This window comes from Astatotilapia calliptera, chromosome 11 (genome assembly GCF_900246225.1).
Source record: "Astatotilapia calliptera chromosome 11, fAstCal1.2, whole genome shotgun sequence".
In the NCBI taxonomy this organism is placed as follows: domain Eukaryota; kingdom Metazoa; phylum Chordata; class Actinopteri; order Cichliformes; family Cichlidae; genus Astatotilapia; species Astatotilapia calliptera.
The window spans coordinates 17,758,449-17,819,976 of record NC_039312.1 but is presented as its reverse complement, the minus strand read 5'-3'; the positions used below and the strand labels follow the sequence as shown (position 1 = coordinate 17,819,976).

The 61,528-nt window shown below is 41.0% G+C and overlaps 1 protein-coding gene across 4 annotated transcripts; it reads left to right on the top strand.

Moving 5' to 3' along the window:
* The first annotated feature begins 4,822 nt into the window (after window positions 1–4,822).
* On the top strand, window positions 4,823–41,825 carry hdac9b (histone deacetylase 9b). Of its 4 annotated transcripts, XM_026185926.1 has the most exons (13): window positions 4,823–5,037; window positions 5,316–5,373; window positions 7,224–7,286; window positions 29,066–29,307; window positions 29,638–29,809; window positions 30,990–31,122; window positions 31,221–31,342; window positions 35,630–35,761; window positions 36,068–36,183; window positions 37,637–37,759; window positions 38,521–38,698; window positions 38,811–39,025; window positions 41,217–41,825. In XM_026185926.1, coding segments are annotated over exons 3-13 (1,764 nt in total). In that variant the 5' UTR covers window positions 4,823–5,037; window positions 5,316–5,373; window positions 7,224–7,285; the 3' UTR covers window positions 41,547–41,825. The 4 variants fall into 4 exon arrangements, with proteins under 4 accessions (XP_026041711.1, XP_026041710.1, XP_026041709.1 ...); XM_026185925.1 differs by lacking the exons at window positions 4,823–5,037; window positions 5,316–5,373; window positions 7,224–7,286 and adding an exon at window positions 21,743–22,306 and having other exon boundaries at window positions 30,999–31,122; XM_026185924.1 differs by lacking the exons at window positions 4,823–5,037; window positions 5,316–5,373; window positions 7,224–7,286 and adding an exon at window positions 21,744–22,306.
* The last annotated feature ends 19,703 nt before the right edge of the window (window positions 41,826–61,528 follow it).

Sequence of the window (61,528 nt, the reverse complement as noted above, 5' to 3'; positions counted from 1 at the left end):
TAATTAATTATTGACACATTTAATTAATTATTGACACATTTAATTAATTATTTAATGATATATTTATTTATTTCATTTTGGCAGTCCCGGCGCCTGGCTCTCGTCATGAAATAATTTTATCTGTCAGCCTCACCCATCAAACTCAGGGGGCGGGGTTAACGCTGCCCATGCAGCTTCTCTAACATTTGATTGGTTGCCGTGCAAAGTAAGTCAAAACAGGTCGATCCTAGATAATCGATTGCTTGTGTAGACTTGGGGCAGCCAGTTATCCCAGAATGCAGATCAAATCACAGGCAGCAATGGTGGTGGTGTAGTTTTAAAATACCCCGTTTTTCTGTCACCAGCTACACTTTTAACAGTGTTTTAGCCGCGAATGTCGCGCCGTATGTCTGGTCAGGTTGTCAACATAGAACATGCTTGCAAAAGTGCTCAGATGTTTTCAGAGATTTCACTAGCTCTGCTAACAGTTAGCATGCAGAGCGCACCGAGGGGGTACATTAACCGGTTTGTTTACATATTCCACTCTCCGTGTTCCACATGTTGCATTCGCAGATTCTCATTTTCACCGAACGATCGTCTCTTTCCGCCTGGTCTTGTGTCTCTGTGCTTCTGTAACATAAAGAACGAGCTGACATTTTTCTCACGAAACCAGCGATCAGCTCAACAGACCCTCAGTTTACCTGCATGCATCCTCCTCCTCATCTGTCAGCTGTTTAACACCTGCTGCTAATTCAAGAAACAGGCCTACGTTACCTGGTGATAGTCACAGTTTAACTGGGCAGCCGGTGCTCGATATAAAGCAATGTCAGCGCATTTTTCTGCACAAGATAAGTAAATATAGTGTTTTCCCCGAGCGCAGAGCTGCTGGAGCTCGTTTCCTTACAGAGCACTTTATAGGCGAACAGCTTCATCAGCGGCTGATGTCCAATCACCGGCACACAGCTTTCAAACCTCAGCTGAGTTTTAGCTCTCAGTGGTTAAACGCTGGACTTCATTCACTCAGGTTCTGTCTGTCGGGTCACGTTTACTTCGCTGTTTTATTTACAACTGAGCAAATCGGTTTGGCTGAGGTTAAAGTTACGTTTCATAACTGCATAGTTTCACAGACGTTTAATGGTTCACTGGCACATGTGTTAGACTGAACTATCATCTAAATATCATCTGTTTTTTAATAGTTATTCAACTGTATTCTAAGCACCAGCTGTCTGTTAGAATGTGATTTTTTTTCTCTCTCTGTTGGCAGAGGTATAAAAATGCGCAGGAAAATCTGACGTGCATGGCGAACTTCACCGACGATATTTAAGGAGGAATAAACACACATCAAACATAAATGAACCATTTGCCTGTCTCCATAATTGAGAGAATTTTCTCTTCTTATATCAACACTCTCTCTCTCTCTCTCTTTTTTTTTTTGCTTTTTCGGTCATGTTATGTTTACCTGTCAAAGGCTTGTTACAAACTATGAAACACATTGTGCAGACTTCTGGATGTTAGAAAAAAACGAATACTGCTCATGAATGAGACTAAAGGCAGGAAGGTGTCCTTTAAAACTAAACATGTTAATAGGACCTCCCTGTTTATATCATAGTTTATGATATAGCACGTGTATTTCAGTAATAGCCTGCTGAGGCCACTATACGTGCTGGCCTCATATCAAATGTGAAGGCAGACTGAGTCTATGTTTGACGTTTGTTTATATCTAATCTTCCTTTTCAAACATTTAAACAGCAGCGAGTCTGCAGCTGAGGGAATACAAATTCAAATTGTCGGAACAGGTTTGCTCGTTTCTTGGATTCATTTGGTGATTTATTAAATGTATAACTGTAATTCTAATCTGCTGCTGAGTCTCTTACACTTTTCTTTATGCTGTATATTTTCACGTCTCTGGAATAGTTGGCAGTTAGATAGTCAGCTGGGAAACTCATGGAGCTGAGGATATCGTGGATATGCTGACCTCGCTGCGTGGTGTACAGAGCGAGGTCAGCATGATTAATATTCACAATAAAAATATTAGCCGAACATCATGAAGTCTGTATGTGTTTCATAGTGTCGAACAACCTTTGTACAGTTAAAGCCAGCAGTTACTACATGACGGAAACACCAACGTTATCTCTTTTATGTGTTTATACACAGGTCACGCTGATTACTGAACAAAAACCCAAAGATCAGATGTTAAACAGATTTGCTCTCTCTCCTCCTTAAACATTGTGGCATGAATAAGGCACGGCGGGACCACAGAGCGACGTTCAGAGCCAACTTTATTTGATTCACATCACACCACACCACCACCAACCCCTGAGTCCCCGTGTTTTAACACGGCGGGCGTGATTGCGGATGCCGTGCAGGTGCGTCCGCACGGCCCCGCAGACCACGCCCCACCACATACCCCCATCGCCCGATTGAGGCCGGGGAGTGATCCGGCCAAACCTACTCCCCCCCGCGACCTGGGGCGAGACTCGGCCCCTACACATCGGCGCCCCAGCCCCCGACCAAGCGACGGGGAAGCGTCCGTTCTGGTGGCCGCCCGCGCATCCAGCGGCAACGACGAAGCTGGTCCGGAGGTCGGCCGCGTAGCAAGCGGACACGGCCCCACCGGCATGGCCGTGTGCTCCTGCACACAGGCGGCTGGGCAGACGCCAGGCGCGCAGAATCGACTGGTGGCAGCGAGGCTGGACTAGCCAGCCCGCCGATCCCCGGCCTAGCGGGGCTGTCCCGCTCCTCTGCCTCCAACTCCGGCTGCACAGGCTGCCCTGGAGCAGGGACCTCCGTCTCCCCGCACAGCTGCTCCGCCACCGCCTCCGCCACTCCCGTTTGGAGCGGCTCCCCGCACTGCGCCTCCGCCCCCAGCAGGCACCGCCCCTCGCCCCCCTCCGGGTGGAGCGACTCCTCTGCCTCCGGCAGGTGTAGACCCTCGCCCGCCTCGTCCTCGGCCTCCGATTGGAGCGGCTCCTCCACCGCTCCCGGCAGGAGCAGCCCTTCACCCGGCTGCTGCTCCTCCTCCTCCTCCGGCAGGCTCGGACCCCCGCGTGGCTCGTCCACCACCTCCGGCTGCCGAGGTGACCCACACGGCTCCTCCACTGTCCTCGAGACACACTTGTGGGGGTGGCGCCCAGGCCCAGAGCAGCGCTGCCAGCTCTGCCATCTTCCCCAGGTGGCGTTCGCTCTCCTGCCGCAGCTCCTCCTGTTGGCGACGCACCTCCGCCGCCTGCTTCCGCTGGGTGGCCGCTATTTCGGCCACCATCTCGGCCAGCTCTTTCCTTTCCTGGCTCTGGTAGGTACCCGCCATGCCGCCTCCTGGGTTTCGGCACCAATGTGGCATGAATAAGGCACGGCGGGACCACAGAGCGACGTTCAGAGCCAACTTTATTTGATTCACATCACACCACACCACCACCAACCCCTGAGTCCCCGTGTTTTAACACGGCGGGCGTGATTGCGGATGCCGTGCAGGTGCGTCCGCACGGCCCCGCAGACCACGCCCCACCACAACATGTTTTTAATGTTAGTTATAATTCAGAATTGGCGACTGAAACACGTAGGACACATAAGAACATCAGGAAATAAAACACCGATAAATATAACCTCAGTAAAAGAAGTCAGCGGGGGTTACTACAGCTGTGTACCGGGGCCTGCGCTTTGTCGGTGGGATTGCTTGCGAGGCGAGCGGGTCTATCCCACGCTTTGCCGTGAGACTGGGACGACATCTCCGAAATCATCGAAACACTTTTGCAAAGAGGCTGTATCTTGACAAACCGACCAGACACATGAAGATTAAACCACTACATTCTCGGCTAAAAAAATATTAAAACGGTATTTGGTAACACACAAACAGGGTTTTTCAAAGCTCAGTTCTGTTAGCTTCCACATGCCGGTTGTTGTGTGCTAGAAACAATGGCCACCAGGCCAAAGCAATGGTTTTGACTCGATCAGCGTTAACCCCGCCCCCTGAGTTTGATGGGTGAGGCTGACAGATAAAATTATTTCATGATGAGAGCCAGGCGTCAGGACTGCCAAAATGAAATAAATAAATATATCATTAAATAATTAATTAAATGTGTCAATAATTAATTAAATGTGTCAATAATTAATTAAATGTGTCAATAATTAATTAAAATGTGAAATACATAAATAATTAATTAAATATGTCAATAATTAATTAATTAAATGTGTCAATAATTAATTAAAATGTGAAATACATAAATAATTAATTAAATGTGTCAATAATTAATTAATTACATATATCATAACTATTTATTTAATTAATTAATTCCAATTTTAATTAATTATTGCCACATTTAATTAATTATTTAATGGTGTATTTAATTAATTCATTATGGCAGTCCTGGCGTTCCATAACAACCGGGCATCTCAACATTTGTTAATATGTTCTTAATTTATAGCTGAATGCATTCAATGTAATTACCAGTAGATGGCGCTGTTTCCATTTTAATGATCTTGTTATTAGACGCTGTATGTGCTATTTTTAGATGGTGCATCACTGCAAAGTGTATGCAGCTGTCAAAACACTCACTTTGGAATTTTATGTTATGCAATAACAAAAAAATAATAGCCCCTTAACAACAGACACTAGTGTCCCAAAGCCCTATTATCAGTACTAGTGCTCTGATTTCTAATTAGAGTGACTGATAATAATAATAATAATAGTAGTAATAATAATAATAATAATAAAAGAGTAAAGGTTACACAGATTATTTGCACACTAGCTGTAAAGCTCAAATTATAACACCAGTTAAAAGATCTTTTTTCCACAAAGGAAGTTGATTTATGAAGTTAGCGATGCACCTGCTGAGGACACTCAGCGACCGGAGCTGCCCTCGTTTCTCCGTCAACTGCGATTATCAGAGGACAGCGGAGCAGACAGACTGCTCAGTCTGCCACTACCCTGGCTGGGATTTCTATGCCCTGTTTCGACGAAGTAGCTAAGGCTTTTTATAGCTTCATCCCGTTGCATCCTCATCCCCCTGCAGAGAGCTATCTTCACATTCTGCACATCAAACCCTCAACCGTGCGCCCGAGGTAGTGAAAGAGTTCATTTAAGCCTTTTTAAGTGACAAAAAATACACGTATAAAACTAGTGTGTTTCATACAAGTGTTGCTGTGAAATACTTAAGAGTATGTGAGAGCTTTCATAAGATAGCTTAGAGGGTACAAACAAAGTATTAACTAATATATAGGTTTTAGCAGCCAGCTGTGTAAGAACAATATGCTGTATGTTAACGGCAAGTTCGCTGTACAGTATGCTAGACAGCGAGTTCAGCGCATTAATATTTGAACGGTTAACCGTTGTTCTGCAGTCACAGGTGGTCGTCCTCTAATCGATTGTGAGTCCGCCAGTAAAAGTGGACCGGAACTGTGAGTATTAGAGCAATTCGTGACATTCTTCACACAACCACAATACTGGAAATGTTTTTTTTTTCTGAATTACTAAGTGACCTCATCATTGCTGGTTTCGCAGACTGTTATTAGTTCCAAGATGTGGGGTATTGTAGTGCAGGCTGGCGCCTATAAATAGACTCGCTTGCGAATGTATGATCTCATCGAAGTCGGTTGAAGCGTTAAAGTCATTATTAAAGAACTCGTCAGCCAACCAGATAGCATCACTCCTTGTCACAAAGTAGACTATTCATTACTTAGACGGGCTAATATACGTATAGCTTTTAAACAAGGAGCGGAATGACACACTCACGGGGTTAAGAGCAGAAACTAGGAGTGTAATTAGAACTTTAAGTAGTCTGTTTGTGAAAAGAAAAATCTCAACACAGAACTTCGGTTAATTAATTCTCAGAGCTGCTTTGCATTAGAGGTGAAAGAAGCATTCAGAGCAGGGAGCAAGCAAACGACACTAATAAATACTCCACTGCAAGTGAAAGACGTAAAAAGAAGTACACAGGCCTACCCAGAATATGCTCACAAGGCAGAATGATTCATTACACTGTTATAATATTATCAGAACAGTATTATTGGTTCTTCAACATGTGAACAGTGTTTTAATAATATAATTGGCAAGATAGATTCATAGGTAGAACTGAGATAGCCAAGTAAAGTATCTCATGGTGTATCTGAGCACTTCAATTTTTGTGTTTTACATATGAAAATCTTGTGTGTTCTCAGTTTTAGCATTAGTTATACTGGTTCAGTTGCTCATTAATGTGAAAATCTAATCAGCCAATCACATGGCAGCATCTCATTCCATTTAGGCATATAGACATGGTTAAGATGACCTACTGAAGTTTGAGCCGATCATCAGAATGGTGGCTTAAGTGTCTTTTAAGTACCAAGTTTGTTGGTGCCAGACAGGCTGGTCTGAGTATCTCAGAAATTCCTGACCTACTGAAATTTTCCCGCATAACAACCTCTACAGGGAATGTCTGAAAAAGAGAAATTATCCAGTGAGCAGCAGTTCCCTAAGTGACAAGTCTGGCCAGACCGCTCAACCGTAACCCAAATAACCACTCGTTACAAAGTGTGGAGAAAAGCATCTCTGGATACACACATTGAATCTCAAAACAGAACAACAGAAAATTGGAAGAAAAAAGTTGCCTGGTCTGAGTCTTGATTTCTGCTGGATGGTACGATTAGAATTTGGGGTAAACAACATAAAAGCATGGATCCATCTTGATTTAAATCAACAATTCAGACTGTTGCTGTTGGTGTAATGGTGTGGGGAGTATTTTGTCGGCACCTTGTGAACCTCTTAGGATGACCTGAATATCATTTAAACACCACAGCCGACCTCAGTGTTGTTGCTGACCATGTTAATCCCTTTATTAACTACAGTGTACCCATCTTCTGATGGCTCCTTACAGGAGGTTAATGTATCGTGTCCAAAATTTCAGATCATCCCATATTTGAACATAAAAAAGAATTCACTGTAGTCAAATAGTCTCCACAGTCACCAGATCTCAATCCAACAGAGCACCTTTGGGATGTGGTTGAAAGTGAGAGTCACATCATTGGATGTGCAGCTGATAAATCTGCAGCAACCATGTTATGCAGTCATGTGGACCAAAATCGCACCTTGTTGAATCTATGCGACGCAGAATTAAGGCAGTTCAGAAGGCATAAAGGGAATCTAACCTGGAACTAGTAAGTGTGTAGTGGTGAAAGATTGCAGAGATAAACATTTCTCAGCTTGTTGCACTTCATATGCGATAAATGCAGATATGAATCTACAGCTTATTTTTTGCATATTGTCTTTACAGATAATGAAGAACCAAAACCACAAGACAGGCAGATAACATGGCAACATCCATGACTGCTCAAAAGTAAGACGCTTATTTTTTTTAATAGCTGCCAGTAACTAAATGAAAGTTAACTGACAGTGCTATGTATGAAGTTTGTTTGGTTCTCAGTTTTGCTGGACACCCTGTCACTCCAACAAAAACTTTGAGCAGATGGCTTTGGTAAGCAGTGCTCTTTCCCCAGGTGTCATGTGTTGACAGCAGCGTTTCAGTCTTCTCAGAGCGAGGTAAAAGGGAAAACACAAGAAGCACAGAGCCTCCAGTGTACACATGACATTTTCACTTAGACAAGAAAAACTTGGCTCAAAGTTGACATAAAAGCCTTTCACAGCCAGTCAAAATGACCCTTCAGCTGTCTTTCCATCTCAGAATATTTATGATATTTTTACATTAGACTTGTTCTTGGCAGGTTAATGCTCACAGATGTCTACACTGCTCAGATGGCTTGAGGGGGCAGGTACCATCTGAGCTGTGTCAGGGAGAGAAAGTCATTTTAACAGCACCTTACACTTAGCCTAACACATAATTTCATAGTACCAGTGAATGTGTTAATGAGACAAAATGTTTTTGATAGAACACATTTTGGCAGGCATCTGTGAATTATTCACTGGACTTGATAAGTTACCATGTTCAGCTATTCTCTTGGCAAGAACTATTCACAGAAGCAGCGTGTTGCGCGAGTTCCCCGCTGTGCGATGCATGTTAACTATAGCAGAATATTATCATTGTCCTATAGCTGACGTCTGCCAGATTTGTATCAGTAAAAATATTCTGTTGATGCCGCAGAGTAATCTGTCAGCTGCTACCAGTGATGACATAAGAAGTGGGAGTGAGCTTGTCAAAGTGGAGCGAATACAATGCCTTTTCCTTTTTTTTCTCCTGTCTTTTTTTTCCCCACAACTGAAGTGATGAAAGTGATGAATTACGCTTTGTCACTGTGGATTTATTTCCTGTGTTTGTGTGCCATCCTCGACTGACCGTGACAGCGTGAAGGCAGCCTTCATGTCACGCAGCATAAATTGCAGTTCTAATAGAGAAAAAGAATGCGGTGGTGTTTTGTGCTGGATGACATGACAGAATGATAGAGCTAATCTTCTGCCTCAATTGGGCACAAAGACATTAAAGGAAAAACACAATTGGGCACCTTTGTGCATGTGCTGTCGTGCCAGTCTAGCAATACATTAAAATATCTAGAGCATAGCAACAGTTGGAAGAAATTCATTAGCCATTTGGACTGTGAAACAGCTATTTATTTATGACGTCTACGCTGGAGGCACCTGATTATCTCGCCAGCAAAACTCAGGTCAAAGTTTTTGAGTTTTGCTTCTTATTTACATTCATGCATTTAAATGAATTCCAGGTGTAAGTTTTTTGCACCCCTGTCAATGAAATGATTTCCTCCAAAACAAACGTTCTTGTCCACATATGTCAGAATACATTAATGGCCCACAATGGCCTCCAAATGAGGTGCTGCCAATTTAATATTAAAGTGGGAGCATTATGTGTTGATTTGTTTAGTACACATTAAAAGCCCTTAACACCTTCATTATATTAGCCTCGCAGTCATTGTTATCATCATTCATATTCTGTGACCAGATTATGGTCATTACAGGTTTGTTTGTTTAATCAGGATCCCCATTAGCATCAGCGTCGGCCTAGGCTATTCTTCCCAGAGTCCTTAGACACTTAATCCAACATCCACAACACATAAACATAAAACAAGGAGGGTCTTCCTGTACAGATAGCATTGAGTTTCATAGAGCAAGAAATGACTACCTCAGAAGTAGGATGTGTATGCTGCACCAATGTGTCCTCTGTAGCTCTACAGCATATGGATGTTAATCAGTGCCAGGATCTTTTGTTTCATGAGAGTTATTTTATTGATTGGAAATTTTAAAGGCTGCTGAGCTACATTATTCAACATTTGTAAGAGTATAAATTAGAGATGGACCGATCCGATATTACTTATCGGTATTGGTCCGATACTGACCTAAATTACTGGATCGGATATCGGAGAGAAATAAAAAATGTAATCCGATCCATTAAATGTCACGAAAGCGCCTCACAAAACTTACAACACGCCGTAACTCGCCTCATAACCATAGCACGTCGGAGCAGTGTGCTCACGTGATAGAGTGGCTGTGGCTTGCAAGACCTGTGGTGGTCTGGTTGAGCATCTGGAGCTTCGCTACCAATGTGGCATTTCATCTCCGACAAAGTTATCCCAGAGAGAAGTAAAGCAAGTGTGTAAGTTCATCTCTGAATGTTTGTAAAGCATTCCAGCTTAACAACCGATATATGGAGCGACTGCCTCTCTCCCTCCCTCTCCTGTTGCTACTTCAATCGTGAAATGATCAGCTGATCGGCTTTTCTGTCACGAGTCCGTCCCTCTTGTTTGTTTTTGGCCCACTTTGCACCAGAAAGAAGAAACCAGACACAAAGACATACTTTTCTTTCTTATTCTCATTTAAAATGTCTAGCTTTTATTAAATAATTATCTGAATGTTACACCCAAAGTTTTAATTTGATGTAAAATGAATAGAAGTCCATTACTGTATATAGTAACTATTAAGTCTAATATATACCCTTGTAAGCTATAGTACTTTTTGCTTTGGGAAGGCTGTGCAGTCTGCAATTCTGTTAAAGAAAGATGTTGAATCTATTTAAAATTTCTTGAAAAAAATGATTTCTGTGCATTTTTTTTTTCACACTGCATCAAATTAAGGTTGATTACATCGATTAAGCATCATGAGGTGGAGCGTGAGGGGTTGTTCCCTGTTTTTCTTTGTTGTTGTTGCTGGGAGTTGAAACCCTATTAGTTAGGTTGCTTAATATTTACGCTAAGTACTCTTTAAAATACCAGAATAGGGAGGATGGTGTAGGTTTAAGTTTATTAGATTGATCAGTATTGGTGAACTATGAAAAAAAATTTTGCATACAGGTATAACAAAATAGCTTTAGTGTTGTTGTTTTTTTTTTAAAACTTGAGTATGAACTTGGGCAAAATGCAGCAAGATATTTAAAAAACAGTTTTATCGATTAAAAAACACTATATCGGATTCATATCGGTATCGGCAGATATCCAAATTTATGATATCGGTATCGGACATAAAAAAGTGGTATCATGCCATCTCTAGTATAAATATTTATAAACAGTATGTTGACATATTTGTGTAACCTAAGCACTGTTAAATATTTAATTCCTAAGCCAGGTTAAAGAAAAAATGGCTAGTACCAAGTTGGACCTCTTTTTGCCTTTTGAACTACCTCAATTCTTTGTGTCATAGATTCTTCGTGGTGCTGGAAACATTCCTCTGAGATTTTGGTCCATGTTGACATGATAGCATCAGACAGCTTCTGCATATTTGTCAGCTGCACATACATGATGCATATCTTGTGTTCCGGTAACATCCCAATGGTGCTTTGTTGGTTTGAGCTCTGGCGACTGTGGAGGCCAGTACAGCAAACACATTGTCATGTTCAGGAAACCAGTTTGAGATGATTTGAGCTTTGTGATATGGTGCATTATCCTGCTGTAAGCAGCTGTCAGAAGATGAGCACACTGTGGTCATAAAGGGATGGACACAGTCAGCAACAGCACTCAGTTAAGATGTCATGTTTAAACAATGCTACAGCAATGTGCTGTGCATTCAGAGATGCTTTTCTGCATACCTTTGGTTGTAACGAGTGGTTATTTGAGTTACTGTTCACATCCTATTCTGTCCATTCTCTTCTGACGTTTGGCATCAACAAGCCATTTTTTGAAATACTCATCTTCCCTTAAATCACATATCTGAATGGCTAAATGCACGTGACAGGCTGATTAGAGGTTTGCATTCATGAGCATTAGAATAGGCATACCTAATAAAGTGTCCAGTAAGTTTAGTGATATATATATATATGTTTTTCTTTTATGATAGGCAGGATCTGTAGTCTAATTGTCATGAGCTAATGTTGAATGTATAAAAGCTAGATCAAAAACAGGCACTGTTGTAGGTCTGTGTGAGGCTGTCACGTGTAGAAAATCTGTAAAACATGCCTCACAAGTTTGTCATGATTTACATATTTCAGAAGTCGGGGGACATTTATGTAATTCTGCTGGATCCAAAAAGCCTTAAAAACAGCATTAGTAATTTTTACCCAGCCGCCAGTGGCAGTCAGCATAATGTCTTCTTTAGCAGCATTTCACACTTGGAAATAAGCTCTCATTTCATCCATCATTCCACTCATAATGACAGATGAACCATAATTATGTAATTTCACCAATGACTGCTGTTACAGAAACACTTAAGCAATTCCTAAAAACACACCAAGTGACATGTGTTTCTTAACCATACACCTCTCATGATATGTTTCTCAGCTTCATGATGGCCATGCCTGTTGACACCCTTAAACTATTTTTGTGTGGTCCAGGATCTATTATTGGCTTTGGCTGTAAGTGCTTTCTGTTCCATAACAAGATGAATCCCCAACATGGCATTAGGTTACCAGGCAACAGTGTACACTCGACTGCTCGCTTATAATTTTCTTTGTATAGTTAGGATGTTTAATAGTAAGTGACTACATGACAGTGTGCCAAATTTAACCACTGGTAGCAGAACCCGTAGAGCCTGATGTATGTCAGGAGGCATAGAGGCGAGCGGGCTATATTTGGCTGCTATGTTCCCTTCAAAGAGACGAGTTCTAGGCCTGGACTTGACATTTCTCTTAGACTGGAAAAAATGGGTTTGGGTCAGTGAGTTTTCGTGGGAGGAGGGGTGTTGTTGATGCCCAGAGGAAGGTGCCGTTCTCTGTTCTGCAGCGGCTCATTGTTAAAATCAGCAGTCTTTATTAAACAAAAGGTTGTGAGGGCTTACCAGAGGATTCATATTACTTGAATGTACATAAGCTACATATAAGAACAAGAGCATTAAGGTCAATAGCTTATTAACTTCTTTCTTACATTTTCACTTGAAACAGGACTATTTGTCTTGGTTATTGAAAAGATTAGGACAAATTGTATCATGAATGGAAGGTGTCAGTGTACAAGGCATATCCTCCAGCTGCTCAGGAGTTGTGAGCCTCATTATATTAGGAACAATGCTCGCAATGTTAGAAGACAGTCAGAAAAGGTCTGCCAAGGAATCACAATGAGCAGCTGTGGCCGCACCTTATGAGATTGTTTTCATAGCCTACTTGAAGCCTGTAAAGAGTCTCATCATCTGAGTATTGAACAAACCTAACAGACCCCCCCCCCCCCCCCCCCCCCCTCCGACAACCTAAGTGATGTGACATTATAGTTTTTATTGTCCGAAAGTTCTGTTTTTCATTAGCCTCTTCTCTTTGTGCCGTATGTGTTTTGAGGTTAAACAGAATAATGTGGAGGACAGCCCTGGGCTTTATCTTAGTGTGCTGTCATGAAAATGAAATGGAGAGTCTTGTTCACACCTTTATCTATTTCGCTGCTTTTGGCTGCTGTTCCAGTGTGTGCCTGAGAAGACCGGACGCCGTGCAGACAAACTGAACGTAGCCTACAAAATCCATTTCATCTCCAAAGTGCGTTTTTCCTCACTTGCACTCTTAGGGTCTTGTTTCTATTATTTATTTATTTTGCTGTTTCAGGTCATTAACAACAACTCCGGTCAATGCATGACATTCTCAGGAAAGATTTAATTCACTTTCAAGTAAAAGCTTAATCTGCATACACTGAATCATAAATGTAACTCTTGTTCAGTCAAAAAAAACATACAGATTCTCTTATACGTGTGGAAATGTGCCGATCTAGGGCCAGGACTGAATAAGGAGTGAAGTATGTGTGAGGAATATTTTTCTCTCTTTATAGTAAGAGAGCTCTAACCCAGAGGGAGAGTATAGCTCCTGTTGTAGCAGAGATACAGAGCTTTGGTGGGTTTAGCCTGCTGTTCTCAGTGTTGTTCATCCAGCCCCACTGTAGACCCCTAGGCTCTCTGGGGGATCCTACTTCCATTTATTTTCACTTCTTGTCTAAAAGGAGTTGGAGAGATGAATCATTCATGTCTCTGAGAGGCCTCTTGTGTGGATGAAAAATTGGGAAATTTAAGGCTCCTGCCTCGAGTATTTAAGATAGATTAATATGCAGCGCTTTCTGTCAGTGTCCTGCTTTTTTCTCCTTACAGACATTTTAATTCTTTGGTTGAAGTCCGTTAAGTAGGAATTTTGCCGGAGTGGTCTGGTTTTGTTGCTCTTCACTTGTCTGCGTCTCAGTACAGCCAGTGACAGGTGCTATAGACAGTGTCCCTGCCCTAACACGATACGAGACTTTGAGAACTTTGAGGTTAAATCAGTAAATGTGATGAATGAGATGTGTGCTCGGCCTCACGGACAGATTGTCACTAATCTGTCACGGGGTGAGGATGTTTACCTTGATGGCAAAACCAAAAGTTCACAAGCCTTTTAGTTGTCAATTCTTGCCATCCCATCAACTTATGCAGGCGAAAATGGCCTACCATAACTCATATTTAAACATCTCTTTGTTGTTGCCTTTCCTTTGCGGGTACCCACCCTGCTAGTGACAGGTCTACAAGAACAACCCCCTCCCCACTTGCCATGAAATGTGCTGAACAAATGGAGCCAGGAATTACACAGAGATTGGACACCCTGGCTATATATCTAAGAGCCCGCATAAAGGTCTTGGTAGTCAGATAGGTGTGAAAGGGTTAAGAGCCCATCTGTTTCCAAAACAGAAAATTCTTACCCCCTTTGAGTTACCAACCTTAGAGCATACTCTAAATCAGTGGTTCTTAACCTGGGTTCGATCGAACCCTAGGGGTTCAGTGACTCAGTCTCAGGGGTTCGGCAGAGCCTCCGCCATGACATGCATGGCTCATTTTGTGCACCAGTAAAAAAAATCACATTTTATTTTTCACTAAAGAGGGGTTCAGTGAATGCGCATATGAAGCTGGTGGGGTTCGGTACCTCCAACAAGGTTAAGAACCACTGCTCTAAATGATCCCTTTTAGTATCAAGTAGTATTATCTCAGAAGACTTGCACTAAATAGGGAGGCTTAAAGGCAACAGAAAAAGGGAGTTTTATTCACGCCCTCTAGATGCATTTAAAAGGACAGAAAAACATCAATGAATAGCATACTGCACTAAAACGCGGAGCAGAAAAAAGAAAAATGATGCTATGAATGCTTGGAGTGTTTTTTCTTTCTACCGGGTCTGTTTTGCTCTTTTGATAGTAGGAATCTCAACACTTTGTAGTTCAAAAGAAAACATCAATGTTCACTTCATTATATCTTTTATTATTTATTTTATTTTTTTTTACACACACAGCTTCAAAGAGGTCGCATAGCTGTAACAGCTTTTGTTTTGTGCTGGGATTTTTTTCATTTATTTTTTTTTACATATTTTATGAAAGAGGCAGCCAAAGCTTGTTAGGCTCTGTGTTATTGAAGCGGCTGGGTTGAAAAGTCATTTTGGTCATTGGATCTAGGATGAAAGGAAAAGGTCGGGAGTGATGCGGTCACTCCCAGCAGGATGGCAACACTATGGAGAAGTGTGGATGAGTGTATGGAAGTATGCAGGGCTGTCTGTTTGTCTGCAGATGAGTGTTTGCTTGCACTGGATCTTGACTTGTATATATGTAGAGGACCTCTGTGGTGACTCTGCCTGTTTTCTCGGTTGTGTGTCGGCGTATTTGTCTTTGTCGTCCTTGAAAATTGCTTTGGAAAGTTCACAGCTATATACCTGGCATCTCTCACTGTTCTTGGTTTCTAGATTTCTTGTCTCTGTTCTCAATCAACCTGCAGGGTGCACTGTTGCTGAAGGATCCACCAGGAGGTTTTTACCCCACTTGGACAATGTCCCATAATTACAAGCCTTCGTTACGGCTTGATTTTCCAGTCAGAACCAAGCTGATGAGCCCGAAAGAACAATGAAATATGAAGAACTGATTTAGAGAGAAAAGAATAAGGAATTTGTAATATCATCTTTATTACAAACCATGTAATTACACAGACTACAACACGTGTGCTACATGAAGATTAAAAAAAATTTAAAAAGTAGAGAGAGGTGATTTAAAACAGAATGAGAGTAAATGCTCATATTACACAACACACACAGGCACATGCACAGCAATGTAGCACAAACAAGTGAGATGACCCCTGAACTATTTCTTTGCCTCCCAGGGGAGAGAGGAAATAGAAACCCGCGTGACTCGTTTGGACATTCTCATAGGAAGCGCAAGGTAGAATACTGTTCTTACAGTGTACTTATGAACATGAGTCTTTATCTTTAGCTGCATGAAATGAGCGAATACATAAATACATGGATGCAAATATAGCACTTTGCCATGGTGAAATAAATGTATATGAATATGATGTTGTAATAGAGGAAGAAGCTACTTTCGGCTGCGCCCTTATTCACAACGGGTCGCCACAACGGGTAGCTCCACATGTTTGATTTAGCAGAGCGTTTTCAAATGCCGGACGCCCTTCCTGAAGCAACCCCAAAGGGATTTGTGTCTTCCCCTGGGATCAAACAAGAGATCTTTGGCTTGTTATGCAAATGTGTAAACCGCTATGTACAACATGATGTGTTATACACAAACACAGAAATGCAGGGTCACCTGAGCAAAAGCATTTAAAAATACATGCGGAGCCCCTCTAGCTTTATGCATATAAAGCAGCCTGGACATTAACATTGCAACAGAGGTGGTTTATGCACCGTGGGGCATTTCCTGGTATGCAGAGCTCTACCTTTATAATCAGAGGAAGAGCTATTTTTCAGAGGTATTGTTGTGTCTGAGACCTTTGAGACACCACAGGAGGAGAGTACTGGAGCTGTTCTGCGGTCAAGTAAAGAAGTGATGGCGTAGGTGGAAGTGGCTTGGACAATAAGCGTCAGCCCTCCCTTCCCCATAGTAAAGTGGATTTCCTGTTGCACTTTTTTCAGGTGGACCTTTTAAAATGCATGAATGAAGTTTAGTTGGATTCTTTTAAATGTCATCGACAAATCCAGTCACGCAGAACGCTTTATTTAACAACATCCATTTTACTGTGTTATCAGGATATTCCTCGATGAGTGTGTTTCTATAATGGTCGTGTCTCAGAAGTGAGATTTGTCCCTTAAAAATAAAATAGTGAGTGAAAACTGTCTGTACTTTTTCTGTGACTGAAATAACTCGGCTGATAATTTGCCAAAGGACAAACAGGCTCGATAAAATGTGTTTTCTCAAAAGCAGTGGCGATAGCAAAAAAATATATATTATGTTATCATATTAAGAATAATAGCTCCAAGGCAACTTGGGGGATGATGCTATGATTATCCACTCATAAATGGGCTTGACTAGCAGGATGTGGATTAGAAGGATGCCTCTGAACAGACAACCTTTGTTTTTATTAATCCCTGAGGGATTTTCTAAGGTCAGCTAAGCTTGGCTGTATTCCATCAGAGTCACATGTGTGCACTTGGGCCTTGTGTTTGTGTGATACAGATGCCACATTTGACTTCTGCAGGCTTTTCAGTGATGTAGGTCTGAAAGCCTCTGATGCAATGATTCTACCCAGTATGGTTCCAGGCAAAAAAGTGCCCTTTTATATTTATTAGTTAACGGTGCATTAAAATGCCAGCTGACATTAAGAGTTGTCTTTCAGAAGGTCTAATCAATGCTAAGCCTGTTGATGTAACAATATTCTTAAAGGATCAATGGTTTGTGTTAATATGAGGGATGGTGCTTGGCAAAAGAAACAAAGGAGAACATAAAGCGGGCTTGTCAGGAGTACATGTAGGATGGAAGCTGTACAACAACAACATAGTCAATTTGATACAAACAGTGGATCAATGGTTTCCAGCAGAGATGAGCACATTGATCAGTAAAAGTACTGAGAGCAGCCCTCTTTTTCCAGTGTGCCTTTGTGGTACATGTCTATTTTTAGAAAGCCTATGGCAGCAGATGAAGGCATGGCATCAAGGACCTATTCAAAGTTTGAAAGTAAACTGACCTCAATGTCAGCTCACAATAAGCGGATGCTTTGAAATTGTGTTTTTGCCTTTTATCGTTCAGTCTGCTCTTACATCTCAGATAGAGGGTTCGCATTTCTCAGACTTTCTTCTTCTCTCTCTCTTTTTTTTTTTTTTACTTCTCTCTGTTTTCTTACCCTTTCATTACACTTCCATCACAGAAGTACCTTCCAATATATCTAAACTGTGTTCTCATCAAAAAAATGTCCTTATGTCCACATAAGGAGGTAGATGAAGTGGTGGAGGTATACCTTGCAGGATTTTTTGACAATATATAAATATATATATTTTGCAGATATTTTTATATTATTTATATTATATTTGAGTTAAGAGTTTTGCTTTAGCTTTGTGTTTGGTTAGGTCAAGAAAATAGTTGTGTGGTGATGGATTCCACCCTGTCTAATATATGATTGACTCAATAAACATAAATGCAGATTGCAAAAAAATATGTTTTTCACAAACACAATGCAGAAGAAGACACGCTTACTTCAAAATCTAGTTGAAAATGCAGTTTAGTTGTCTGGATCGTACAGAGTCTTCACATGAAATGCAAAAAACTCCATGTCTGTTTTTGTGTTTGGAGCAGCACTGCCAAACTTTGTCGGCAGTGTTTCAACATTAACTGCCAAACATAACCGCCTTTCAATGCTTTTCATGTTATTTGATCCAACCTGTTAAGTACAACCTATATCACCCTGAAAAGTCCAACAGGAAATTCCAGAGGAAGCCAGACAAAATAACCCAATAAAAGCAAGAGCACCCAGAATCATTAGTGGGGAAACATGCTCGCATAACTCACCCAGATATACAGGCTAATTGGATTTTACCTTCAAATCAGCAGTTGTAGGGCCTTTGTGCTTTTATGAGACTGGCTACAGGGTAAAGGGAAAATGGGCTGTTTTGAAGTGACAAAACTTCAACCCTGGCTTTCAGCTGGGACACTTTCTGAGGTCTGAGTATGCTGCGCTGCTCATGTAGAGTCTGGCATGAGTCTATAAATTGATCTAGGATTTCTTCCACAGTTAGCAATGGTGACTCATAAGGGGCTGACGTATGGAGGGTGGTGAAGTAATTGGTGTGGAGAGGTAATTTCCCTCATGTACCAGGGGTGCCCTTGGAGCTGCGTGGTGGCCTCTACAGAGAGACGAAGCTCAGGGGAGAGGGTGGTGCCATTTAGGTGCATGGTAACTTATGAGAAGTTGCTGTTATTATGCAACTCCTCTCTGGGGAGGAGCATCCCCCTCTGAATGGAGAAATAAGTACTCGACAATGATAACATCCGCCACAGTCCTCCCAAGGTGACATGATGAAATCTGAACCATTGCAGGCAGAAAGCCAGGGAAATGAATTTTATAGTTTATCGATTAAGATCATGGAAGAGTGCTTGGATATCCACTGTGTAATCAGATTATTTAACAGTAGATGACCCCCGCCACCACCCCCGCTGAGCTGCATGGTTGCCTTTGAAGTTCAAATAACAGAGAACAACAAAGCAGACCTGACTCATTCCTTCCCACACGCAGGTCATCCTCTGTTAAGGAGAATAAGACATTTCCTAGCCAGATCAAATTAGAACGAGTGAGCTTCGTCCACCTCCCATGTCTGTTGCAACACTTTACTTCTGCTCCCTTCTTTCTTCACTCTGCCTCCCTGCTGGGTTTCATCATGCACAGTGTGTCACAAGGCATCAGTGCTATAGTGATTATGCCAGAGAACTTCAAGAGGTGATTTGAAGCTGCTACAGTGATTGTAGTAATGTGAGTAGACTCATTTGAAATAAACAAATCAATGGGTTAAGAGCATCAATTTTTTTCACATAGCATGAAAGCTGCACGTTAATTGACAAAGTTAGAGTCAATCTAAAAACGGCAACAGCATAATGGTAATGTGCATATGGGTGCTATATGTTTGTATAGGGTGTTCTTTAAAACAGCTTATAATGGCCGTTCATTTAATTTTGGAAAGCGCTATGAGCCCTTCACTGATCTAGCCCACTTGTTCCCTCATCACTAATAATTCCCCACTCCACATTAGTGCTCTGGTGACAAAACATGCACACACACACACACATACACAGAGAGAGACACATAGTTTGTGTTTGATGTGAGGGAGGTGACAGACAGTCGAGCCCAGGCACCCGAGAGCAGAGTAGAGTGGCTCTCCAGCAGGGACGCTGACGTTCACACTTAAATGCTTTAATAGGACTAAAGTAGACAAAGGCCGCCAGTGACGCAGTAGGAGCTATAATGGGCTTGCCACATTGCAGGTTTACTGGACCCTGCCTATTGGACAGCTATTTCCAATCCCACAATCCCTCATCAGCCTCAGGAAGCTAGTTATAAATAAAAAGTGTAGGTTAATCTCCGCTAACATGTCCCAGTGAAACGTTTCTGTTTTGTTTTTCTGACATGCACCAGGGCAGGTTGACCTGAACTTCTTTTCAAAAAGATACTGGGACTTAAACATGTGTGTCTGCGCCCTGTAATAGAGCAGAGTAATGTGCTTGTGTTTTCTACATTTGTAGAACAACTGAAGCATAAATCTGTGTGTACGTTTTGTCGTTTCTATAAAAAAATGAAGTAAATCAAAAAATAACACTAAGCCAGACATGATCTTTAGTCATCCTAATGGCAAAAATATTAAATATAGTATTTTGTTGTGTAGTAGTGGAAAACACACACGAACATTGCACAGGGGCCTTTTAATTTTAGGATTTGATGAAGAAATAGAATATAATAAAATAGGACTTTAAAATAGAAATCCCTTTGTCATAATAATTGTCATTCACGTGACAGCTTTACTTCCTCTCTTGATTAATTATGCTTTAGCCTATGACTAAGGCCAGCCTACGGGGTCAGAGCTTGCCCGGTGTGACGGATACTGTGACAGATGGAGCTCTGGGTCTTTAGCCATCCTTACCTTGAACTTGAAGGCTTGTTATCGCTCACATATCCGACATAAATTCTACCATAGTCTGGAGTTTACTTAATCTGTAAGGTATCACTCGCGCTATAAACATTCACTCAATCATTCGTTGATTGTTTTATGCTGTTGGTATTTTTTTTGTAGAAGCAATTTTCCTTACTATTGTACAGATTATATGAAGATATGTTTTCCATTATATGTTTTCTATAAAAAATAACCTCCCCAAAAACTGTAAACACTGTTGCTGATGGCTCTGTGTATAAATAATCAAATCAGCCAACATGCTCAAACATTAGCCCCAGAGTTGTGTTTTGTGTCTGGGCTAAGCCTGCAAGCTGTGCATTTCCTTCTTGGCTTCTTGGTTTGTGCTTTGATAAAAAGGATTGAGGGGTTAAATGTTTGTCCAGCTGAAACAACACAGTAAAACTCCTTCTCTGTGTCTCTGTAGCCCAGTCGTCAGAGCTCGGGACCTAAAAATAGCCATGCTGGCTCCACGCCCCTGGCTGGGGGACAGGTCAAATTATGAAGGAAGATGAAAAATTTAAAGGCACAGGCTGCTTGGCCACAAACCCAGCCCTGCATCAGTGGTCAGCTAAAACATGTGACTTGGCTTTTATGGGCTACAGTGGGAATATATAGATCTTTGTCTTGTAATATTAATGAAAAACATCCAAGTATATATAGCAGCTTAGTGCTTGAATTTAGAATTTAGGTTCTATTGATTGTAAATGGGGAGTGTAGTGTTTTGTTTGTTCTTAAATCCTCCATTAAACAGTATCAAGAGTGTTTCAAGGGAATGGGATTTGCAATCCTGGAAAAGTGCTCTTGACACAGTTTGAGAGGTTTATGTAATTACGATCATGCTGTTATGGCATCTTACAGTTGGCTTCCTTGGTTAGCTGAAAGCATGCTTCCTGAGTAGCATCACTGCCCTGAATACACACTGAACCCCACACATATACCGAGCTAATGCAGTGAGGTAACACTCCACATGTTAAATCATCTTAAATGAACACTCTTCTGTTCGTTTAAGATGTCTCGCTCGTCTTAACACGTCCTGTTGCGTTTTTGTCACACATGCAGATTACGCCTGAGAGCACCGGTGTTTGGTTGCATTTGTCGAAATACCCCATCGCAAAAAATTGTTAATACACCATTTCACTGGTTTTGTGATTCATAATAACAGGCAATCAGTTGCTTTGCAAAACGCCTGCTATCAAGTGCACATGTAAAGTTTCTTTCCCTCTCGCGGGTACATCAGAACAAAAATGCATCATTCCATCCATATACCTGAGAGGACAAAATGAAGACATAAATAGAGTGAGTGTGTGAGAGAGAGAGAGACAGGTTCAACAAATCAGAAAAGAGAGAATAGAGGATTCAAGCCTCCATCTGCAGAGAGGGAGTCAGGAGACATGCCTTCTGGCAGGAGCTGAAGAAGACAGCTGTGTTTGGTGTGGTATTTTTAAACGCATCAATGCTGCTCCAATCCCTGCGCCTCGCCTGACCTATTTTTAGCCAGGGCTGGCCATTGTTCTATTTCTGTCACCTGTGGGCCACGCAGTTGTTGATTCACATGCAAATGAAGCTTGCTCCCTCCCCAGCTTGCATTACTGCCTCTGCGCGGTGCTCAGTACACACTACACGGCTTTCCTAGCAACTCAGCTTTACATTTTTTCTCAGTCTCTGATCAGACACTTTGCTGAAGAGAGAGGAAGAAAAAAATCACAGAGAGTGAGAGAGAGAGAGAGAGAGAGGCAAATAGGAAAAGAAGCTGGATTCGTCTCCAAACACTGTGTTAGTGTTTGGAACAGACTAAAGCAGGGCACCCGGGAGAGTACCAGCCCTGCAGAGAGAGTGTATGCTGCTTGTGTTATTGCGCTTCAGTGAGAGTAGTTTCTCAGAGGAGGAGACAGAGGAAGGGAGAGAGTTGCCTGTTGTCGTGGTCTCTCCCCTGGAGTGGCTGAGGGTTGGCTCTTGGTGTCAGGAAACACAAGGCTTGCAATGAGACTTGAGTGCTGAGTGGAGTATGCTGCAGACGATTTACGAGGGCGAGTCAAGTTTCTCCATAACAGAAGGGCGCGTTGGACACCAGCAGTTCCCCAACCCGAGCAAGATGCACAACGTGAACAACTCAGGTGATCACACAGCCTGGTGTTTCCACTCCCCTTGAGGAATGCCTTATCCTTTTTTTTCCACCTTCTTTGCATCCCAATCTCTGTCTCCCCTCTGTCTTTAAATCTCTTCCTACTTCCCTGCTGTCTTACATCCACTGTGCCTCTCGTGCACACATTCGCTCTGTCCTTCTCTCTCACTCTCCCGTACTCTCAACTCTTTGCGCTCGCCCGATCTCTCTCTTTCTGTGCGAAAAGAGAACTCAAAGCTTCTCAGCACAGCAGCGTGGTACGACCAGGCACTTCTTCCTGAATCGAGGTATTTAAGCTTGCGATAACATGCGCCGCTTTAAATATTGTGCTTCTCTATTTAGACGCAGAGGACGCTTTGAGTTAAAAAGTGCTCTGCTAAAATGAGAGAATGTGTGTTAACGCTGTTCCCATGCTCTGCTTGTCTGAAACGAGTCAGTGTGAACATGACAGGGATGCTGTGTTTTTCAAGCTTCCATGTCAGCATGCACTTTTCAGGGAACAGGAAGAACTGTGATAGAAATACTGAGGGGACATGTGAAAGGTTTCTCTCTCGACTGTTTCTATTTCTGACCTGAGAATTGAATTGAGTACATGACATCAGTATGAGTAAGCTCTATTCTCTGTATTGTCGAAAGATGAGTCACACCGTATTTGCATTGGGTTTTTGTTTTTTTTTCCCTCAAAGCGGCTATTGATAAAATTCAAAACATGTTTGGAGAAATTAGTTTAGAGTTAAAAAAAACTCCATTCTTGTTTGGATCGCTGGGAAGCATGAGTAATGGCAAAGTCATACCATTGCTTAATTTAATGTGCTATGACCACTAAGTTGTTACTACTTCTGAAATAAGCCCACAATGTGAGGAACAGGATGTTGAATAATTTTAGTTTCATGTACAGTAAGATTTTTTTAAGCATATCCAACAGAAAAAAAAAAAAACACCACCAAAAACCCAGAGTGAAATGTACATTTTAAAAATACCAAAAAGATTCAGGCAAGCAAACTGAAAACACGAAGAGGCAGTGGGGTAAACGTGAAAAGATTTAAAAATAAGTCCCGGGGATGACACAGAGATGACACATTCCACGTCTGTCAATAGAGCAGGTTATTTGACTATCAGGCTACAGGAGCAGAGCTTTCTTCCTTTGACTTTAGCGGCTTACGAGCCAAACAACAGCTATACAGAGCGCCTGAAATCGGGCTCCTTGCTTATTCTGTGGGTCAGCTATTCTTAGGTGAGTTATTTTCAGCTTATGGCATTAGCCTGCTAAGATTAGGCGTCTGTGCGTTATCATTCCATCTCAGCAAGGTCCTGATATAACTATGGTTTGGAACAGATATTTATAGAAGATTCTGTCATTTGTCTGTTTAATTTTTTCTTTCCACTTTACAGCAAATCAGTCCACAGTGAGTAACATTATTTGTCTAAGGAAGCTGCTCAGAGGTGTCTTTCCGTGAGTTTACTGCGTGTTGTGAAAGAGTTGTAGACATAGCAGGTACAGTGCCTTTAGACACGGGGAGAGCTCAATCATTGGCTGTTATATTTTCATGACACTCTATCTGTGCGGATTCTTGTTGATGACGCGGTCCTTGCACTGACTGAACAGGTTTGTTGTGAACTGTTTTCTAAAGAAAACTGCTTGACCTTTTATATGATACTGTACTTGTCTGCCGTTTCAAGCGGATCGGCAAAGAAAGAGGGCTCCGTTGCATTTTTGTTTTGCACAGTGACAGCACCATCAAAGTTGTGATTAAAACAGTCTTCAGATGGGCTCTTGACAAACAGGGGAAAAAAGTAATTAGTTTTCCCTGCATGTAAAATATTAATGGGGACCTTTCAGACAATAACAGTGGCCTACATTTCAAGTCCCCTTGTCCATATCCTTGATCTATTCATCTGTGTTTGAAGTGCTTACTGCAAAAGAGATGGTTCAAAATAATACAAAGAATTTTATTTTGTTTCACTGCATGAAAATGACTCATTATGAGAATGAACTGATTCTGCTTCTGAAATGTTGTAGAAGTGTTATAACAGTTTGATCATCAAAAATTAGAAATACAAGATGCATATTTCTCACTGTTTATCTCGATATTCATGTTGTTTATGCTAATGGATGGTTAGAGGGTTTGCGGTTGTGCAGCGAGCTAAGGTAATTGACTCTTGCTGATTGATTTATTTGGAATTTAAGTGACTCTAGGATCAGCTGGCCGTGTTACAGAAGGACTTCCCAGTTGTTACTTGTCCTTTGCTGGGCTTTCTACATTGTGCCTGGATAACAGTTTCATATGTATGTTGTTTTATAAGACGATTAGCTATGACGGTAGGACGGGAGACAACTGGACTCCTGGCTCCTCTCAGTGAGAGGCCTGTGGTGGCTCAGCTCAGTTCTCTTTGTTAGTAGATAGCCTGCAGACCGCAGCTCTGGCTCAGCTGCAAGGACGAGCCTGAGTCTTAAAAATAAAGACCTGTTTCCTGGTTTAGACATGCCAGCTGCTCAAAATAACAAGGCACTTAATGAGAGATCCAGCACCACATTGCAGTCCCAAGCATCAGCTTATTTTTGCCCTCAAACATCTTCTGTATCTGGTTCTATTTATACTGTCAGACAGGGAATTTAGATCAGCAACCCTCTCTGTTTCACACGAAACGTTCACAACATGCGCGGTTAAAGTGCAGTTCATAGTGTTTCGTTATTTTGATGCTCAAATGGGCAAATAACTAATAAAATGCAAATTATACATAACGGTCTAGGAGCAGTATCAGCAAAGTGAAGATGGTATCCTTCTTGTTGTGCACACTCCTGTGGTTCAGTGGAAAAACACAACTACAGCTGCACTTGTAGTGATGTTTTTGGCCTTGTACGGGTTTTAATTTCATCAAACAAAAAAAGCAGTTATTGGGAAAACTGGTGGAAGTCGAGTTACATAACAGCAACAACCTCTAATGCTGCATTTATATGAATTTCATCCTTTTTGTTTGCTGAAATTTTTTTACGCTAATTTATTGATCTTAACTTTTAGAATCAAAGTGCTAATATTTACAGAATATTAGCACTTGGTTATTTCATTACAGAATTGTAATGAAATAACTGGATGTGTTCTGAATAGACTCCATAGTACATGTTGCACGAGTGCTATTGTTATTTAAACACATCTCTGAAACTAGACTAAGCCCCAGATAAGCCCTAAATAAGCATTTATGTTAATACTTGTTAACTGGTTTACCAACAGACATTTTTGAACAGAAGTGAGTGAACAGAAGCTTTATGTGCCTTTTTTCTTCAGTCTCACACAGTGGCACCAGAATATACCCCCAGGTGCAAACAGCTGGTTAAGAATACCTGCAGTATTTATAGTCAGAAGACACCGTTTACCATATTAATAACTCCATCCTCATTTTAATAGTCAGTTTAGAAGCTCTCAAAAAATGCTAAAGCATTATTTTAGCCTGGAAGTCAAACAAAGCCTGCGTTATTGATTTATTGTGTTAATATTTTGCAGTGTGCATCTTCATATGTCTTTTGGTATCCTCATGTGTAATAGTAGTGTCACTGGTGATGTGTCTCTCTACGATGGGAAGTCTGCTAATGTGGCCTGAGGCAAAAAAAGATAACCATCCAACATCTCAAATTAAGGCCGTGATTGTCACCCTAACCGCCACCAAGGCTAATGAGAGGCAGATCGGTTATAGAAATAAACACTTTGGGGACACTGGCGGTGCGACGCTGCACTGGGAGTGTGGTCACAGGCCATGAGTCACCCAATCCCCCCTTGGCAGGCCCTCCACAGGGAGGAATTTGGGCACGGGGCAGGGTGCTTGTTGCTCCCTTGTGCTAAAAACAAATTTGGGACCTGTCATTCATAAATCTCATGTTTACCACCGCCTAGAGACACTTCTGTGCGCTTTGTACCAATCAAGACTCATCAAAATTATCCATGATCTCCAGTCAGACCACTGAACCAGAAGTGGAAGGCTCTTCCTTGTGAGTGATCATTTAGAAAAAGGACCTGAAAGTTACATAAATGTGACACTGCTCTTTTATTTTTGCCCATGTTAAATTGAGCAGGCGGCCTCACAACTGTGACAGCCTCTCGCACATTGTCTATATTAAGACCCTGCTCAGAAAAGCACTTATATTTAGACCTAGTTACTGGTGGTTCCGTATTTTTTTGATACAGAAACAGCACATTTCGGTTTGGGTAGTTTCGAGGTGCATTTTATTTAAATGCATCTATATAACTGTAAATTTACAATAGCGGAGATGATATCCAGGACTGTTCACGGACGATAATATTGATGATGAGAATTGTTAGTTGCAAATTGTACTTTAAAAAGGTAGATGCTTCAGTGTGGTTGGAACAGTGCCACCCTTGCTTTAGGGCTTTACTTTTTTCCTTTAACATTGTCTTTCCATTCAGCTTTATTCTTGCCAACAGAAACCAGACAAGAATAGAACAGGCACATGAGGCTGTTAAGGTTTCCTCAAGGGCCATCGCATACAGTCCTGGTTATCAAAGGTGGCTTAAGCTTTCATGGTCCTCCTCCTCTCTCCTTCCTTCCTCCCTCCCTCCCCCTTCCCATCATGTTAAACCACTGTATGAGATTTTGTGATGGAGGCTCAGCTTGACGTGCAGATCAAAGTGGAGGTCCTTAATGCCAGTCGCAGTAAGAGTACGGAATGAAATATGAGATTAATTAGGTATCACAGTAGTGAATTCTCTCAGGCAGCAGGTGTTTTTTGTTGCTATATTTAGGTCCATTATGAAAAAGTAGCACTAATGTTGTCTGACTCTCCGAACCCTTCGATGGTTCACAGGGTCACGGCTGCTCCTGGAACAGCGTCCGCTACAAAAGAGTCCTTTGTAAAGTGCTTGCAAGCCATGATTAATATTCCCTGTCAGACGGGAAGGGTTTGTTCTACAGGTGCCTGTTCTCCGCGCCTGCCGAGCTGTTGCCCTCTTCTGTCTTTTGATTGGAGCTGTTTTTAGAACACAGAGAGGAAATATACAGCACGGGAGTCCCCTCAAGCTGCCTTCACTTTTTTGAAAATGTTTTAAGACAACTTATCACCTAACCAACGATTCTCTCCCAAATATGCGTGTGTGTATTTGTGTGTGTGAGAGTGTTTGTGTTGGTGGGTTTTGTAATGCTTTCTCTCTGTCTCTCGCTCTCTCTCTCTCTAGTGGGGACTCCTTTCTTATATAAGAGGCAAAAAGCTGATATAATAGTCAACATGTCACATTGCCAATGTAGGCAGAAGATGACATGCAGTGAGACTCGATCACTGCAGAATGGGGAGACATAATTACGTCGCCAGCGTTGCCATGGCAGCGGCAAGTTACGGTGGTGGATACTAGGGTGTGGGGTTTGTCACAGACCAGGATTGCGCCACTTGCTTTTATGTTTCTATTTATAATCATCACCGCCGCATACACATGGAATGGTGGCAATGAAAAACAGGCTACACGGCAAAACAAATGGACGCCAGTGAGCTTCACAGCATCAGTGAACGGGGTGGGGGTGGAGGGTGGGGGTTTCTGCTTCCTAACTGTTGGCTACTGGCTCTTTTTTTTAGCAGGTTTAAACCTTTTTTTTGTGGCATTTTAGTGTAAAAAGTATTATTGCGTAACAGAACCCAACGAAAGATTATTATTATATGAAGTGTCAGTTTTCGCTCAGCTTTCAAAGAACAGGTGGTGTGGTATTTGTTCTCTCAGATGTGACCCTCGAGAAGATTAAGGCAATGAATGCACTCAATAACTCTCCCCTCCAGCTCCACTGGAATTTTAAGTAGCTTTGAATATTTCTCTGGTTTAAAAATGGAAGCGGCATTATACAGTCTGGACAATGCGTATCTTCCCTTGAATGTCACACCATGATCAGCATGACTAACATGTCTACTTTTCTAGCGATTGTACATTTTTATTTTATTCACTGGCCAAATGTACACACGAATACCTTTTATAATACCTAAAGCTGGTTCAGAGATGTGATTCTTCAGAAAAAAAATGTTACTTAAACTGGATAGAGTAGTGTGGATTAAAGCAAAGGCAAAGCAATAAGGAAAATATTGTACAATCACTAAACATCCTCTATGGAGAAGAGAGATGAAGTAGCCCTGTCTCCTATGTTCTTAACCAGCAATCGATTTTCTCTGTGGAACAGGCTATATATAGAGCTTGGAGACCAAAGGGATGCCCTCTCACTTTGTATCTGGCAATTACTTATAATAGAGGCAGCTCTTACCAATGCGCACATTGCAGCATCTGCACTCGAGAACAGAAAAAGAGAGATCACAGAAGCATGGATCTGCAAACTTACAGATTCCCAATCTACTTCACCTTAAATTATTTATGTTAAAAAGGGATATCTGCCTGACAGAATCCCTTTATTTATTTATCAACTGGGAAGACAGGGCTTATATAAATACTCTACATAACTACTTAAATATTTTGTTCCAAATGTCCATATGCAGCTACTCCCAGTAGACTCTGCGCTGACGGATGTGATCCCGTGTTTGTTTATAGAAACTATTATAATTGCAGGTTTCTGAGGATCATGGGATAGAATTTGCTTTTCCTTTCCGAACCTTGTCTTTCTCTCCTCTTTAGTCTTCACTTTGCTTCTGTCATCTGTAACTTTTAAGATTCCTTATAGATTGCACAAAGCCTCCTCTGATTCCGACTTGAGTTGTTGAGGGTACAATTAGGACTGACAAATCTCTTTTTGCTCTGCCGTTTCTGTGCCACAGTGGATATTAAACCAGACGTGCCATTGGCTGTGGAGCCCTTGTCTCCTTTGGACCTCCGCACAGATCTGAGGATGCTGGGGCCAGGCTCGGACCCAGGACTGTGGGAGAGGCAGCTGCAGCAGGAGCTGCTCCTCATTCAGAAACAGCAGCAAATCCAGAAGCAGCTGCTAATCAGCGAGTTCCAGAAGCAGCATGAAAAGTTGACCCGTCAGCACCAGGCTCAGCTCCAGGAGCACCTCAAGGTTAGAACAGTTGTACGGAGACACAGCACAGCACAGCACAACACAACACAACACAAAACAACACAAAACAGCATGACATATAGCAGATCACTAGAAAACTGTATAACTAAGGAAAACATCAAAAAAAGTGCAAAAAAGGGGAAACAACTCAGCGCAGCAGGGCAAAGTGTTGAGCAATACATTAGCTCAGCATGACTTTAGTTTTTTACCGTCAAACACAAAGTTAGCCATCACTGCAAAATAGAAAGTGCAAAATTTAGCCAAAGCCACTGTGATTTATTTAAAAAAAGTGCTGTGTTCATGCTGATGTGATGCCTACATGCTTCCCAGCTTCAGCAGGAGCTCCAGGCCATGAAACAACAGCAGGAACTTGCAGAGAAGGAGCGCCGTTTGGAGCAGCAGCAGCAGCAGCAGAGCCAGCAGGAGAAGGAGCAGGAGAAGCATCGACGAGAACACCACATTTCCAGCCTGAGCCTCAGGGGCAAGGAACGCTCCAGAGAGAGTAAGAGCTCGACACCGTCACCGCTACCAATAGTTTTTTAATATATTTTTTAAAGGACACAGATGAAAGCAAGCATGGGGCCACATGTTTTAACCCATCAATCCTTTTTTTAACACATCACATTAGCTGAACGGCTGAAGCACAATATGCATACAACAGCTGGATAGGAAAGCTTCACTACAGTAAAGCTTGATGTTACACTCGTTAAAATATTCCCTTTGGACCAAGAACCTCTTCTGTCACCACTATTATAAAACTTTTATAAATGTGGAAAGCATCACCTTTGTAGGCATCATGAACCTAAATATTTATTGTAATAAACACTTTCACAAAATCTTTTCCAATATCTGCTGTTATAACTAATAGATGTACTATACAAAACAATAAAGATAAGTTAATATAAACACATTTTACCTCTTAATCTTAGTCAGGCAGATGCTTTGGATATTTCTGCGCTTAGGTTGGTGATAATCAGTTCTCAGTCATATTAGATGCGATACAAAAGATAAATAAATACAAAATCATGGAAAGTATAATTTTCAGACTGCACAGGTGAGCGTGACTAGAGGAGAAATTGCCCTCTGGCTATTGCTTTTCTCAGTATTTGCTCAAACTGTTGGATGACGTCTGGCAACAAGGTAAACCACGCAGCTCAAATGTGCTTTAAACATCAGATAAAACGAAACAATAAAACAATAAAGCAATGATGGCAGCGATACTTAACCAGCGAATGACATAAAGTTGGCAGGTGACATTTAAGTTTAGTGTTTAGGGGAAAATGTCTTTGAACAGCACAATGAAAATCGAGCCGGATATAGTATTTCATTTCTGTTTTTACCTTATACCTAATAATAGATGAGATTTATGACTTTGTCAGGGCAAAGTTGAAACTGTACCCTGCAACTGTAACCACCTGATTTGAAAGAACATCTCTGTGCAGGATCACTCTAGCAGGACTAATATAGTGCTCTTAGACCACTAGGGGGAGATCTTCCTACATAATTTTGTTGGAGAGTCTAGTAAATATATTCTAAAAGGATTATAGAGAAGAGGGCAGATCTGAATCTCAGTTTTATGTGAATGTGATATAGAAATAGATATCTGAAAGCAACAAGCATGGAATTATATGTTGTTAATCATAGCCCTAGGTTAACCCCAATCCCCTCCGTTCCGTGTGTTGGTCTCACAGGTGCAGTGGCTAGTACGGAAGTGAAGCAGAAACTCCAAGAGTTTCTGTTGAGCAAATCAGCTAAAGACTCTGCTAGCAATGGAGCTAATCATTCTTTCATTCAGCACCCAAAACTCTGGTATACGTAAGTGCTTTCCACTGATTTAGAGCCCGATAAAATGCCATGTTTGGGTCACACAGAAACATATATTACAGCTATTTGATTTATTCTTGTATTAACAGGTCCTCTCACCACACATCACTGGACCAAAGCTCTCCACCTCTGGGCGGCACATCGCCCACTTGCCAGTATACTCTGCCGTCGCCCGTAGAGAGCAAGGACGACTTCCCCTTGAGGAAGACAGGTTTGCTAATTTGCAAATGCAGACACCACTGAAATAAAAATGCAAATACATATGAATACTGTACATACATAAATATACAGCCATCTAATTTAACTATTTCAGTGTGCTTTCTTCTGCTAGTCATTTTATTACTTTCTAAAGATTAGGCTCATTGCGCCCACCCCCATGTTTCCTCCAGGGCTCAACGCAAAACATGCGAAAGTTAACTTGTTTTTTTTCTTTTTTTGTCTTCTTGATTCTTTTTTTGGATCATTTTAAAACATGATAGACAGACACGGGCACTGCAATTTTCACATGTTTTTCTTTCACAAGCATAGATCTGCTGTTTTTTTGTGCTAATATTAGCTTGCCAATATTAGCTTAACAAGGCCCACATTTTTCCCTATGTTATAATAATAAACCCAGTTCAAAGGCCTCTCTGAAGCTGATTAGCGGTAAATGAAAGAATTATGGCAGAATAATTTCTCCTGACTTACGGGCTTTAAAAACTATTTTAAAAAAACACAGGTTGTCACTAAAAAGCAGCTCAGGTTTGTTGGTTTAAAGTTTGAGGAGTTCCTGCAGCTCTTGGTTTGCAAAAGCATAAAAGCTTGCCAGGTTAAAAGCTTCATAATTTGGCAATGAGGTTATCAAATTATATTGTCTTCTTTTCCCTTCTGTGTCTCTTTTAATTACACTGGAAAACAGTTCTACTTGTTGAGTTATTTAACTACAGGCCTGTCGTGTTGTGCGTGTACACAATTTGGAGATCAGGAAGAAGAATTATACCTTATAAAATAAAGCCAGTTCATGTCAAGAGCAAATATTAGAAAGGTAAATGAAAGCTGTGTGAAATTTTATTTAGATTGCATCTTGATCTCTGATGTGCGTTACCGTTTTGTGAAGTGGAGGAGGAATATCTCCTCTAAATATCTATTTATACTTTTGAGACGTACCTTTAGACAAAGACACGATGTAAGGGGTGCAACAAGTGGAAAATCATTTATCTAACACAACAGAGAGACTGTTTATGGCATTGTTTGCATTTCAGTGCAAGTACAGAAAGGCCCATTTAAACAAATAAAAGGGGGAAGGATAACAGTTCGTTCTCCCCGCTTCTCAGACACATTCGTGCATCCATTTATGGCTCAGTCGCTTGCACTGATAAATCTACTTCTAACCCTCTAACCCTTTGGATTCCTGGATCTATATGTGGTCATTTCCTGCTCAGGCCTTCCTCCCCCACTTCCTGCCTGTCTTCATTAAAGCCCTCTGAGAGCTTGGCACGCGAGGGGGATGCACAAAGGTAGTGTTGTTCCCCGAACCACCGGCTGTCACTGATAGCTGATTGGCAGGTGTTGCCGTCTTAGAACTGGCACTGGCAGGATGAACCTCGACAGGACTGTTTGTTTAAGCAAAGATAGCTCTCTCAAAACAAAGTGGAGAAGACTCGAGTGCGCCGCGTTAGACTCCCCGCTGCTTCAGTCGGCCGGGCGGCTCAGCATCCTCTTTTACTCTTTGACTCTGAGGTTAACGATGAGGTTTGCGATGCATGTGCAGCGTTTATTTCACAAGCTCATAACTTGGTGATCAGTAGCTGTCTTTTCTCATATTCAAGTAAGCTTTTTGCATTTAATTCCTCACCCTTAAAAAAGGGAACCAAGTGCTTACCCTAAACAAATGTTGTGTTTTTTAGGAAAACCTTGAAACTAACTGAAATTTAGTAAATGAGTAACAGTGAACGAGTGCAAACCTGTTAGATTATTAGTCTCTAATTATGACCTCTGCTATTAGGTGCCCTGATAATAGTTGGTAAATCTTGCCTAAAAGTAAACAATAGTGTTAGTGTCATTGTCGCTATTTTACTCACTCAAGTAGTTTAAAGAATTTTACATGATTAACTTGTTTACTCGGTATATATCCTCTTTGCTTCAATTCCTGGTACTGCAACAGGCCGAGGGCACGCGATAGTCTGTGGCAAGAATAGTTGCAGCTTAGCAGTAAGAAGTGCAACACCCTCCCTAGTCTTGACCCAGTTACTAAATGTGTGCATTCAGCAGGTGCAGGAAAGATTTTCAAAAATAATCCTGCAAAGGTAAAACTGTAAAAAGCCCAAAGTAAAACAAAGTGAGGTTTGTGTGGAGCCTGTGTGCTAAGAATATAATCGGATTTTTGTATCTGAAAGATTTATTAAAAGAAATTAAGGTGCTGATCCTAAAAGATTGAACGTCTAAGGTGAAAAGGAATGCACCTTTGGCTAAAAAAAATGTTTCTGAAATAATGAGCACTATTATTTTTTTTTCTGTTCAGCATTAATTAAAACAAGGATGCCCAAAACAATGCATAGCTGGCCTCCTTATGTAGAGAACACACACCTTAGCTTTCCACTCAGCCATCTATCCAGGTCCAATCTCTAATGGGTACAAGTGCTCACAGTGACAGCAGAGCTAAAGTTCTGATTAAGTGGCGATAACGTAAGGAGATTGATTTACGACCGCACAGTAATGTTGTCATTAACTGAGACGTCGGAACAGAAGTGACCCAGGTGCTCAGAGTTTATGCTTTTCCGCCGCCATCATTACCTCCTGTTGCACTGCGTATCCGGGCTTTTTTTTTCCATAGAGACCAGTGAGAAAGTGTTTGTTCACAAGCTGCTGTCTGGCGTTCCCGTGGCGACCAATTGGGATGCGTAGCTTGGTGGCAGCAGCGTGTAAAAATAGAAAGCAATCAAGGCAGCAGGGCGTGAAGCAAATTCATAAGACTCCCAACAGCGTTTTCTCTCCATTTATCTCTCCTGCCTCCTTTCTTCCTCCCTCGCTCTCTTTCATTCTACCTCACACCCACAGGATTAGAGGTCTGTGCCACGTATTAGGGAAGAGGGTTTTGCTGCTTTTGACAAAAGCCAGAAATAGCAGCATTTGGCCCACTCTCCTAGCTTTGCCCCCATCGCTTCTCCCTCTCCTCCTCCCCGCAGTGTTCCCTATGTAAAGTATATCTGTATATTGTACATGTCGGAAGGCCTGTTTAATTATTGATCCGCTAAATAATTGAAACAGGTTGGCTATTGTGTAACAGAGGGTTTACATAACTTTAGCACAGCTTTGTGCTCTGGCTTTCAGTCAAAAAATCAGCTTATCCATTCTGCTTATTTATTTATGTGTGAAGGTAGCTGCAGTTTTTCATTCCTAAAAGGTTGACGGGAAGTCTTTGCAAGACATAACTAACAGAGTCACGGTTCAGTGGTCGTAAAAGTGTTGCATCCATATAAGCGATGGTTACATGATTCAAAATGAATTCTTTTCTATGATTCATCCTCTGGTCCTTGTTTATCTCTTTCTTCGTCAAATGCGTCAAAGATATAGTTCTTCCAACAACCTTAATGATCATGTCATCAGTACTTATTTAAAGGGTCTATTTGTTTTTTGCTTCCCATTCTTAACATTTACCTCCAGTCTGTTTATCTATAGGCATTGATTTGCATGGCAAAAATTTATTCTCAGTTGCCAATTTTTGTCAAAAAATTTGTAGAAAAAGTCATCTCGGGTATCTTACAAAAGTTTGGTGATTATATTGAAGCATTATTAGAATAGCAGTCTTGGACCAGACCATTCCTGCTGAGTAAATTTGACCCACTTAAAAAGTGTTCAAATAAAATAAAATGAGCCAAAACGTCAACATTTGATCAACATATTTAATCCATAATAAAGAAAAATGGGAAAGTCTGAAAGCATTGTCTGTCATGAAGGATACTGGTGGTAAGCGCCGAGGGGGAAGTGCATTAATAATAAGTCTGGATCACTTGAGGCCAGGCTGTGTGTGAGTGAGGCTTTTTGGTAATGTGCTCTGATTGTGTATTTGGGTATCTCTGGTTCGCATTAGGAAGAGGAGAGTGTGGGGAGAGCCTCAAACATCTGCCATGTTTTTGTGTTAGTTTAACTGTTGCTACTGTATCAGACTGTGGTCACCAGGGCGGCAGGTAGCGGACTATTTCACTTAGAGCCTGTGTGTTGCTCAACCTAATTTAGTCCAGATGAGGTGGAAATGGGCCCAATCCTGACTCATTTAATTTATCTGAAACCTGCTTGGAAATTCTACGAAACTGAAGTTGTAACATGTCAGGGCATGACAACAATGCTTTTTTTTGGACATATTTATTTTTTGTTTTATGTTAGTCTTGTTATTTATTCTTTCATTGATACATTCCCTTACTGAGGCTGTATAAACACATCCTGTTTGAATACACTCACATGATAGCATAACTTATCTCCATACGATCCAGACTTACTGAAAAATGTCTTTTATTTTTAGCCTCCGAGCCCAACCTAAAGGTACGATCCAGACTGAAGCAGAAGGTGGCGGAGAGGAGAAGCAGCCCCATGCTAAAGAGGAGAGATGGAAACATCATGACTCCTTACAAAAAGAGGGCTTTGGAGCTAATGGGTGTGTAACATAACCGACTACGTGTTGAATTCCTTTTTTTCTGTTACGTGTGCAGACAATCTTCAATAGCTTATTATCACTTCTTAAAATATTATCTAAAAGCAACACAAGCATATGTTGTAGTATTATAATTACATGATGGCTATTGCACTTTGATGTAAAAAAATACCATTGTAATCAGGCAGCTGTGACCATACGCATTAAGCTGTCGTGAGGCTTACAGCTGTTTTGCTAAGCCTCAGTGCATGTGTGTTGTGTGCAGAGTGTGAGCACGCATACTGCGTCTAACTCCTTGATGTTTTGTAGATTCTACGCCCACTAACAGTGCCCCTGGCTCTGGCCCCAGCTCTCCCATAGGGGCTTCAAGTGCCTTGGGGGCTGAAAATGGACCCTCCTCTCTGCCTACTACCACAAAAACGGAGGTATGTTTATAAATCATATGCACTGCAACTGTTGTGCCAAAAAAATAAAGCAGCAGGGTCTAAATTCTTAAGCGTTTCTGCAGGCATATCATTTGAATAGCAAAAAATAATCATTTAAAGTCAGGGCACTAAACGGCTCTCTGCCCTTCTGCTTGCAGCTATAAAAACAGCCAGTTGTCCCTCCGTCTGTTACACTTCAGTGAAAATGGCTCCCTACACTGACATTAAATGGGCACAGCTCGACCCACATGCTGATTGCCCATGTTTTCTTTTATAAAGATGGCACTATGTAGGAAAATAAATTTAGCCCGTCTTAAAATGCTAAGCGTAAAAGCAGCTAAGTGTACATCTTTTTTCTATCAAACATTTTTTTTTCTTTCCAGATGTACTTTAGAATTCGTTTTATGCTTTGCAAAGTAAGAAAATCTGTAGTTTGACTGCAAGGCTGCTGTTGGCTTGTCGTTGTGTTCCTGTCACCGGCCTGGCTGCATTCCTATACTGATTTGTTCTGAGGCGTTTCCCAATAGATTCATGGCTGAGTTACTGACCAGAGCTCCCCTCAGATTGAGTTCACAAAGCAGGCCATTATAAAGTGTGGCAGATATGACACATCTCTGAACAATCTTAACAGAGCAGCTGTGTTTTGCTTAACCATCACTGTTTACTCTCCCTGGGACCTCCAGTGACACAGAGAAGGGAGAGACGCCCTGACATCGGGCTGAAGGTTGGGGCTTAGGGAGACAGTCAAACTGTGGATTTTAATTGATATCCCAGGCACTGGTAGCCAAAGACACCCAGATGCTAACAACATAAACACACAGGACTGCTATTGTATCGGCCCTAGCCAGGGCTCTCATGCGAGACACCGGTGGACTGCGGGGCTGCTCATGGACCTCATGCCTGTTGCAAAAGCAAGGCGTGTTTGTGCACCGTTACATTAGGTATCCTTTTTCAGAGGGAACAGGTCCCTTGGGTCAAATACGGGCCGGATATCCACATACAGGTCACTGAGTACTGGTAGGGGTTGGAAGGATAAACATGGCTGTTCCAAAACCACATGCTGGTCCACTGCTCAGCTGGGTACAGGAAGTATGCCCCATTGCTGATGTTCTCAGAGAGAGTAGCTTGAGGGTGGGGACTGGGGAGTAGGAACAGGCAGAGGGCTGGCTAGGGACTGAGGAGCTGAGGATAAAACGGTAGATTTAGAGGTTTGCATTGCTTTATAATAGCATACCATCTTCAGTGGTGCCATTATTTTCCTAAACGCCAAACATTAAAACTCATACCTCTTTGTTTGCAGTGAGGAGGGCTGTTATTTATCATAGGTCATTATGGTCATGGCTGTGCTCATGTTGGCTTGTGAAACTGTGCTCAGCTGGATTCCTAAATCTGCAACCTCCTGTTAAATTTTGTCTCTTTCTCTCTTTTGCTTTATTCCACATGTTTGATGTAGAGATGGCCTTCCCAGCCAAGACTGTTCCGACCAGAGGGCTCTGTCCCCATGCTGAGCTTATACACATCTCCCTCTTTACCCAACATCTCCTTGGGGCTTTCTACTGCATCCTCGCCAATTAGTGTGAGTACCACTTTTGCACACTTACTCGTACAAGAAATCTTTCTGCATACACCAGTGTAGCCATTTAGTCAGCGTCAACGTTTCAACTCGCTCTGTAGGTTGTAAAACCTGCCATCAGTGACTGTCTGGGTGCACAGGTCACTGACCTGCGGCCCCAAATGATTTTATCGACCTTAGATAAACATTGTTCTGGGTCAGGCGTGCTCTTATCCTCCCCTGTTACCTCATTTATCACAGCTTTTAAAAAAGTCCAAGTCCACTCAAGTGCAGCTCCTGATAGCACAACACGTGATATATCATCTTTTAGTTCTCTGGCACATTCCACAGCGGTCTGTGCATCAGCTTCTTCTAACCATCAATGGTCCGATTTCACCCTTAGCTTTACTCATATATGCAACAAGAGCAATTTTCATTCATAAAAAAAAGCTATTATTGAAGTAGACGTGTTAAAGAAATGGTCTTAATAATAACATATACTTCATTGATCCCCGTGGGGAAATTACTCTCTCTGCATTTGACCCATTCACTCAGTGAAGCAGTGGGCAGCCAATAAGCAGGCGCACCAGGGAGCAGTGTGTAGGGACGGTACCTTGCTCAGAGGTACCTCAGGGGAGCCGTTCAGTGGATTAGAACCCCCAACCTTCCGATCATGACGGCGGCCACTCTACCTACTGAGCTATCCCTGCCACTAACTCACAGTTTTAGAGATTCACTTCTGTTTCCCTGAGATTTACAACTTTTTATCTTTACTCTTCTATCAGGCTGCTATGGGGTTGAAAGACAGATCAACAGAAATCAAGCACGGGCTGCCTGGGCACCTGCTGGGCCCTGTGCCCCTTCAGACAGGCCTGGAGTCTAAGGTGAGCCCCAGCCACCAGGCTCTCCTCCAACACCTCCTCCAGAAGGAGCAAATGAGGCAGCAGAAGATACTCTCCTCTGGTAAGATTGTGCCAAGTATATTATTTTACACATTGTACAACTTTATTACGTCATTTATATGTCATGAATTTGGGAGAAACTTAATAAGAGATTTTGTTTTTCTTTTGACAAGGCCAAGGCTCCATGTCATCACACTCTCAGTCCCCCCTGGCCATGAAGGATCGTCCCTCCAGCACTCGGCCAAAACTACCAAAACACCGGCCCTTGAACAGAACCCAGTCAGCACCGCTGCCTCAGAACACACTGGCTCAACTTGTCATCCAGCAGCAACACCAGCACTTCCTGGAGAAACAGAAACAATACCAGCAGCAGGTCCATATAAATAAGGTACAGTGCTAGTCATCAATATTAATGCGCACGGGAGGATTTTGACTTTCAAATATCTTTTCACAGCATTTTGTATTCCTGTTTGGGCCTCACAGGGTCTTGTTTTACTGCAGGGAGTCTGATTTAATCATTTTGAGCACACAAATGCTCCTCTATTTTTAGCCTTTTGTAAAAGCATCCGTGGCCGCTCAAGTTTACTGACCTGGGCCGTTGCCTGTTCTTCCCTGAAGTCCTTGTGTTATTTCTGCAAGGCCAGGACCTTTTGCCTGACTTCAAATGGGGAAGAAATCCTTCCCCTGCACTAATTTTGTTATCATAACTTAAGGCATCAGTGCTGTTCACATGCTAACTCTGTGAAATTCAATTCATCTTAGATCAAATGAAGAAAAAAAGTGCCCAGAATGCATTTTGTTCCTTTGTGGCAATATTTGTGTTTCTGCGAGCTGGCCGAGGCGACCTCCCAATACACTGAGTCTAATTATGCTGCTGAGGGACGTGTGCGAGGTGGCAGACACTGTGAAAGGCTGCATTGTGTGAGCTCTCATACTGATGTGTCCCAACACTCAGCCCTGCTAGAGCCATGGGAACCATAGAACAGCTTAAACCTTGAAATAATAAAAAGCACAAAGCTCCACAAGCTGGATTTTGGTGGTGCAGTACAGACGCACAACTTTAACAGTTTTTGTAACAAAACATGTGCCTGAAAGCCAAAAATTTGTTTTAAAATCATATTATCATCTTATTAAGTATTCTGTGAATCTGATTCTATTGGGAGGTTTGGAAGAATAGGGACATATTGTGTAGCAAAACGTGAACAGGTTTGGCTCTGATCACTCAGGCCAATGAGATCGCAAATAAAGCCTCTTTAAGTGGAGGTTATAAATGGCCTCTAATCAGGGATGAGCCCTCAGTGTTTATTGAGAGGGATCTCTGAAACATTGCCCTAATTAATTTCCTAGCAGAGGCTTGTCTACAGCTGCTTTGAAACATCCTTTAGTGCCAGCAACAGTAGGGGGCACTAATGGAAATTTAGAAGCGCTTAGGGATCTTAGGAAGGGGCATGAACTCTGATTACTAGTGCCAAGCTAAGGAGGCTAATTCCTGTAGCTGAAAGGGTATTTATATACGGATTCTGTAGGCTGTAATGTTATTTGTTACCAGCCATTTAGAGGGAAACACTTTCCTGTCTGTTTCTGGAGCCCCCCTGTGGTCAAATAATCATATTATGGCACTGTTAGCTGCCATTGAGCAAAGCCCCAAGACACAAGTATGGAGAATTGTAGCTGTGATTGGTGAAAGAACATTTGTAATGGGAGTATGAAAAAGAAGAAGAAGTGCTATGCTAAATAAATAATCCAGGTTGAGAGTGTAATATGATGTGCTCACAGATGCCAGTAGAGAGGATGCTGCAGGGAGAATGTTGTCTTATGTTTTCTCTTCTCCCTGCAGCAGAACTGTGCAGAATATAAACTATTTTTTAAAGAATAAAACATGATTTGCAGTTGGCAAGACCTTTTTACGTGTTAGGCTTTATATTATAATGCAACTAAGTGACACTAATCCCCTTTAATGGTCCAGTCACTGCTACAGAATATTTATTTATGCACATAAAAGGCAGGAATAATGGCTAATCTACCCGCAACCCTCCTAAATGCATCAGTCAGAAACATTTCATTCATAGCTGGCCTTACATTAAACAGATATTGGTGTTTGATTGCGCTTGTCAAAAGAAATACAGAAGTTAGTTTTCTATTATTCCAAATAATGTACATGTCAGGGTCCTTTCCAGCTCTAAAGTGTTTCTTTTTTGATCCAGTGTAAGAAAAACATATTTTTGTTGCAATACATGATGTAGAACCATGAAATACTTGAAAGACATTGTGTGTTTTATTTTAGTTTTTGTAGTTTTAAAATGGGGAATGACGTAATTACAGGGACTGTGAAGTGTTTGCTTTATTTGATTACCAAATAATGACTGAGGTTTTTTTTTTTTTTTGCATGTCTTATTATTATTATGACTATAAATAGACTTATGAGGACAATACCTTTGTTTTTAAAAGCTGCAATTCTGGTTATAAAGCCAGAAACCTCAAGTTCGAGTTATTTTTGCTTTTCTCTCATTGAAGATTGATTTTTGGCGACCGTTGACTGTGGGATAGCACCGTTAATATTAAGGTAATATGTTTTGCAGCTGTTGTCCAAGTCCATTGAGCAGTTACGTCAGCCCAGCGCACACCTGCAGGAATCAGAGGAAGAGCAGGAGGAACAGCACAGAGAGGAAGTAGAGGGCATGCAGGAGGACAGGCTGCCCCCTGGAGGTGTTATCCGGAAGCACACGCTCAGCAGTAGCAGCAGCGGCTCGAGCAGCGAGCTCCCAGACACTCACTACGGGGTCATCAAGGTCAAAGAGGAGCCAGCTGATAGTGAGGATGAGGCTCTGACCAATCAGAGCTTAGAGTCAGAGCAGAGCACCTATCTCCACCAGGTCAAAGGGAGACTGGTGATAAGAGCCATGATCTGAGAGGGGAAGAGGATGAGATCACACACTTGCAACATTCGCAAATAAAGAAGTCTTTAAAAAGATGCACATCTGCAGACAACACATGCACACATACATACGCACACACACGCACGTGCACACAGCAGCTATTGCACAGTAGGCCAGCTCTCCTTGTCATGACATATGACCCCTTTTCACTCAGCTGCAGCCTCACTCGTCCTACACTCTTAAAACTCTCCATTTGTGATTTTTTTGTGCAGTGATCTCTGTAAAATATGTACGTTTCACTTGTGTAAATATGAAAAAAAAAAAAAAAAAAATTTAGACCGTTGTTTTTAAGAGCTGCTTTGGTCTTTTTGAGTCTGCTCAGCCGGCAAAACGTTGTGTGTACATATCCTGTGGATTCGGCATCAAAATGATTTCTAGAGGGAAGTTTGAGCAGGTGTACAGCTTTAAAGAGCCACCTTTTGTTCCCATTGTGTATTTTTTTGTTGTTTTTCTTTTGTTGTTTTTTGGATAAAATATTTGAATTCTCTGCTATCCACTCCATCATTGTGTAAGTCAGTAAGTCCTCACAGTACATACCGCATTGTTCTCGAAAATCTGTGATGATGTTCCATGTTAAATGGTCTCAGACCTGAAATAATAAACATCTGTCTTAGAAAGAATGTACACTTAAATCCTAAGGAGGACGCTCCCTTGGGTTGGCTTTTGTGCTGGGAGTGATATTGCCACTGCTCACATTGCAATTTGAAGGATAAAGCACTGTAGCCCTTATTGGGTGTGCAGACACATCCCGAGTCTCCATGTCTCTTACTCTCTTAGCAGTACCAGAGCCGGGGTTCTGTGTTAAGCTGAGCTCTCCTCCCTCCGTCTCTCCTCTGGGTCCAAATCAAAGCTCGGCCCAGTTCCTGCCCAGCTTTCAGCAGAGGAGTCAGACAGAGAGAACGAGAGAGAGAGAGGGCCGGGCAGGAAATGCCTTCTAGAAGCCAGGAGTTGGAGTGATTCATGTGTGCAGGAATGTTGAGAGAGGAGGACCTAGGGTTGGAGGAGTCCAAGGGGCCAGGCTTAAGAATTGATTTACTGTCAAAGCGAATTACAAAGTGAGTGGGGATATGGTTAAGGGAGTCCTTTTTAAAGGGAATCGCTTCCTCTGTATTCCCCTGTGGCATGCTTACCTCAACATGCAGGTTTGATGTTACTTCAATAAAAAAAAAAATCTAATTAAAAAAAAACAAAACAAAAAAACTGGACGGGACCTCGCTTCTCCGTTATTTTTTGTGAACCCGTTTCCCCCGAAGTGCCCATTGCGACATGTATAGTCTGTCTTAAGGTGATCAATCAGTTGTATTGCATAGCTGTGAACCTTCCTGTTTCATTTATGCTGTCGGCTAAATGTTTTAAAAAAACAAAACAAAAACAAAAAACCATGAATAAAAACTAAAAGAGGTAGTGTAAGGTTCTGTGTTTGGATTCATGTGAAATCAAAACTGTCTGTCTTATACTGTACATTCAGATTGTCCAGTTTTAATGTTTTTAGTGTAAGTAAACACAATCAGAACAATGTGAGTCTTGTTCTCTTGCTCCTTTGATTTGGTTGTAATGAGAACTCCTTTGCTGCCAGTGTGTGGAGGTGGGGAGGTGCGGGGGTCCTGTGGTCTGTTCATAGCAGTTTGCATTTCTTCTCTTTGTTGCCTTGCGTGATAAACCTTTCTTTTTTTTAAAAAAAAATAAAGTTAATTTACCTCTGACTTTTTTTGTATTTTTTCTGATGAAAAGTGAAAGTAGAAAACATCATAAAAAAAGCCCCCAAAGCATATCCACAAACACTTAAGGTTTTTAATCATTTTGAAATTAACATCACAAACAGGTTTCCTAAATCATTAGCCAAGCTTGCTTTTCCCACACTACGGTCGTCTTGCCCAGCCTTATATTGCAAGGAGATCTACTTTTTAAAGGGAGCTTAAGGGACTTTCAAAACATTTCTTTGATGTGAGCAAGCGAGGCTTCTTGTTGCGGTATTAGAACAGTCAAGATAAGGTGAGCTCAGAGCAGGTGATATATGACTTGCGTGAATACTTTTCAAACCAAGCTTAAGCAATTTCACAGCAGGCTTAGTTCATGGGCCTGACCTGATATGCTATACACGCAATGATGAGACCAGAAAACTTCAGTCACAGTCTAATGTTGCTCTCTGCAAAAATGCTACTCTGGGAACTTTCAAGTGACAGAAGCAGGAAGGCCTGTTTTTGGCGGTTTCATCTAAATAACAGATTTAAGAAAATGAATGATATAAAACAACAAATTTTACCCAACCTTTTCTTCTTCTTTTTTTTTAAATGAAACTTTCATAAGAGCTCCTGGAGCATTTTCACAAAGGTGTAGAGTTACTTCAAATTAGGAAGCATTTGAGTTAAATTAGACACTGACTCTTTCTTAAGTAGATTCCATCTGTCTTGGGCTTCAGGCTCTCGTGATTTTAAATGAGCTGTTACAAAGGGAGAAAAAATAACGAAGCCCAAATCCATCTGCGCTGCCCCTCCCCAGCTGCAGACAGGGCCAGTTGTAAAAGCAAACAAGCATTTTTAAAGGTGTAAGGAAGTAAGAACGACAAAACTCTACCTATTTTCTCTAAATGGAATAAACTCTAAGTTAGCCCTGTATTTTATCACCAACTGTGCTATTTCAGAAAAAAATATTTGGATTGAGTGTGCACATACATATAAGAATGTGCGATAGTGGTGGTAATGATGACTTTGTGGAGTCATAAATTTTAAGGCAGAAAAGCAACAGAAAAACACATTCTTAGCTCCCTAAAATCAGCCAAATCATGAAATACTGTTCAGAGGCACTTGAGTAAAAATGGCAGAGACTAAAAAGCACTCCAAACACTCAACTGCTGAGAACCCTCAAAAACCAGGGTTTATATACAAGGACTGCAAGCCATAACTGGAACGACATTAATCAGAGGGGTTTTTTTGCGCAGAAGTTTCCTTATTGAGAAAATAAACATGTCTCCTTACAAGTAAAACATATTGAAGTTAAAATGATTTCTGATTAACACCAAGAATACAAAGTGGACGCAACTAATGAATGAAATGAAAGACTAGAAGAAAACCAAAAAACTCAGACCCATAAATAGAATTTGGATGGGTTAACCTGTGAAACTGTAAAACTCTGACTCATAGCTGAGAGAGCTACTGAACACATCAAGGCTGTCAGATAGATAGATAGATAGATAGATAGATAGATAGATAGATAGATAGATAGATAGATAGATAGACAGACAGACAGACAGACAGACAGACAGACAGACAGAGCTGGTATAATTGTGGTTTGATGTTTGACTGGCACAGTAGGGTTTTCAGTTAGAGGAGCCCATTTCAGAAGCCTGCTTTCTCCATTCCAGAAGGAGTTTTCATGTGCATTTGGGATCATTGTCCTGTTGGAATACCCAATCATCTAGCTGTTAAGTTGAACAAATTTTGTTGACTTTCAAGTTAAAAGACATTTTAGAACCTTTAGCACCACCTATTAAAAGATTTAAGTGAGTGTTTGTGTATATTTGAGCCAAATTTTGGTTTGATTGAAGAAAATCCATTCTTTGCACCCAGTTCTTGTTTTTTAAAGTCATTAAAGATGTATGGAGTACAACCATTCCACCCTTAAATGTGCAATGCTATAATCTGACATATTTGATGTCTACTACTTTAACAGTGCAGAATTTGGATCTTAATAGCAGCAGAGATGTCGTGTTGAGCACTTCACAGTCTGCTTGGGGAAAAAAAGTGGTAAGCACCACAGGACAAAATGTCTACAACTTACGAATGACAAATCTTTGATATTTTCTGATTCATCTCTTAGTCTTCTGATTCATCACTTGCATAATGACCCTGATGTTCATCAAAAACCTGCCTTATCCAGAAAATAACCAGATATTTCTTATTGGTAACCATGTGTTCCCTCGCAGTGTCTCTGTACCTGCAGAGAACATTTATTGGGCATCTCTGGAATTTAAACTGTCTCCTGATTTTTTGAGGTGAGACTTTCAGACCTAATGACGTGGTGCAAAATGTAATGTTTTCATCATGTAAACCAGAAAGGTCAGTGTGTGAAATAAAACGACAGAGAGAGGCTGTGAAATAAGGGCACCTATAGCTGATATGTAACAGAGAGTGGGGAGATTTGACTTCTATGACATTCCAGGAGCATTATAAAAAGGGTTATGAATATATAAGAATACTCCACAGTAATCAAAACTCACATAACAACCAGTGTTGCCCATAAACATGGCTATACTTCAGGATGTAAGTAATCTTGTTGAGGTGCTCAAAGTGATACTCACAGAGATGGACTTGCTAATCAGGAGTCAGCTTGAGGTTGAAAAACATATAATGGAATTATAAAGAATATAATGAACCCACTGAATGTCTGCTTTAGCAGTACTGATGATGAAAAACATAAAGTAAAAATAACTGTCAGTATTTCAGGAGCCTGTTGAGAAATGACATGGCATCCCACTCATGCTCTCAAGTAACTGCTTTGTACTGCTGAAGATACAGTCAGATTTTCCTGCATTAAAGATTCAGGTTACCTCACATGCAAAGACTAATGACAAGAACTTTTAGAGGAAAACACTAATGGTAATAGAGTTAAACTGCTTCAGTAGTGACCCTAAATTCACCTGCCAGCCCTGGTCATTCTGACCCAGCAAAACCCAAAGTTTCCCAGTTAACACAGAACAGCTGTGGAAAACTTTTTGTGGCTTCATTCAATCAGGATTGAACAGATCCCGTGCATGGCTTTGCTCGGCTAGAGTAAGAAAGAGAAACATGCATTTGTGTTTTCTCCAGCCAGTCTTTCTAGACCCCTTTCATCAGGTCACAAATCTTAAAATGAAGTGCTTCAACAATCTGGGTCCACAGCAGGGTTTTTGTGAAAATCCAGTGATGTTGCTTGAAGGTAAAAGGAATTAAAACAGGCTGATTTTGACCAAAAATTGTACTTTTTTTTAATTCAATGAATAATTTTACTCTTAGTTGAAGTATGTAGGGATCAGCTAACTCACACTGACGCATACTTGGCATCATTATATGTGCCTTTAGGCTCCTTTGAGAGTCAAATGTCAGAGAACACACATCATTTATTTCTTTATGTATTTGTATCCTGTAATAAGACATTTAATAGGCTAGTTTCCCCCCATGTGTGGATTCATGTAGACGTGGCTACACTATTTAAAATACAACAAAACTGCAATGAAGGACTTGTTTGATGCTAACAAATTTATTCAGTTTAAACTGTGACCATTTTGCTTATGTTAGAGTTTGACATGACATTTGCCTCCTAAGTTGAGACAAATGAGGAAGTCATTTGTGGGACAAACTTGTAATTCTTTAAGTCTTGCCCACCAAAGTTGAGGATGAAAGGGAGCTAAAACAACACAAAGAGGGAAATTTCCAGCTTTCCTTTGTGCCTGTCAAGATTTGTGCAAGTCTGCCATGCAGTAGTGGTGTTTTCCTTTCCATGTGCTGCTAACCATGTTCGAGGTGTAGGGCAGCGCAGGTTGGCAGCAAATGAAGGGGCTGTTAAGTGCGCTGGTGTGAAAAACAAAGGACACAAAAAGTAAGATGTCAGATTTGTGCCCAGTACACTCTTTTACTGTTGGATCATCTGTGGTTTGTAATGTCTGTGAGGCCTTCATTTCTTTCTCTGGTGGCATGTACGCTGTCATTTAGTGTTCAGTTTAACATTAAACTGCAGTTCAGTGGAAAATAAAGCTTCATTTGTTCATTCTATCTTGATAAAACTGTGAGTTTTCCCATTAAATAAAAGTTTTCCAAAAACATCCCACAGAATTTCTTCTCCTGCCCACTGAGTTAAAGCACTGACGTCCCAACGCAGATAGCATTTATATTACTGCTATTTGCTGTGACTGGTGTCATCCATACTGTTATCATAGCCTTTCAAGGATTAATATCCTTTTCAAGTTTAATGAGATAAGAGACCTGAGGGAGTTTTCCCCCTGCTATGTTCAAAGACCATCCAGCTTTAGTAACTGCTTTATCTCAGCCACTGATTGACCTTTCTGATAGGTGATACTGAGGAACCACAGTGGCCAAAGGAAGTGGCCTCTCCACTTAGGGGATGGGGGGGGGGGGGGGGGGGGGGGGGGGACTGGCAAATCTGGGCTCTCCTGTCTTTTAGAATCCCATCATTGGGGCTCGGTGTCCCCGGGATGCCGACTCTTCTCTTTGATTTCAGCGACCAGGCACTTTTACGTGCCTTCCTCCCTCACATTGTAGAATCCAGAGACTGTAAAGCAAGCCTGCCGTTCTCCAGCTAGTTGGATGGGACGTGTTTGTAAGCGTTGCCTGAATGCACCGCCAGGCAAAATGACACCCCGAGGGCTTGTAAACTTGAGATTTCTTCTCTAAGCGTATGCCAAGAGACCCCTTTCAGTTTCAGCCCAGACCTTCTAATATATTGCTGTTTGTGGCTTGTGACCATGAAGCAATGGGATTTTCCTTATGATCCATACAGTATGGCAAGGACATATATTAACTAGAGACACAATCAGGAAAAAAATAATAATGAGCTGGGTGAAACATAACATGAAACGTCAGACTTCAAAAAAAGCTCTTGATTCATAAAAATGTTAACTTCTAAATAACAATTATAGAATTAATAAATAAATCATTCAGCAAATGAAGGGCATTACCAATCCTGTGGTTCATTTCTATGCTTCACCATATTCCAAGGCCAAACAAGAGCTGCTCTGGCTAAAGATTTTTTTTTCCAAGCAGGGTTTAAGGGCTCTCTCATTATCACTATATACTGAGAGAGTAAAATGAGGGCCCCAGAAAAGGTCCCGCGGGGCATCTGCGTGTGAGGGAGTTGATTGTCCTTCACGCTGCACACTATATCACAGACTAATCTCCAAGGGAAACATCTGTGCGTGAATCGAGGCACGTGTTGGTGCAACTGAGTAGAGCTTTGGAGAAAGTGGGAAAAGCAGGGCCTCAAGCTCCATTAATGTTGCTGCTGCCATGTTCGCTCATCTGTGCACTTTCCAAATAATGTCATCCCTCAAACACACTGAAAAGTACCTGGTATGTGCCGTGGATTTATAGGTGTGATGTGTTATACTTTCTAAAGGTACAAATGGGTTATATATATATATTTTTTTTCTTCTTTCTTTTACTAAATTTAAAAATAACATTTAAAACAAAAACAATGATGTAGTGGAAGCAATTAAAAGAAAAGTTCTCCTTCAAATGTTTATGAATGACAACACGTTGCCATACCCGTTGCCATAGCAGATTCCGTGCTCACAAAAATGAGCTATGGAAGTTAACACGGGATCCGACTTGCCTGTTTTCAGCCACATTTAAATGTCTTTCATCAGCGATAACCAATCCTCAAAGGCTACACGATGTGGGTGAAAACTGCAGAAACAGCAAGTTGAATGTAGTGTTTACAAAAAAACTGTACAAGTCTTTCAATCTTCTTTAGGTTGTTTATGACCTCATTGTTGTTTTAGCTTTAGAGTCTGTTACTGAAAGCATGGATTGATGCATGGCATTCATCTGGGTTCCGTTCTTCTCGAAGAAAAATCAAACTGAGGCCGCCTTGTATTTAAATTATGCTTTTGTCTGGCACAAGTTGTTTGTCTTCGCTGTGTGAAACCACTGTGGTATCCTGGGGGACCATGAGCAGTTTGAAGTAAATGTTTCTGGACAATATATGAGCTCTAAAAAAGTTTTAGAAGTCGGCGTGCTCTTAACGTGCCCCAGAGAGTCGCTGTATACACATAATTCATAATGAGGAATGAAATACACATTTTCATCTTGTGTGACTGGTCTGGGTAGAAGCCAGACTGTGAAACAGCACTGTGACACATCCACGGTGCTACATCACAGTTTCAGCAGAACACCACAGCGTAGGGATGTTGTTGAGCGAACATAACACGCTCCTAATGCAATATAAGAACGTGTTATCCAACCAGACGGGAATCTGTGCCCACGCTGGTCGTCAGAGTCGTGACAGAGTATTTCTTTTTGACAAAGTGGGAAATTGCCTTTGACATGATGGGATCATGTGATTTAGATGCATAGGATGCCACAAATTATGGTACAGTAAAGTTAATGGCAGCTCGACTCATGTTTTGAAGCTCAGCTGGCACTGCCACCTCATATGGTCTGGTGTTAATCTGCCATGAACAAGCCTGCATTATGCCAGCAGTGTAGTAGAAGTGAGTGGGAAACAGGTGGCCTTGGCTTTCTCTCATTCCTGTTCTGAGGCAGGCTTCTGGACACGAAGTTGGACAGCTTGTAGTCTTTTAGGGAAATTGCTCCCAAGCCACTTTATTAGTAAGTGAAAATAAACCTCAAATATTACACAAGTGTTTACGTATGTGCATTTGTGCAATTCATGAATTTTCATTTTCAGTCACTGGGATGAAAGGAGCTGTTTGACATTTTGGGGAATGAGTTTATTTGCTCTCTTGTTGTGCGTTCGATGAGAAAATTAAAACATATATGTGTCTCTACAACTGTAGCAGAAATTTATAACCAATTAGTGCAGGCCCGTAATGAGCTAGAAGTTTCTACTGCTTTGATATAAAATACCGGAAATAGCCATAAGCTCTGAATCCATCATGAGCTTTCATGTTACATTTGACCAAACTAACAGCCGTGTGTAGAAATGGATGATTTTTTTTAGCCTTCCAGATCCATAAAAAGTTCTATTTGATTTAATTAGCTTGCTATATGTAGTGCACTGTTTAGTGGCTGTTTCCCCTCTGATTTTAGTGCGGATGTGTGTACATGCTACTCAGAACCATAGACTGTATATAAAAGATGGACTGAGCCACTGTGGTATCATGCATTGGTTCTTGACTCCACATTTTAAAGCGTGTTTTTTATTTATTAAGTTATTTTCAGAGCAAGTAGTAACCAGTATGTTGCTGTTAAAGGAACTGCAATTGTTGTCACTTTATTTTCCAACCCTGGATTTTACTGCCGATTCAGAACCTTCACTTGTATATTAGAGTCCAGGCACTGATTTATGTAGTAATGGAGTTTTGAAGCATTACCTAAACTAACTTTGATTTAAATGGTCACCAGACAATGAAAAAAGCATGCACTGAATCACGGAACAATCTCATTAAGAAGTAAACAAATAAAAATTGTAAAAAAGTTTTTTTTAAAAAGTGAAAAAGAATATTGATGACTTGGTGACAAGTTTTCCCCAGAGGTTGGATATTTCTTTGATTTCTCTCTTGAATACTTCAGAATTTTCTGTACTTATTGTGGGTTATTTTATTTTTTCAATGTGCACCTTTATTCCTTAAATGAAGGCGCACATTTAGAGGGCAGAACAAAAGGCAAAAACAGACAAACACATCCCTCAGTGCAACAGGCAGTTAGCTCAGCAAAGGGAATGTTAATTAAATCTGCGTAAATTAAATCTTTGCATTAAGCTTCATAATTAGCAGTTGGCATGTTCATTCCCAGGACAAATTTAGCAGTAACAGTTCTTCTGTAAGAATTTTGTAATAAGTGCCTTTCCAAAAATAAGTATTTCTTTGGGTTAAGCAGGCTATGTTTCCTAAAGTTTGAAACTTTTATGCTCTTGTGGGAGAATGTAGCAGCATTTAGTGATTAAAACAAGCTAAACATCTATTGCACTGACTAAAAGATGCCCTATTACAATACATTTTCAACAGTTCTGTAAATAAAATAGTAAATAGTGTAAATAGCATGTGTAATGCATCAAAAGAGAATAGAAGTATTACAGTATATAAATTACGCCATATATGCATGAAAGAAAACGGGCTGTCTGCTTTGAACACCCATCGTATCTTCAAAAGACCTTGTTCACTGTTATCACTTAAATCTTGGCGGCAGCACAAAGTGTAATTTCATGGATTTGAAGAAATTGATAGCAGATTGTCTGCAAGTCTGTCTCTAGCATGAGAGGATATGTCATGGCACACTAAAATATTCTGTTTTCTCTACTAAGTGGTAAAAGAAAAATCAGAAATCTCACTTTCTCCGTTATAATATTAAGATGATGGGCTGCTGTGTAGGATTTTAGGCATAAACCGATTGTGTTTAGTTAATAACCCACATTAGAGAACTCTTCAGAAATGCTAAAAAACAATAAGTTATTACAAAAACCAGCAGTCATACAATCCTAACTTTTGCACAGGTAGTACTTAGTATGTGCTGTAGCTCTGGTTTTTCACACTAATGGACACAGTCAGGTGTCAGTCAACAATTCCCAGACAGCCCAGGGAATCATGGCAACTCCAGTCCTCTGGTGCTGTGCTTGGATTAAGATGAGAGAGCATGGGGAGAAAGAAGGAGGTCTGCTTTCCATAAAGTTCTGGTATCCTGTGAGGCAGCTTCACTTCATAATCATAAATTGTCTAGATGGAAATTGGGGAGGGGGGTGTTCATCGAATCCCCACATAACAGGGAAGTTTCAAAATCAAAAGATGGCCTGGCATCTCTCATGACAGTTTAATATCAAAAGACACACACAAAAAAAAAATATCAAAAGATTTTTTTTGAGACTTCAAGGTTTGTGTTTTTCTTTTATTTGAAGATTTGGTACAAGGGAAGGTAGCTACGGAGTGTTTGCATGTCCACAACATGTGTTTACAAAAAAACAACTTTTGGTGATGTTGGTATACCATAAATGTCTTCTCTTTTCCTCACTCTCTCTTTTTCATGGGTATATAAATATATATATATATATATATATATATATATATATATATATATATATATATATATATATATATATATATATATATATATATATATATATATATATATATATATATATATATTTGGCCATCATCTGACAGACCCTGCTCCTTCATCTTTCTGCTGGATGCTTTTGAGGACTAAGGTCCCTGGCTTCTCCCTGGCTTGTGCTCTGGCCAGCTCCAGCCCATGCGTGTAATGCTGTTTGTAATGAGAAATCTAAACAGGGAACAGCACTGAGGCATGACAGGAATTTGTTTCCATTGGAAGGAGCTTCTTGACAGAAAAAAAAGACAGAAGAAAGAAAAAAGTAAGAGGAGGCAGAGATGTGTCCAGAAGGAGCGCTCACTTGGACTAGAGCGGAAGACTAATGTTATTGTACATTGGCTGTCACTCTGCCAGCCCTCCCTTAACTATTGGTTCCTGGTGTCCTTACTAGGCCCCCTCCCCTGCCCTCTGTATGTTTTCTCAGGTGGACGGTGACACAGTTCTGAATGAGCCCCAGTCGTACCCCCGTCTGCATGCACGGCTGAAGACTGTGTCATCAGCTCAGAGTCCGGAGGGGCCTGCAGAGAAGCTGGAAGTTAAAGCTCCATGCAAAGTTCACTTTGGATGGGGGAAGCAGGAAGTTGAGGGGTAAACACTGAGAAAAAAACGAAATAGCAAAAAACTCAGGGAAAATGCAAAGGAAAGAGGAGAACAAGCTGCATTAAAATAAGGATAAGAGAAGATGACAGTCAGATGGTTAAAAAAAAAAAAAGATCAGACCACCCATTTTGCAAATTAGAGAGTGGTGGTTGTAGGCCAGCCTGTAAAGACTGTCTTGGTTTATGGTCCACGGAGGATGTCTTGAAACAGCACTGTTTAGAGTTTATTTTATCATGCCACGCCGTCTCAGGCCCTCTGTCAGGAATCTCATCCTGCAAAGACTAATTACAGTGTAAACACTGCATTAAAGTCTGTAGGCCACTCCACTTCACTATTTACCTTTTCTTCCAAACAATCCTGATATCCCCCCACAGATTGATTTTGTCCATAGAAACCACCTCTGCTGGTGTTTATTTGTTTTGAAACTGGCATGCAATTCATGCTGAAATGGATGGATACAGATTTCAGTGAGAACATGAATAACACGGCTCCGTTTGAAAGACAGCACGTTTGGTCCCACCTGCAAAATGCAACCTCAGTTCACCGAGCGTCTGAGGATAAGCAGGTTTTCTATGAAAAAGGAGGAGGACGTAATGATTTTCAAACTGCTTAAGGCTGAGTGAAGAGTGAAGCAACAAAGTGCAAGTTGAACAGCTTACACCTTACAAAAAAAAAAAAAAAAATGGACAACCAGGAAGCTGTGTTTCATTAGCACATGCATGGGTGCTGAGGAGTGGTCACTCAGTGTCAGTCACCTGCATGGCCAAGCCAGAGAACATAATTATTACCACATGGGCCCAAAAGGGCCGGAAGAGAATGCTTTTAAGGCAGACTGAGAATTATGACCTCCCAGATCTTTTAGCATATAAAATAAACAAGGGAACTGCTACTGCAGGCAAGTTTGTGTGTGTGTATGTGTGCGTGTGTGTTGCTGTTTGTATCCTTTGTATTTTCACTTTGCAATAATTGCCAGCATACCTAATCATACTGCTGTCTGAATAGCACTTTACACATGTTTGGTAAGATGCATGCTCACATCTTCAGTGTGTCTGTTGATGCAGAATTTATTTAGAACAGTGGTGGCGATCTGTTCCTTGAGAAAAATGGGTAAACACTGTAACATGCAAAAGTCCCGCATTCATACTTTTACACAAGAAAGAGAGCAGAAGTGTCATCATTACACAACAGCATGGCTCACAGTGTGATGGTGTAAATCTGCCAACAGCAGTTTAGATCGTGGAACTAGTTTTAGCTGCTATATTCACTCCTGTTTTTTTTTTAATCTGCATCAATCCAGCATCAGCTCTTTATGCTTTTTTGCATTGTGCTGTATTGTGTAACTGTAAATGTATCTAATGAGAAGTAACATTAAATGGAACTACCCAAGTAAATTTAAGTACATGTATTTATTCCACCTCTGCCTGACCGTATGACAGAGTTAGAGAATAAGGTCTAAATGGAGGAGACTAGCATTCTTGCGTGTTGTGTGATTCTTACACTGACACCTGAGGAGTGTTGACATTCAGGCTGGGCCAGCGTAGCCAGCAGCTGCCTGGGAGGTGTAATAGGTTGTCTTACAAAGCACAGACAGGAAATGAACCCTGGTATCTCGCTTGAATCAGCTACATCTGGACTCAATTATTCATCCTCGTTGTTTTTGGCTGGTGATAAATGATTTAGTCACACCGCTGACACCATTTCTCGAGTACAAATATAACTGTTATATAGCGCACTGTACAAAAAGAAGAACAAAAAAGTGAAAAAGAAAAGCAATCTCGGCTCGTAAATTAGGAGAATACTGGAGTACTTCACCTGCAGCTGCACGATTAATGAAATTCTAAAAATCCAATTAGTATCTTGTTATTTATCAAAGATGATTCAGCCCAGGAAATACTTGTGTTGTTTCCAATGGTTTTGTGCCTTGATTTGTCTCCATATTGTGTTTTGACTGTTGTGATAAACTGTGCTCATGGACACTAAATCCACACGATGCCTTCTGTACTTTCAAAACTAAGCAAACACATTATTATCTTTATCTTGACACAGTGATCTGATGTTGAAGCTGATTTGAGTATTTTGCTGCACTTGCACGCAGGGTGGAGAAGAGCACAAACATTCAAATTTCTTTCCAGTCCAAATCAAACACTGGCATTTCTGCTGTGACCACAGGAGAAAGTTTAATAGCTCCTTGGGGGTTATGAACTGTTGACAGTTAATAACTCATAAAATTTCCCCTTGAAGAGGATGCTAGATTCCATCTGCAGGGCACCCAGTACAAAGAACAGGAAAGTAAATATCTCGCAATTGAAGTGGACTGGAATTGCTCAGTGGCTGCTCACGGAGAGTCTCTAGAGCACGTCCCTCGAGGCTTCCTGATTTCTAGATGCAAGGAGGGAAAATGACCACATTACAGAGCAATTAAGTACCCAGCTTTTCTTTCACTTTTGGAGAACGTGGGGGCTTTGAGAAGCATTGGAGGCAACTGACCTTCGTGATTGCACCTTATTTTATTGTACTTGTCATCTATTTTCTTTGGCCCTTGGGATGTTTGCCATGGTAACAGCACACAGCGGGTTGGTTGAGCTGACCCATGCTGTCCTCTGCATTTCCCGGCTTGGCTGTGATGAAGGAAAGTCTCTGCCCATGATCCCTAACCCCTGATGAGGAAGGTTCTCAATTACAGCTCTGGGTTCTACGAGGGCCTCACATCCCTCTCTGCTCCTTTGCCACCCCCATCCCGCCCCCACCAAGGGCATCCTGTCCAAAAATAAGCTGCTATTTTCTAAGCCAAACTGTACAAGATTACCTAAATTTGTCAAAAAAAAGTGCAGGTCCCCAGAATCTGAGCCATGCCGGACATTTTCTGACTGAGGTCATAAGTTGTTTTATTTATTTATTTTTTAGAAACTTTGTAGTTTGGACTTAGAAAGTCAGCATGACTTGTGTTAAATTTAACCAAGTTTGCTTAGCTGATCGAGGATGAAAGAGCAAGCTTTAGTCTTTCCAAAGGTAAGCAAATGAAACCATCATGGTGTCTTTGTAAAATTCAATAATCAACCTGCGATAGTTTGCTTGTTTAGTCTTTATAAAACTGTAAGCGTGACATAATGTTTTTCAACCGTCAAACTTTCACAAAAAATGATGAACTCTATGAACAGTTGATCCAGGATATTCAAAAACCACAGTGTGTCATTTTACAGAGATTGACGTCTCATTTGGAGTAGTTTTAAGAACAAATATAGTCTATATAGATATAATATAACATAATAGAATAGAATAGAATAGCCTTTTTATTGTACATGTACAACGAAATTGTGGGTGCTTCACACCAGCTGTGCATTGAATAAAAAATCTAAATAGTAGGACAGCAAGAATAAATAACAGACAAGAGGAACACATACAAATCAGGAGGAAGGCACACAACAGAAAGGCACACACTAGAGGACAGGGCTGCAAAGTAATTAAAAGTAGTCCAATGGACTTGGTCTGAGTACAGAGTCCACGTGTGAGTGGTGTGATGTTGTGCCCCATGCCATAAGTCATCTTAAGTATTCCATAAAAGGCACAATCTTTCCTAAACTTATGCAACGAGTTAAAAAAAGCAGTACAGATTTAAAAAACTGTAGCTGCTATAAACTGATTGTCATTTAATGATACAAACAATCATGCTGCATACATTGCTTTAAAACAGTGTAAAGTGTGTATTCATCCCCAACCATGTGTCCTAGAAATTTCATTTCATCGGTCTGTTTTATATTTTCAGGCAAATTGTTGTGGAGGGACCAGAATTATCAGTGCAGAGAGTGAAGCTGTAAGTTGATAGCTGGTGTGGATGGTGGGTGCTAGACACCTGAGCTTGACATTCAGTTCATAATCTAAAGTCACTGGATTTTTCTGTATCATAAAAATGACATATCTAGTCTACATTTTTTTTTTGTTTAGGATAGAAAAGTCGTTTGGTGTACATATGGTTGTATTACATTTTGACAGAGCCAATGCACCTTTCTATATTTATATTGACTTTTTATGCTAAGCTAATTGTGTCCTGGCTTTAGATTTATATTAAACAGAGAGACGTGGAGGTGTAATCTAACTAATTGTGAGCTGACCATCAATTTTAACTGATTAAATTTGACTAACAGGATTTTATTTCTAGAGCAAACCATCAGTGACGAATACCACCATCACCATTGTATTTTACATGCTGCGTTGACAGGTGTGTGACACAGGCTTTAACAGGTTGACTGGATACTAGAGGAGCCAGGCTCCATGGTGATGATGAATAGCAGCTTTGCTGGAAAGTGAAGTGCAGGCAAACTAGTTCAGCTTCACCTGAGAGCAAAACTAACATTTTGGCTGACTCCTCTTAAAACTGAGGACACTTTTATCCCGAGCTAGAAACTTTGTGTATCTTGTGTCCTGTGGGGTTAAAAGAAGAAAATCTATTTACAAAAGCATGAAAATATTTTATCACTAGCAGCAGGGGCAGGAGTGTTTTAATGACCTGATCCACAGGCCTCTGGCTGGCTGCAGGCTTTCTCAAACTGCAAAGAGCCCACTGGTCTGCCTGCCAACCCTTGGGGCAGCATTGAGATGAAACAGATAAGATAATTGTCTCTAATGAAATCCAGATCTGTTGGTCTGTCTGGACCAGGACTAGCTGGGCCCTTTTTCTCCCATTTCTCCCTGTTCCATATAGATTTTGAATTTGAAGAGAGAATGTGGAAGTCAGGCCCTAATTCAAACCAGAGCTCATGTACCAGCCCGCGGAGCTTTCATACCGTTTGAAGTTCTGCAAGCGAACCCTGCTCCATCAGCCCGCTGGACTCTGTTGTCATGACAACCCTAATTATCTTTCTTTACGGGCTAGTTTTTACACAGGAAGGGAGCCATTATGTTCTTTGGGCATTTGCATCTCTCTGGGGCAAGTGTTAAAGGTCAGGGAAATGAACCAAAATAAGAATACAACTGAGAAAACTTGTGCGTGCGTGAGAAAAGGTGACTCACTGCAACACATCAGATACTTTGGCAGGCATTTCTTTTTGTTAAACATCTCTTGAATTACTCACTGAAACACATGGTTGCAAGGACAGTTGAAAGCTTTCTGCATTACATTTTCAAGGTTCAAGTGAATCAAGGCTTCATACTATGAGAAGTTGCGTTTTCTGAACGGCACACTAAATCTCCATTTGTGCTTCTTCTCTTTTGTGCACCAAACATCAAAACTCGCTTCCTTTTAAACGCTACATTTCCTTTAGTTAATAAAACATAAGAGCACAGAACACACACACACACACAAAAAACAGCCATTCTCCTGCTTCAAAATCTCATTTTATTAATACTCTGATTTTTCTCCTAAAATAACAGGCGCCCGATCATGATACGTTATTCATTCTTATAATGTGATAATACACTTGTAATGCAAAAAAAACACAGCGCTGTTTTTCCTGATGGGTTTCCAGTTGTGTTCAGACGTTGTCCGTGGAAAAATAGTGTTCCACATATATTTCTTTGCTCTTGGATAACGTTCACTTGTACCAGACTCTTTGGAACCAAGACAGCAGAAAGTAACCCAGACCGAACTACCGCTTTGACATGACAGATGTAGTTATGACATCTTGTTCATATATTTTAAAAGTGTAAAATCTTTCCGTTGGTAAACGTATGATTCATTGTATGAGTTTTGAAGCAGTACTTTTCCATCTTAACATGGATCTGAAGCCAACCAATGTTATTAGATCATTTTATATTAATTACACCCCAAGTTTTGGGGCTTTTATTCATTAAAAATGTTTACATTACACTTTCACACAACCTTTTATCTAATGAAAATTAGTTTTGCAATAGACTGGACTGGTTTTTCCTATAATGAAATCATATATCTATATCTATATCTATATCTATATCTATATATATATCTATATCTATATCTATATCTATATCTATCTATATATATATATATATATATATATATATATATATATATATATATATATATATATATATATATAATTCAGAAAAATTATTTCCTTAAGTTGAATAGAAAGTAAAGTCAGTCATTTCACATGTTTCATCAGACCGGCCACTGTGACCAAATGAAGAGCCTTAAGTGGTGTCACTGTGGCAGGGGTCAAAGATAGCTGCGAATCAAAGGGGGAGCCAGAGGTTGACCAAACAAATGGTCCTCCCTCTGCCCTCATGTAAAACTATCTGCCAAACACCAGTGGTCCTCTTTGAACTTGATTTAGCACTAAGGTCAAAAACAGCCGGTCATCTCTTGCGGAGGACGTGCCCAGCCCCCTCCCCCTGATGACATGGAGATAGAGGAGATAAGATAATGTTTATGTTGTCTTACACTCGTAGCATCAGTGACTTTGTGACGGGGTTTCCACTCCATTCGTATAATATTCTGTTATACAATCTATAGTTCAGACTTTTTAAAGAGTTGAAAATTATGTCAGCGAGCACAACCGCATGACAGCAGCTTCAAAACACCTAAATTAACATTTTGTTAATGAGTAGTTGCTCAGCATGGTAATACATCATAATTACAGTGCAGAGAGTCAGGGACATCCCACACTTCTAGTAACACATACAGTACAACTGTTCTTTGTTGTTATCTGTACTTGATGTCATTTTGTTGATCCTCTGGCCAGTTGGCTCCTCTGTCGACAAGCTGAAGGATCCCGGCGGTGGGACTGAAGGGGCAGCCTTTTGCACCAATACCCCTGCTGGGATGGCAGGAAATATATTATGAGTCATAGCTTAAACAGAACATGAAAGCTGAGAAACCTTAAAAAAAACTATTGCTTAATACGCTGTATAACCAAAGACCCTTTAGACATTCAAATATTTGAGAATTAGAACAAAAGATAGATTTCTTTCAAGTATTGCTTCATTTTTTGTAGATTTAATTTGTTATATCTGTCTCCTCTATAAATTAAAAAAAAGATGAGAGATTTGGTTATAGAAAAGGTGCTCTGGACATGGCTGTCTTCACTTCCACTTTTACAGATGATACAAATACGTCTTTTTTCCACCTTCAGTTTATAAACACATAATAAATTGTGAAGAGTTGCTTTGTCCCGCATGCTCAACAAAGTTTTGTGGTGATGGTCAATTAGATTTTCCCTGCTTTGACATAATGCTGCTTCCTGCTGAGAGCACAGATAAGAATAAAGTATTGAAGATGGTTGGGGAGGAATAAGGAGATCATTGTAAACAGGTAACAACAGATCAATTATCAACATGACAGCGTGGTGCTGGGATTCAGCATTTGAGGGGAGGGGGACACTGGTGGGCCAGCAGGTTAATGAAGGCAATGGGATTAATACCCAGGGAGTGGAGCGCCCTAGGGACGAGAGCAGGGATGCTGAATCATTAGAGGCCTATCGACCTCTGGGCAATACACAAGGACTCCATGTTTTACTCTGAGTGTGAATAAGTTGTGCTCTCCTCTAATTAACATCCAGAAAGAGGTTACTTTAACTAGATAAAGGATGTTAATAGCTTTTGTATCATTTTATTCATATATGTTTGTAGTGATCATTTAGAATGACACAGGATTTTATGTAAAATAATGTAAAGACATTTCAGTGTTTATTTAATTAGGGAGCTAACTCAAGGCTTTATGACTTTTACTAGATGTGGCACCTTAATTGAGTGAAGCACTCTTCAAAAACTTTACCTTCTGCATGGAGTTTTTTTTCCCCCAAACAGAATAATTCTTGGTATTTCATGCACAAACTCGGGCTACAGTTACGCTCCATCCTGATTGAACATAAACAGCGATGTTTGAAATCACTGCACTGGACTATGACTGCCCTCCACTCCATCGGTATGTTTATACTTCCTGTGAGGGGCCCTCTATTTATGGACAACTGAAGAGCACAAATAATCATCCCCCTCAAGTGAAAAATCTGCTTTTATTATCTGCAAAGTTTCGCAATGCCTTTGTGTACGCTCACGCTGCCTTCTGATTGCCTGTTTATTATTACAGTGATTCTGCTGAGCCAATGGGGATTTGGCCAGTTCCTGAAGGTGCCAAGCCTCTTCCAGCCTTTTCCTGTCTGTGACATCATTGTGTATACCCTTAAAACACAGTGATCCGTGTCTTGTCTGCAGCCTGGGTGGCACACATTACACGCAATGAAGGTTAAACACAAGGTGCACACGTTTTCATTGTGCCCTCTGGATAGTTTTGATCCTGGAAACAATCAAATGGCAAATGCCAAAATCGTGATGTCATTCCTCAGGATCAGTGTGTCTTTTGCTGTTATAAAGTGGTGACCTGTTGTGGTTCAGATTTGAAGCTGACATCCCTAATTGGCTTAGACAGTGTGTGTGTGTGTGTGTGTGTGTGTGTGTGTGTGTGTGTGTGTGTGTGTGTGTGTGTGTGTGTGTGTGTGTGTGCCCACAAGAGTCCAAGCAAATGCAAAAGTATCCGTTTAACTTTTTCCTGAGGCAGTCACATACAGTTTCTTCTAATATGCACAAAAATGTCAAGAAATTTTGATCAAACTACGACATAAATCATTCACCATAAGTTCTGTCATGGTTTTAGACAAAATATTTGAACTT

What these genes read in the sequence shown, in the direction of transcription:
- hdac9b (XM_026185924.1), top strand. Translation starts at nt 22,198, where the DNA reads ATGCTGCAGACGATTTACGAGGGCGAGTCAAGTTTCTCCATAACAGAA. An exon ending in GCACAACGTGAACAACTCAG is followed by an intron (nt 22,307 to 29,065) that starts GTGATCACACAG and finishes TCTGTGCCACAG; the next exon opens with TGGATATTAAACCAGACGTG. An exon ending in AGCAGGTCCATATAAATAAG is followed by an intron (nt 39,026 to 41,216) that starts GTACAGTGCTAG and finishes TATGTTTTGCAG; the next exon opens with CTGTTGTCCAAGTCCATTGA.